Here is a 71,896-nt window from a genome sequence, read left to right on the forward strand (position 1 = left end):
TGAATTGAATCTCTGGTCCCCACCAGGGTGGCCACGTGATGTCCATCAATTTGCTCAAAGCCCTTTGTGACTGCATCTTGGATCCTTCGACCAATACAGGTGCAAATACCCAGATACATTTTCGGTTCAGGTGTTTCAAAATTCTTTCCGTATGCACTCTATCAAATTTTTCATAATTAGAAGGACCTGTGATATGATTGGTGACTCTGGATCTGAATCACTGCCACCCACTCTGACCCATCTAAAGCAGAGTTTTAATCCAAGCGAACGTGTCTCATCAGCCAATCCAGGACTGAACCACCTCTGCACTGAAACCAGATGTCACGGCTTTGGATCTCAGAGAAACACCAACATGAAAGGCAAAGGACCAGAGAGGAGAGATGAGAATTGTTTTTACGCAGCGAGTTGTGATCTGGAACACACTGCCTGAAAGGGCCATGGAAGCAGATTCAACAGTAACTTTGAAAAGGGAATTGGATATATAGGAGGAAAGAAAAACATTGCAGGGCTATGGGGAAGGAGCTGAGAAATGGGACTAATTGGATCACTCTTTCAAAGAGCCTGCACAGGCACAATGGGCTGAATCACCTCCTTCTGTGCTGTATGAATCTATGATGAGGCACAGTTACAGAGCAACTGAAGAGGGTGTAAAAAAGATTTACAAGGATGATACCAGAACTGTGAGGGTATACCTATCAGGAAAGGATGAACAGGCTGGATCTCTTTACTCTTGAAAAGAGAAGACTGGGGGGTGACCTAATAGAGGTCCTTATAATTATGAAAGTTTTGATAGAGTGGATACAGAGAGAATGTTTCCACTTGTGGGGAAGAGCAAAACTAGAGGCCATCAATATAAGATAGTCACCAAGAAATCCAATAGGGAATTCAGGAGAAATATCTTTATGCAAAGAGTGGTGAGAATATTGAACTCGCTACCACAGGGCATGATTTAAGTGAATAGTATGGAAGCATTTAATGGGAGGATAGACAAGCAAATGAGGAGAAGAAAATAGAGGGTTATGCTGATAGATTTAGAGGAGGAAAGACTGGAGGCTCGAGTGGAACATAAATGTTGGCATGTACTGATTGTGCCGAATGGCATATTTTCCAAAGCTCTGATTGGCTCTGGGTCTCACCCCCTACCCAAAAAAGTGAGAATATGGTGTTGAGATAGAGGGTTAGCCATGATCATAATGAATGGTGGTGCAGACTCGAAGGGCACAATGGCCTAATACTGCTCCTATTTTTCTATGTTTCCTTTGTTAATTGGTGCCTGGATTCAAGGAAGATTACTGATTGACAATTCTTGAGAGCCAATCATCATTGGTGATGTAATTCCTTCTTTGAATGCCGGCTGTCCCAGCAGTATAAATACAGGAGCTTGTGTGAGGAAGGGTCAATACTAGAACTGTGCAGCTGATAGTGAGCAGTAATCGTGCAATATACATAGTGAAGATGGCTTCCCAGGTGTGTCAGAATTACCAGAAGGACTGTGAGGTTGCTGTCAACAAGCAGATCAATGGCCGCTGCACTGCCAGGGCAGAGAGAGAGCAGACAAGATGCGCTGACAGAAAAAGCTGTCAGGGACACCGTTCAACGGTTCATGGAAATGTTTTCGCAAATTTGGGATGGATTGAAATGGGGCGGAATAGCGGCAGTGCGCGCTTTGCTGGCGTGCTTGCAGCAGTCAGCAACAGCGGGGCGGAAGTGGGGACAGGCAGAAAAAACCCGAGCTGAATTTGGGTTGGGGTGGCCAATGGAGTGGAACGCAGCGGCCATTCGTTAAATAGACCACATGACATTCATTTGCAATGTGCGATAGAATTAGATCATGAGGCACCCTGTGAAGGGCTGTGCATTTATATTTTATTCACATAGGCAGCCCTTTTAAAGCAGTGCTGTCACCATGAAGAAAGTGTTTAGTAAACCATGGTTCTTATTCATTTTTGAACAAGATGCAATGATGCAAGTTGCCTGAAAATGCATCACTGTTCTGTTTGCACGTGATGCCATTGTGTAAAAAAAAGGTCTGTGGCTCTTTGGCTGGTCTCCCTCAAAATAAAGCAAGGGTTTGCCCAAACACCTTCTTCCTGAAGATTTTTCAATATGCATTGGTTTATTCCAGAAGGAAAATATCCATCTTAGCAACTCTCACCTAACCTGTTTCTAACACTGAAAGGATAAGCTAGTCAGGAAACTCCTATTTGATATTGTCTTTCCTTCAAAAAGAAAATTCTAGAACACAAGCATTCTGCAGCATAAATACAATCATTTTATACAATATAATGCCAATTCTGGATGCATCATATTTTCTATTATTAGGGACTACATCACAATATGATCTTCCACTACTCTTAACTCTATTTTATTTCATTCCTGAAATGGAGCCAGCTGTTACATAAGATGCTAGGTATCTAGATCCTAGAAACGGCTCCACCTGCCGTAATGGTCCATAAAGGTGTCACGTGCAACCTCACCTCCTCAGTGTAAGAGCTTCCATTATATTTACTGTCACATCACACATCAGTGTAGGTAATGAAACTTATAGTTTGGTTTCCCTTACATTGAGCAACATGAAGAATCTCCACCATCTTGACATGCTTAAAAGCAAATTCAGTGGAGCATTGAGGAATTCTTGTTCTCCCTTCTCTCCTGAAGGTGCTGACTCTTAATGGTACTGGCAGCCCTCTGATACCTCACTCCAATGGCCATAGTTGATGTGAATCTAGACAGCGAGTGTTCCCAGACTCTTCATTTGTTGATGGTATTCCAGCCAAGCCTAATTCTGTTCTTGTCTGTGATCCACAAACCTTTCAGCTCACGTCACTATACTGAACAGGAATTGGAAACTTAGCTGCCTTGGCTCAGTGATAACATTCTCATTTCAGAGTCAGAAGGTTGTGGTTTCAGGCCAAACTCCAGAGACTTGAGAACAAAATCCAGGCTGACACTCCAGTGCCGTACTGAAAGAATGCTGCACTGTTTGGATGAGATGGTAAATGGGGCTTAGGTGGATTTGGAAGATCCCATGTTATTATTCAAAGAAGAGCAGGGAGTTCTCCCAGGTGTTCTGGCCAATAACTATCCCTCAACCAACATCACTAAAACATTATCTGCCCATTACCACATTGCTGTTTGGGATCCTGCTATGCACATTTTGGCTGCTGCATTTCCTTCATCATCATCATAGGCAGTCCCTCGGAATTGAGGAAGACTTGCTTCTACTCTTAACATGAGTTCTTAGGTGACTGTACAGTCCAATACGAGAACCATAGTCTCTGTCACAGTTGGGACAGATAGTCGTTGAGGGAAAGGGTGGGTGGGACAGGTTTGCCGCCCGCTCCTTCCGCTGCCTGCGCTTGATTTCTGCATACTCTCGGTGATGAGGCATTTCCTACATTATAGCAGTGACTATACTTCAAAATAAACGTACTATAAGTTTGCTGTAAAGCACTTTGGGATGTCCTGATGATGTGAAAGGCGCTGTAGAAATACAAGTTCATTCTTTCCTCCTGATGTTTCACCAGGCACGCTGTAGCACATCTAGCAACAGATCAGTTAACTCTGCACAGGCTGGCGATCAAACTGGGGCCTTGGTCTGTGCAGTTAAGTTACAAGCTGCTTTTTGCAATGAGCCATCAGGGTAACAAGCTGGTCATCGCCCTAGCCAGAATGTCCAGGGTTTTCCACATATTTGACAAGGTCTCACACAAGAGATTGGTGTGCAAAATTAAAGCACATGATACTGGGGGTAATGTACTGACGTGGATAGAGAACTGGTTGGCAGACAGGAAGCAGAGTTGGGATAAACGGGTCCCTTTCAGAATGGCAGGCAGTGACTAGTCGGGTGCCGCAGGGCTCAGTGCTGGGACCCCAGCTATTCACAATATACATCAATGATTTGGATGAGGGAATTGAGTGTAATATCTCCAAGTTTGCAGATGATACTAAGCTGGGGGGCAGTGTGAGCTGTGAGCAGGATGCGAAAAGGCTGCAGGGTGACTAGTACATGTTAGGTGAGTGGGCAAACGAATGGCAGATGCAGTATAATGTAGATAAATGTGAGTTTATCCACTTTGGTGGCAAAAACACGAGGGCAGAATATTATCTGAATGGCGGCAGATTAGGAAAAGGGGAGGTGCAACGAGACCTGGGTGTCATGGTTCATCAGTCATTGAAAGTTGGCATGCAGGTACAGCAGGCGGTGAAGAAGGCAAATGGTATGTTGGCCTTCATAGCTAGGGGATTTGAGTATAGGAGCAGGGAGGTCTTACGGCAGTTGTACAGGGCCTTAGTGAGGCCTCACCTGGAATATTGTGTTCAGTTTTGGTCTCCTAATCTGAGGAAGGACATTCTTGCTATTGAGGGAGTGCAGCAAAGGTTCACCAGACTGATTCCCGGCATAGCAGGACTGAGATATGAGGAGAGACTGGATCGACTGGGCCTGTATTCACTGGAGTTTAGAAGGATGAGAGGGGAACTCATAGAAACATATAAAATTCTGACGGGACTGGACAGGTTAGATTCAGGAAGGATGTTCCGAAGGATGTAAAGTCCAGAACCAGGGCACATTGTCTAAGGATAAAGGGTAAGCCATTTAGGACTGAGATCAGGAGAAACTTCTTCACTCAGAGAGTTGTTAACCTGTGCAATTCCCTACTGCAGCGAGTTGTTGATGCCAGTTCATTGGATATATTCAAGAGGGAGTTAGATATAGCCCTTACAGCTAAAGGAATCAAGGGGTATGGAGAGAAAGCAGGAAAGGGGTACTGAGGTGAATGATCAGCCATGATCTTATTGAATGGTGGTGCAGGCTCGAAGGGCCGAATGTCCTACTCCTGCACCTATTTTCTATGTTTCTATGTTCCTCCTATGTTTACCTCTCCATGATGAGTCTTGTATTCCTTGTTGCTGCATTCTGAAAAGTTGGCAATTCTCCAGTTTGATGAACCGGCTTTAAGCTGTATTTCTCTGGACTTCCTTCCCTGGGGGAGAAGAGCCTTTGGGCAGTGAGGACGTCAGGTGTGTAATGCAGGGGGATCTTGTTGATTTAATGGACTGCTTCCTGTAAAAACTTCCCTCTATTGAGGTTTAATATCTGAAACCAGCTCAGCTGCTGCCTGAGTGTATGACAGAAGAGCACAAACCTGGTCAGGGGCCTGTTGACCTGAGACAACATTCAATTTCAGTGGGAGGACTGTAGTGAGTGAAATGTGGGCAGGTCCTCACTAGTGTTCTCATTAATTGGAGGTGAAGTACTGAGAATCCTGGTGTTGGAGCCCTGCTCACTGCTGAGATCTCTATTGCACTATTGCTGTGTAAACTACTGGAGTGGAGGATTTTTCTCACTCCATGCCCAAACTTGGATTAGAATGGAAGAATAATCATTTCTATTGTGCCTTTCACTAACTTGGAATGTCCCAACGTGCTTTGTAGTCAATGAAGTAGTTAAGTGTAGTTACCTGTTATATAGGAAACACAGCACCCAATTAGAGCACAGTAAGCTCCTACAAACTGCAATGAGATAATGTTCGGATCATCTGTTTTAGTGGTGTTGGTTGAGTGATAAATATTAGCCAGGACACTGCAGCGTTCTCCTCTGCTCTCTGAAGTATTACCTAGAGCAAAGGAGTAGGCCATTGGCCCCTCGAGCCTGCTCCATCATTCAATAAGATCACAGCGTTTCTTCTACCTCATCTCCACCTCGTTCACTGTCTCCATATCGCTTTGTTCCCTTAATATCGAATAATCTATTGATCTGTCTTGATTATACTCTTCTGGGGTAGTGAATTCCAAAGATTCACCACCATCTGAGGGAAGAAATTTCTCCTCCACTCAGTCCTGAATGGCCGACCCCTTAACCTGAGACTGTGATCCCTGGTTCTTGACTCCCCAGCCAGGGGAAACATCCTCCCTGCATCTACCCTGTCCAGCACTGTAAGAATTTTGTAGTTTGTTTCAATGAGACCACCTTTGATTCTTCTAAACTCTAGAGCATATAGGCCTAGTGTAAATCTCGCTTCCTTGAGATCTTTCACATCCACCGGAGGACAGACAGGGCCTCTGTTTAATGTCTTGTGTGAATGACAGGAACTATTACTTGTCCAGGAGTAGAATTAAGTTTTACTGGACATCTCTAATCCTGTTATAGGAAGGAGTGGCTATCCAACTCCGATTAGTGAAGTGAATTGCACTTTAGCTAGTGAACAAATGGTAATTATTTTTGAAAGATTCAGAATTAGCTAACTAAGTGGAAAAGTAATCTTGCCTTGTATATGAAGATCAATGTCTGAAAAAGCTGTTTGAAATTCTCTTTGCAGTCCTTTTACTTTGACCGGGATGATGTTGCCCTGCGTCGCTTTGCTGTGTTCTTCAAGAAGCAGTCACATGAGGAACGTGAGCACGCTGAGAAACTGATGCAATTCCAGAATCGGCATGGAGGATGGATCATCATGTCTGACATCAAGGTTTGATTCAATAAACGATTTTCCTTCTTTCAGGATCCCCATGGACTGATTGTTTTAAATACTTTCTAAAGCAATTGGTTCCAATTTTATTCCATGGTTCTGGTGGTGGAAGGCAGTAATTCTATATTCCTGTGTCACATGGTGTATGGTAACCTGGGTGTCTCGTTGCTTTTTCACCTGTTTTCCTTCTACTTTCTCATATTTTGATTAATTGATTGTAAGTAAACTGCCTCTTCAGAAACCAGAGCAGGATGAGTGGAGCAATGGTCTGGAGGCGATGCAGAGAGCTCTGCAGATGGAGAAGAATGTGAACCAGAGTCTGTTGGATCTGCACAAATTCTCCACCGGGAGCACCAGCCCTCATGTAAGTTCCTCATGTGGGTTTTTGGGTAAGTTGGAATATTGCTGTCCTCGAGCCTATTCCAAAGATCTCTGCCCAATAGTGTTGTGTTGGAGTATCTCTCCTGGGTTCTTCAGTTATTTGGGGAGAGGACCGGGAGGTTGGCCTCCTGTGGACATAAATGTGTTTCCAGGATCTAAGCACCCATTGTATAGGAGTTGGAGCGTCATTAGAGCAAATTTACATCAATCTTAATTACCCCACTTGATTTTTCTCCAGTCCAAGAGGATTAAAATCACAACTTTCGAGGGATAAGTTCGGATGTTGCTTGATATCTGGCACTGGCCATAACTCGTTTTCCTCTTTCAGTTTTGTGACTTCCTGGATACTCACTACTTGGATGAACAAGTGAAGATGATTAAGAAGCTGGGAGATCACATCAGCAATTTGAAGAGACTGGGAGCCTCTAAGAATGGCATGGGAGAGTAGCTGTTTGATAAACACACCATGGGGGAGAGTTACTAAACTGACTGATGGGATCAAGCTTATTGTGTTTCGTACTTGTATTTATATAATCAGACCCCTGTCTTGTAGGGAATGATGGCTTGTGATTTTGTACAAAGAGCTGAGACCCATCACTCTAAATAAACTGTTCAACATTGGACTGGGTTTTGTCTCCTTGTAAGTTTGAGTGGTTGCTTATTTTTCATTTAACATAACTTGGTTTACACCAAACAAGAGTTGCACTGAGCTGTGCAACAGTTATATGGGATTCAGTCCTATGAAATGTGTTTTCCTCTCGTGTAATGTTGATGTATCGACTGAGATAGTCTGGCACCTGTTGTAAGATCTAAAATGTTCAAGGGTGTGTTCGGACAACTGACAACCCAATGGGATATTGGCCCAGTGACCAAAAGCCTGGTCAGAGGTATGTATTAAGGAAGTACAGTGATGTTTAGGGAGGGATCTCCAGAGCTTGGGACTTAGAAGCTGTATAAAATTAACTGTTCCAACTATCTGCCCTTGCTTAAATGACAATTCAATCCAACAAGATGTGACATTTGTTAAACATAGAGGGTTTTTGCCAGTAAATTAATGTTGCACCATTTCAGTGCAGTGAAGAAAAAGTCCTGGATTAGCTTCCTATTTAGTGTATCAGCCCTGTGAAGAGCAGTTTGTATTCAATAGCTGCTACAGATCCTGTTCAGTTATTCAGGTAGTTCAGTAACTGGACTCACCACTGCTGCTATCGGCTTTCTATTAAGCTTTGTAGGCAGACAAGCAATATCTCAGCACATGGAACTCTGGGCACTACAATTGGGTGAGGAGGGAAAGCAACAGGTGGCATCAGCTTGCTGTCACAGCTTCAGTGGTGTAATGTCTGTAGCTCCACACTGTGGACATATTGTGTTATTGCAGCAGAGTGTTTAATAAACAGTCAAGTCACCTGACAAGAGACAGCTTCTACAGAGAGTTCCAGAAAGCTGCTCCATCGTAAAAGCTTGTGTGCTGTGTGATTTGTGAATCTATCACAAATGGTGGCAACGAATGGGATAATCGGATAAAACAAAGCTGAAATTTTTGTTGGTGAATGATTCAGCCAGCTGACAGAGAGACTTTGAGAGTTTTTGTATTTTAATTACAGCTACAAATTTGAGGTAAATTATGAGCACACTGTTGAACTGCCAGAGTTAAAATGGCTGCAACTATGGGAGTGATGTGACATTTCAGGGAATATAAACATGACCGGGAAAGGTTCAAAGCATATGTGGATTGGCTAGAAATGTATTTTGCTGCAAATAGCATAATCAAAGTCCCAGAGAATGCAGACCAGAACGGGGCGGTGATGGAACAGAAAATTATTTTCTTAACTGAAGCTGGGCCTGAGTTGTATGAAACGCTGATAAATTTGCTTGTGCCTGCCGGTCAAAGGACACAATGCTTGAGGAGATTTTTACAGCATGACAACCCCATACCCTTGGAAATTGCAGAAAGCTATCGTTTCGGTTTATGAAGTCAAAAGGCTGATGAAAATATCAGTGAATACATTGTAGCATTAAAAAAGCTATCTATTCGCTGTAATTTTTGAAACTTTCAGAACCGAGCATTGTGGGACCATTTTGTTCGTGATCAGAAGAAAGTTATTGACAATGTCTGACTTGACCTTTGATATAGCTTGTCAGACATCTAGGTCGATGAGCATGGCCGACCAATATTCATGAGAATTTCTATTATTTTCAGTCGCCAGACAACCAAGGTTAATCGCCTGCAGGTTCAAAGTAAAAGGCGGTGCGGGCCCAAAGTCTCAGAAACTAGAAATTGTAAGAGAGCATTGACATCCTGCTATCAGTGCCTGGGACATTACATTGCTCAAAGTTGTCCAAATGTGAAGGCAGAGTGTTTCTTCTGCAGGAAATCTGGACATCTTGCGAAGCCATGCCGAAAAAATGGTAAACCAGTTTTCAAAACTATTTGTTCAGCTTTCAAAGCTATGAGTAAAAATCCCCAGATACTACACAGCATGGAAAAACAAAAACAGGACGAGGAGATGTTAGAGTTAAACGTCATCTGGAGCACGAGGTTAACGGACAGCGATTCGAAAAGTATCATAATCCACATAGATGTTGTGGGATTCAAGATACCCATGGAAATCGACACGGGTGCATCCGTGAGTGTAGTACCGGAGTCACTATACCTCGACAAATTGTGTGATTTCCAACTGGAGAAATCCAAGATAGAGCTGCGAGGCTCCTTGGGAGAGAACATTTCTGTGGTAGGTTGTATCACCGTATCAATGAAATACAAGGATCAAGTTCTGAGCTTGCCTCTAATAGCAGTGGCAGGAGACAAGCTGCCTTTTTAGGAAGAAATTGGTTGGGATAACTGAAGTTGTAGTGGAGTAAGATTTTTCGTGTTGAAATGAAATTTGCATCAACGGTTGAGGTCATCAAGAATTATCCAAAGGTGTTCTGGAAAACGGGCAGTCCGATCCAAGGCTTCAAAGCGAGTGTCAGGGTGCAGAAGGACGCTAGATCGGTTTACTACAAGCCAAGTTCCATACCATATGCACTCAAGGAGAAAATTGAGCAAGAACTCAAAAGACTAGAAACTGAAAACATTATTTCTAAGATAGATCGATGTAATTGGGCTACACCCATTGTTGTTATACCTAAGTCCGATGGTAAGATACGATTGTGTGGTGATTATAAAGTAACCGTAAACCAGGTTCTAGAGGGTAATATCCCCAATACATTGCCAAATGTAGAAGATGTGTTCACAACACTGAAAGGTGGTCAGATCTTCTCAAAGTTGGATCTTACGAATGCCTACTTACAGCTTGAACTAGATGAGGAGTCCAAGTCATGCTTGACTATAAATACTCATCTAGGCCCATATCAATTGAATAGGCTACCGTTTGGAGTATCTTCTGCTCCTGCCATATTCCAAGGGGTGATGAACCAGATTTTGCAAGGTATTGAAGGGGTATAATGTTATTTAGATGATATTCTGATAACAGCACCAAATAGGCAAATTCATAATAACATATTAAATGAAGTCCTCAAATGGCTAGAGAAGCACAGAGTACGAGTGTCTGCTCGTAAGTGTGAGTTATTTAAAAACTCAGTGGAGTACTTGGGGTACAGAGTAGACAAAGATGGTTTATATCTAACCATGGCAAAGCTGGATGCAATCAGAAATGCACCCACTCCCAAGAATGTCACTGAACTTCCATCATTTTTGGGTCTTTTGAACTATTATGGGAAGTTCCTACCAAATTTTTTGACAGTATTACATCCACTGAATGAACTATTGAAAAAACAGATCCATTGGAAGTGGTCAGAAGAATGCGATACAGCATTCAAGGAGTGTAAAAGCAACTTGGTAGAGAGCACCATGTTAGTTCACTATGATGTTTTTCAGGAAATCAAGCTAGCATGTGATGTCTTTCCGTATGGAGTTGGGGCAGTGATCTCTCATGTAGCATATAGTTGGGAGGAGAGACCAATTGCTTTTGCTTCACGCACTCTCAGTGCCAGTGAGAGTAATTATGCACAAATTGAAAGGGAAGCTTTACATTAATTTTTGGGGTCAAGAAGTTTTACAAATACTTGTATGGTGGTAACTTTACCATCGTTACGGACTATAAGACCCTGACAGCAATCCTCCATCCAAAGTCCCCAGTTCCAACATTAGCTACAATCCGAACGCAGAAATGGGCTTTGATTTTATCAGCATATACATATGATATTGAATACAGACGATCAGCTGATCACAGTAATGCTGATGCTATGTCTAGATTGACTTCCCCATCACAAGTTACACCCAATAGGGAAGAAGTGTTTTATTTTTCATACAATGATGAACTGCCAGTCACAGTTGAGGAGATTGGTAGAGCAACCAAATATGACCCAGTGATGTCAAATGTGTATGAGCATATTGCAAATGGATGCCCAAACCAGTAAAAGACAAAGATATTCACCCATTCTTCTTTCATAGGAATGAATTATCAGTCGATAAAGATTGTATGATGTGGGGTGCAAGAGTGGTTATACCAAATAAATTCAGGTCCAAATTATTAACAGACCTCCATGACCAGCACTTGGGAATGTGCTCGACCAAGAGTTTTGCACGTAGTTACTTATGGTAGCCAGGTCTTGATAAAGATATAGAGTACATCGTGAGTCAGTGTACGACACGTCAATCGTTAAGCAAGCAACCACCATCAGTACCATTACAGCAATGGAAATGGCCTTCCAAGGTGTGGCAAAGGCTACATATTGATTTTGCTGAGCTAGAAGGATAATAATTGTTCATTGTGATTGATAGCCATTTGAAGTGGCTCGAGGTGTTTCCAATGTGGAAAATTACAACAAGTAAAACATTCGACATTTTGCAAAGTTTAATTTCTTCATTTGGCCTCCCAGAAGAAATTGTTTCTGATAATGGACCACAATTTCATTCAGAAAAATTTGCACAGTTCACGAGCAAAAATGATGTGAAACACCGTACCACCCTGCTTCAAATGGTGCAGCAGAGCACACTCTACAAATTGTAAAACGTGCCCTCATCAAACAAATGTTGGATCCAAATCCAAAGAAATGACAGTTGTCATTCGATCACAAATTGGCTAATTTTCTAATTACATTCCGTAATATTTCTCATACAACTACTGGTAGAACACCAGCAACGTTGTTTTTCAAACGACAGCCACAAACCAGATTCTCATTGTTCAAACCAAATTTGGCACAGTCTGTAGAAGAGATACAATTAAGACAGAAAGAAAATCATGATAGAGGTAGAGTAAAAGAAAGAAGTGTGAAATTAAATCAGGTGGTGAGCATGAAGGACCATACTATAAATGGGTAAAGTGGTTATTAGGAAGATTGGTGAAGATATTTGGTCAAGATGTTTGATAGGTTAGGTTTGTTCACATTGATCATATTTTACCTTCAGACATGGAAGGAGTTGAAGGTGGGAATGATTTAATTATTTCTGACTCATCAGACAGTTTTGATACACCAGTAGCATATCCTACACCTAATGTACTGGAAACAAATTCAAGAGAAAAATCATAATTTAATCTGAGTCCGAGTTGGGAAAACAAACAGCCTGAAGATAGAGAGAGTTCAAATGGAAATTAAGGGTCCTTAGAGGAAAACGTTCCTCAGGATCAGCCTCGATTGAGTTTAAGTTCAATACCATGTTTGGAAGGTTCTATTTGAGAGCAAAAGTATCCTCTTCGAAACAGAAAACAAGTGAATAAGTTTAATTTGTAAATACGGCAAAATAAGTTCATATCCTTTGTTACGTATAACCATGCAAGTTATGTGTGATGATTGTTGTTATAATAACTTCTTCATTAAGGAGGGAGAAATGTAATGTCTGTAGCTCAACCTATTGGGCATCTTGTGTTACTGCACCAGAGTGTTTAATAAAGTCAGGTCACCTGACAAGAAGCAGCTTCCACAGAGAGTTCCAGAAAGCTGCTCTATCTTAAAAACATTTGTGCCTTGTGCTCCGTGACTATCACAATTGGTTAGTGTGGGATGTTATATATGTGGACTTGTATTTACTCTGTACAGCCACCAGAGGGCTCTTCCCCTGGAGTCCCAAGGAATCCAATAATTCCTTGGGAGCACAGGTATTTAAGGAGGCTTCACAGGTTGGAGAGGCACTCTGGAGACCTGCAATAAAAGACAAAGGTCACATTTTACTTTGAGCTCATATGTTCAGTCTGACTCTTTCTCCATACACAGCAACTGGCGATGAGATACAGATAGTGAACCCAAAGATGCAGAGAACAGTGGGCATCCTGGAGAGAGATGATTGGGAAACTTTTGTGGAGCGACTCGACCACTACTTCGTGGCCAACAAACTAGATGGGGAAGAGAGCGCTGCCAAACAAAGGGCCATCCTCCTCACCCTCTGCGAGGCATCATCGTATGGCCTCATGAAGAATCGGCTCACTCCAGCGAAACCCAAGGAGAAATCATACGATGATTTGTGCACACTATATAAGGGGGTGGTCCCAGGGGTCAGGTTCACCTCTGCCCAACTTGAGCGGTTCGAATTGCTCCCATTCCCTTGGGTTCTAAACTCTGGATTTATTTAGGGGATGTGACAAAGTGCAAAGGACACTGGTTTGATGCAAAAGAACTTCGATTTTATTACACTCAAGAAAATACAATGTCAAACTAATCACTCTAATAAAGAACAATACATTACACATTCAAGGGGGGGGGGGTTACAGTAAAATTACACCTCCCAATACCTAATTCTAGCTAGGTTAGACTCCAGGACAGACAGGGACTATGCTTACCAATCCTTTCTGGTCCGTTAGCGGTAGTTCTCAATTTGGGGGTTCGTTGAATTCTTGTAGGACCTGCTTGCCACACCCCGAATGTCGGCAAAGACTTCTTACTATGCAATCTTCAGTAACTTGAATAAAAGCATTGTGACGGTTGAGACCAAAAGATCTGTCTGTAACTGAGTATTCTGTTCACTACTATAATTCCTGGGTCTAGAAATGATGGGGGGGGGGGGGTGATTTGAGACCACCACCAACTTAGTACTCTGGCTTCACGGAGCTCCCACATTGCTGGTCTCTCCAAAGTCTGACTTCACCCCCAAAACTGACCAACAAGTCTGCAGCAGCAGCATGGAGTTTGGTTCCATGAGCAACGTGCAGTATATCCCACAGGACCTATGCAGTGGGAGTAGTGGAAGCTTACTTCCAATTAATATATAAACTGTTCTTGCCAGAGCAGTTACCATTCTTGAAATTGAATTCTTCCTGGCAATGAAATGGTTCGACTGTAATTCTTTGGCACACTCCTTGCATTTTAACAAAATTACAACAGCTGAGAGCTTATTGTATTGAAAGATTAAAAAGAGTTACCATTGATGCATGGAGCAGAAAGAATATCTATCACCAGTGGAAGGAATTACTTTGGCCCAAGCTTAGAGTTCACACCCTGCCAATTCTCTTCCGTTCACCCTCCTGTAAGACACTCCCTTAAAACCTTCCTGTTTGACCACAAGTTTAGTTATCTTTCTGGTCTCTATTTAGAGACACACCTGCAAAATGCCTTCGGACCATTTATGTTTAAAAAGGAGCTATACAAAAAAAATCAGCAAGTTGTTGTTACAGCATTTCTCTCCACCTCTCATTGCAACACAAACATTTAACTGCAAGATGATAAATGGCTCCCAAGGTATAAACAGAATTAAAGTTAGATCTTCAACATGCAACACTAAGGGCCCAAGTTTCCACATGATAAAAAATGGGCGCCCCTCCGCGCTGGGCACCCGTTTTTCGCGCCTAAAACAAAACTCGCGATTCTGGAGAGCCCTGCAGCTCCTTGTCTGTTTGGCGCGGCGCCCGGGGGGCGGAGCCTACACTCGCGCCGATTTTGTAAGTGGGAGGGGGCGGGTACTATTTAAATTAGTTTTTTTCCTGCCGGCAACGCTGCACGTGCGCGTTGGAGCATTCGCGCATGCTCAGTGTGAAAAAAACATTGGCACTCGGCCATTTTTGTAGTTCTTTGTAGCTGTTTAGTTTTTGAACATTTTTTAATAAAAGTACATTGCCATCAGCACAGAGGCTTCTTGTAGCAGTGAGAAGGGTGCAGGAAGCCTCAGAAAGTTGAGGCAGCCGTTTCCCGGCGACCTCCCCCTTTTGCCGTCGGGAAATGGCTCCTCAATTTCTGAGGCTTCCTGCAGCCTTCTCTCTTTCCCTCCAGCCGTCTGGAACGGCTCCATTCCCTTCCCACCACCCGCGTTCGGTCGGCTCCCTCCCTCCCCACCGGCCGCCTCCCTCCTTCCCCGCCCGGCTCCCTCCTTCCCTTCCCCCCCGCCCCCCCCCCCCCCGCCCCGCCTGCGTTCGGCTCCCTTGTTTTGTGAGGCTTGCTGCACCATTCTTCCTGGCTGAAGCACTTTCACACAGGTTTATTTAATCTTTTCTTATAAATGTTTATTCAGGTTGGATTTAATTGTATAATATTTGTTGAAGTATAAATAAGGATTGATTGTAGAATTTAATGAGTTCCCTTCCCCCCCCACTCCGTTCTGGACACCTGATTTGTAACCTGCGCCTGATTTTTTAATGTGTAGAACAGGTTTTTTCAGTTCTACAAAAATCTTCACGTGCTCCATTCTACTTTAGTTTCGAGTACATTTTCACTGTGGAAACTTTCAAATCAGGTGTCAGTGGCCAGACACGCCCCCTTTTGAAGAAAAAATTATGTTCCAAAGTAGAACTGTTCTACCTGACTAGAACTGCAGAAAAAAAAAAATGTGGAGAATTGCAAATTCTAAGATAGTCCATTCTCCACCAGTTGCTCCTAAAAATCAGGCGCAGATCATGTGGAAACTTGGGCCCATAATGTCTAGCTCAATAAATTAGACTTACAGCTGAAGAGGAAAAAAAAAAGCTGTTGCACAGCCGAGTGTAATTCTTGCCAGATGTTAATCTGACAATAAGCAACCACTCAAATTTACAAGGAGACAAACTAGTCCAATATTGGACAGTTTATTTACAGTTAATTGCATTTCACATCACAGCCTGCACAAAGACAAGCTGACATTCTCTACAGTATAAGCTCACAATTATATAAACACAAGCTTCAGTCACTCTCCCCCCAGGGTGTGCTTGTCAAACAGGTACTCTCCCACACCATTCTGAGGGGCTCCCAGTCTCTTCAGGTTGGTGATGTAATCTCCAAGCTTCTTGATCATCTTCACTTGTTCATCCAAGTAGTGGGTCTCCAGGAAGTCACACAACTGAGGGAAACTAGTTATGTCCAGCAGCAGATATCAAGGTTCGGACCTTCCCCTGGAGTTGAGATTTAAATCCTCTTGGACTGGAGAATAGTCAAGCAGGGCAATTGAGATTGATGTACATTTGCTCTAATGATCCAGTAACTCCTGTACAATGTGAGCTTAGATCCTGGAAACATTGGGACACATTTACTTGTCAATGTCCACAGTAAGCCAACTTCACAGTCCTCTCCCCCACCCCCTGAAGAATCCAGGAGAGACCCCCCCCCCCCTCAAAAAACAAAGCTGTTGGGCATGGAGCACTTTTGAAACAGCTCAAGGACAGCAATGTTTCACCACCTCCAACTTACCCAGAAACCCACATGTAGGAACTTACATGAGGGTCAGTGCCCCCAGTGGAGAGAGTTTGTGCAGATCCAGCAGACTCTGGTTCACATTCTTCTCCATCTGCAGAGCTCTCTGCATCACCTCCAGACCATTGCTCCACTCATCCTGCTCTGGTTTCTAAAGCGGAAAGTGACAGGCTGTTAATTTACAATGGAACAAACAAAATACACAAGACAGTACAAGGAAAATAGAGGTTTCAATCAGTCTAAGGGGAGCCAGACAGGCAGCCACACGCTTATGAAATCCAACCTTGATGTCCGCCAAGATGATACGGCCTCCTCACCGATTCTGGAATTCCATCAGTTTCTCAGCATGCTCACGTTCATGTGACTGCTCCTTGAAGAACTCAGCAAAGTGACACAGGGCAACATCATCCCAGTCAAAGTAGAAGGACAGCAGAGAGAATTTAAAATAGCTTCTTTAGACATTGATCTTCATATACAAAGAAAGATTATTTCCCCCAGTTAGGGAATTCTTAATCCTTCAAAAATAGATATCATTTGTTAACTAACAAAATGCCATTCACTTCATCAATTGGAGTTGAGCTTCACCTGCCTATAACAGGATGAAAGGTTCAACCAGCAAAGAAAAGTTATAAACTAACATTCAGGATTATATTTCATGTCCAGTCAAACAAAATTCTATTCCTGGAAAAGAAATACCTCCTCAACTCTGTCACTCACACAAAACATTAAACAGAGGGTGTCTGCTCAGGTGGATGTGAAAGATCTCAAGGGAGTAGAGTTTGAGCAGACTCAGCCTCTTCTCTAGAGTTTAGAAGGACAAGGTGATCTCACAATACAAAATTCTTACAGGGCTTGAAGGATTAGATGCAGGGTGGAAGTTTGCCCTGGCTGGAGTCTAGAACCAGGATTCAATCTCAGAATAAGGGGTCAGCCATTTAGGATTGAGATGAGGAGGAATTTCTTCCACAATGGTGGTGAAACTTTGGAATTTTCGATCCCAGGGGTTGTGGAGTCTCAAATTATATTCAAGACAGAGCAATAGATTTATGTATACCAAGGGAATCAAGGGATATGGGACAGAGCAGGAAGTGGAGTGAATACAAGATCAGCAATGATATTGAATGATATTCTAGGTACTACTGCAGTGAGCAGGGGCATTCTCTGCAGTGTCCTGGCCAATATTTAACTCTTTTTGGGAGTAAACAAAAAACATTAAACCGTGCCCCCCCCCCCGATCTGGGGGAAACACCAAACATTTACAGGCCCTTTTATTTTTTTTTTGTGGTTTTTTTGAGGGGTTTTTTTTGGGCACAAAAACATATTTTTTCTTCAAGTGCTCCCTATAAAGGGGAGGGGGACACAAAGCACCGGCAATTAAAACAAATTAACTTAAAAACATAAAATCAAATTAAAATTTGGTTGCCGGGCGTGATGATGCACTCCAGTCCCTCCGGTGCCCACCTCTCGCGGAAGGCCGCGAGCGTACCGATGGACACCGCGTGCTCCATCTCCAGGGACACCCTGGACCGGATGTATGTGCGGAAGAGAGGCAGGCAGTCTGGCTGAACGACCGCCTCGACCGCCCGCTGCCTGGACCGGCTGATGGCACCCTTGGCCGTGCCCAGGAGCAGTCCTACGAGGAGGCCCTCGGACCTACCCGCTCCCCTCCGCACAGGGTGCCCGAAGATCAGGAGAGTGGGACTGAAGTGCAGCCAGAATTTCAGGAGCAGCCCCTTTAGATAACAAAACAGGGGCTGCAACCTCGTGCATTCAATAAAAACATGGAACACGGACTCTTCCAGACCGCAGAAATTGCAGGCGGCCTGGGAGCCCGTGAACCGGCTTAAAAGTTTATTGCACGGCACTGCTCCGTGCACCACCCTCCAGGCCAAGTCCCCGACAAATAGTGGGAGGACCCCTGAGTAGAGTGCCCTCCATCGGGGACCCCCGCCTCCTCTGGACGGCAAGATGGTACGCCATGGCGTGTCCGGACGGCAGGCGAGGATGGCAAAGTTGAGAGTGTGCAGGAGCAGCCCGTACAGGAAACCCCTCCGCGCGGAACTGAAAGGCATGGAGGGGATTTCCCCGAGGCGGCTCAAGTTGAGGTGCCGGCCCCCGAGGGAGGTTCCGGGGTTTGGCACCGATGAGGAATTCCGTCCGGACGGGGGTCAGTTCGGACAGGATCTCCCCACGTGCTTGAGCCTCCTCGATGCACCTAACGGAGTCGGGGCCCAGAGCTCTTTTTAGCGACTCGATGGCATCGGCCGCGTGGCGGGCGTTGACAGAATTTAGGCGCCACACCAGCGTGTCTGGCGCCATCCAGCCCGCTCCTCTGCCATCGAGCAGGTCCCTGACCCTGGTCACCTCTCGTCCGACCGCCATAAAAAAACCTCCGTCGTGGAGGTACGGATTCCCGAGCAGCGGCTCCTGCAGGACGGCCGCCACTCTAGCCGGTGGAGAGCTGCGCTTGGTGGAGACTTTGTTCCAGACCCTGATGAGTTCCTTGTAAAAGACAGGCAGCTCCCAGAGGGCAGTCCTGATGCCCCCACACTCACAAACAGGAGCTGCGTGTCGTAGTTGAGGCCGTGCTGCTGGCGGAAGAAATACGTCATCAGAGCACGCCACCCAGGAGGGGGCTCGACGTAAAGGTATCTCTGCAGGGTCTGAAGACAGAAAGTCACGAGCTGGGTGCTGACGCACACCAACGACTGACCGCCCTCCCCAAGCGGGAGCCTCAAGACCGCCGCAGAGACCCAGTGCTTCCTGTTGTTCCAGAAGAAGTCCACCAGATTCTTCTGTATCTTGGCGACAAACGCAGGGGGAGGGGTCAAAGTGACCAGCCGGTACCACAACATTGCAGCCACCAGCTGGCTTATGACTAGCGCTCGACCCCTGTAAGACAGCACTCGGAGCAGTCCTGTCCAGCGCCCTAGGCGAGCGGCGACCTTGGCCTCCATCTCCTGCCAGTTCGCCGGCCAGGCTTCCTCGTCGGGGCTAAAGTATCCCAGATAGAGGAGATGGGTCGTGCTCCAGGCAAAAGGCCTGAGCTCCTCCGGCAGGGAGTCCACCCGCCACTGACCCACCAGGAGTCCGGAACATTTTTCCCAGTTGATTCTGGCAGAGGATGCGGCCGAGTAAATCTCCTGGCACTCACGCATCCTCCGCAGGTCAGCGGGATCCTCTACCGCGAGGAGCACGTCATCGGCGTAAGCCGAGAGGACGACCTCCACGCCCGGCCCTTGCAGAGCCAGTCCCGTCAACCTCGTCTGCAGGAAAGGCTCCATTGGCCAATATTTATTTCAAACCACACTAAAACAGGTGATCGGATCATTCTCATTGCAGTTTGTGGGAACTTACTGTGCACTAATTGGGTGCTGCATTTCCCACATTAGAAACATGAAACACCTTCATTGGAATGTCCCAAATTGCTTTAACCAAGGTAGTGAATGGCACTATAGAAATGATTATTCTTCCATTCTAATCCAAGTTTGGACATGGAGTGAGAAAAATCCTCCTCTAGTAGTTTAGTCAGCAATAGTGTAAGAGATCTCAGCAGTGAGCAAGGCTCCAACACCAGGATTCTCAGTACTTCACCTCCAATTAATGAGAACACTAGTGAGGACCTTCCCACATTTCACTCACTACAGTCCCCCCACTGAAACTGAACATTGTTTCAGGTCAACAGGCCCCTGACCAGGTTTGTGCTCTTCTGTCACACACTCAAGCAGCAGCTGAGCTGGTTTCAGATATTAAACCTCAATAGAGCAGCTGCTACATGGAGCAGTCTATTAACTCAACAAGATCCCCTGTCTTACACACCTGAAGCTCTCACTGCCCAAAGATTCTTCTCCCCCAGGGAAGGAAGTCCAGAGAAATATAGCTTAAAGCCAGTTCATGGAACTGGAGAATTGCCAACCTTTCAGAATGCAGCAACAAGGAATACAAGACTCACCATGGAGAGATAAACATAGGAGGAACAAAGCTCCATGTTGATCTGCTTGTTGACAGCAGCCTCACAGTCCTGGTGGTAGTTCTGACACACTTGGGAGGCTATCTAAATTACACTATTACTGCTCACTATCACCTACACAGTTCTAGCACTGACCCTTTCTCACACATGCTCCTGTATTTATACTACTGGGACAGTCTGCATTCAAACAGGGAGTGACATCACCAATGATGATTGACAATCCCTGAGAGCCAGTTAGGAATCTTCCCTGATTCCAGGCACCAATTAACAAAGAAGAGGGAATGTGGGGCGGGGTCGAGACCCAGAGCCAATCAGAGCTTTGGATAACAGGCAGGTTTGGGAGATCAGTCTCGGTGATGTCACTGTCTTTGGGTTCCTTGACCTCCCTCGAATCTGAAAATGTCTCGTTGTTTAACGTTCTCAGGTGAATGAAATGATAATTTGCTATTTTCAAAAAGCTCAAGGAGCTGAGATGCATCCTTTGCTATTTGATGACTTTTCCTACAATTGTTCCTTTATCATCGCTGGATCAATATCCTGGAACTCCCTCCCTAACAGCGCTGTGGGAGCACCTTCACCACATAGACTTCAGCGATTCAAAAAGATCCCATGGCACTGTTTCTAAGAAGAGCAGGGGAGTTCTCCCCAGTGTCCTGGGGCCAATATTTATCCCTCAATCAACATAACAAAAACATTATCTGGTCATTATCACATTGCTGTTTGTGGGAGCTTGCTGTGCGTAAATTTGACAGCTGTGTTTCCCACAGTACAACTTCATTGGCTGTAAAACGTTTGAGAAGTCCAGTGGTTGTGGAAGGCGCTATATAAATGCAAGTCTTTCTTTTTTCAAGGGCAACTAGGGATGGGCAATAAATGCTGGCCTTTCCAGCGATGTCCACATCCCATGATTTAATATACAAAAGATTGAATAAATTAATCGGAAACATCTTTATGTGTTATGGAACCTACACCAGAGTTAGTCATTGTCATTATCAGATTCTTTGGAAGCGAGACCCATTAGACTTGACCTTCCTTTCAATAATTTTCCCCATCACACAATCCCTTTGAATGTAAAGACAGAAATTTCTCTTCCAGACAAACAGGCGTGTAATTTCCAGCCCACTCAGGGAGCTGCCCCCAGGGCTGTGCTCCTTTGTGGTCAGACTGTCGGAAACGTATCGTCATGGAGTGGGGTGAACATTGAGCGGGTATATTGTGTGAGATGCAAACAGTTAACCATTAGTGCAGTTCTGACCTCAGTGTGGGGAGTGCTTGTAGCTGAAGCATATCCGAGTTCAGCATGTTCAATGTGTATAGAGCCTGGGTTAGTCTATACTTGGAGTACAGTGCACAGTCTGGTCTCCATAGAGTCAGATAGATTCATAGAATAGTACAGCGTAGAAGGAGGCCATTCGGCCCATCGAGTCTGCGCCGACTCTTTCGGAGAGCAATCCAGTTATTCCCACTCCCCCGCTCTTTCCCCATGTCACTGTAATTTTTTCTCCTTCAAGTATTTATCCATATCCACACTGAAGGCTACTATTGAATCTGTATCTACCACCCTATCAAGCCGTGCATTCCAGATCATAACCACTTGTTATGTAAAAAAGTTTCCCTCGTGTCACCTCTGGTTCTTTTGCCAATCACCTTAAATCTGCACACTCTGGTTATCGACCCTTCGACCATTGGAACAGTTTCTCTTTATTTACTCTATCTCAACACCTCTATCCAATCTCCTCTTAGTCTTCTCTGCTCTCAGAAGAATTTCACAGAAGGGATATAGAGGCACTGGAGAAGGAGCAAAAATTATTTACAAGGATGATAGCAGAACTGAGAGATTACATCTATCAGGAATATCTATCTATCATCGATGCATTTAAGGAGAAGTTAGGTAACACATGAGGGAGAAAGGAATAGAAGGATATTCGGATGGGTTGAGATGAAGAGGGGTGGGAGGAGCTCGTGTGGAGCATAATCACCGGCATGGACCCATTGGGCCAAATGGCCTTTTTTAATGCTGTAAATTCTATGTAATTCTTAAATCATGGACGCCTGCAAAATGTTTCACATCGAGTGAGCTGAAGACTCTTTTGTCTGAAACGTGAAGCTGCTGAACACATCAGCTGCAAACCCAACCCGACTGGTAGAATTGCAGCTCAACGTGTGAAATGTGGTGATATCGAAACCCCAAAAATGCCTTGCCAAGATGCAAAGACATTAACATGGAACAGCTGAAGACAGCAATTTCATTGCACGCACTGCAGTTCTCAGCCAAGTTCTATAAATTAACCAGTAAACACTGGATTATTGCTAGCGGCAGCATCATCAATATTTGAATTCATTCCTGGGATGAAGTAGACACATGGGAATCCAGTAGGATTTGGAAAGGACAATTGCTATTTGGTATGAAATGCACAATGGGCCTGAATATCAATCAATACAGTTCTGGAGGAGCTGCTGGTATTGGGTTTATACACTGAAGGAACAGGCCTGTGGGGATGGTGGGGGGGTGGGGGCGTGGTGGTGGGGGGATGGAAAAAGTGAGATTTTCGGGACGAGTATCTATTTAACTTTGGTGTTTAGCTTAGTGTATTTAATGAAATACATTTACTCCTTATAGATGGATATTTTGTTGGAGTACAGTTCCACACCTATTCCTCACCCTTCAATACCTTACCCAATTCCTTACTCGTGTGGGAGCCTAGACAGTGAGTGATGGCAGGATAGGCAACCAAGAGTTGGGAGGGGTGGGGGGATGCGAGGGTGGCTGGCAAGGCGGGGTGTCAGGACCAAGCACAATAAACTATCCTCACTTTCCACACTAAAAGATCTTTTGAATTCTTTAGCCCCCAGGAGCTGGAGATGCTGAACCGTTGAGTATACTCAAGGCTGAGATCGAAAGATTTTTGGATTCTAGGGGAAACAAGTGATATGAAGATCAGGCAGGAAAGTGGGGTTGAGTTTGAAGGTCAGCCATGATCTTATTGAATGGCGGAGCTGACTCGTGGGCTGTATCTTGCTCCCATTCTTGTGGAGAGCAAGCCGCTAACAATTGATTCTCCAACACCACATTCCAGCCCCCAGGATAAGTTCAGTTAGCTCAGACACTGCTGGTCTGTACAGCAATTATTTGCATCTCAGCTCACAAAGCTGATCAGAAAGTCTGCAGCAGCAGCCGTGAGCTTGGTTACTGAGCAACTTCCCAGTAATAACCTAATGGGATCTGTAGCAGTGTGCTGGATACCAACTGCTCTTCCCAGAGCAGGTACAATTCCATAGGATGCCAAGCGAGAACTGTTAGTTCACACTGCTGGGTGTGTATTATAGACCCCCCCAAACAGTGGGAAGGAGATAGAGGAGAAAATATTTAGGCAAATTGCTGTGAAGTCTTAAAACCATAGGGAGTAATATTAGGGGATTTTAACTATCCAAATATTGATTGGGGCAAATTTAGTGTGAAGGGTATGAAGGTGCGGAATTCTTGAGATGCATTCAAGAGAACTTTTTTCGTCAGTATGTCGCACGACCAACACGAGAGGGGCAGTCTTGGATTTAATTTTGGGAAATGAAGCTGGGCAGTTTGAAGGGGTCTTAGTGGGGGAGCACTTGGGTGTCAGTGACAATAATTCAGTTAGATTCAAGTTGGTTATGGATAAGGACAAGAATAGGCCTAGAATAAAAGTTCCAAATTGGGGAAAAGCTAATTTTGCTAAGTTAAGGAATGATTTGGCCATAATGGACTGGAAACAGCTACTTGTGTGTAAATCAGTGTCGGAACAGTGGGAGGCATTCAAGGAGGAGTTCCAGAATGCTCAGGCCAAACATGCTCCCTTAAAGAAAAAGGCTGGGAAAAATAATTCTAGAGCCCTCTGGATGTCTAGGGACTTACAGTGGATGATTAAGAAAAAAAGGGACACTTATGTCATATATCAACGGCTAAATACTTTAGAATCTTTAGAGGAATATAGAAAGTTAAGAGGCAAAATTAACAAGGATATCAGGAATGCTAAGAGAGAATGAGAAATTCTTGCCCAGTAAAATTAAGGAAAACCCTAAGATGTTCTATAAATATATTAAGAGTAAGAAGGTAACTAAAGAAAGGGTAGGGCCTATTAGAGAACATGAGGGTAATCTTTGTGTGGCAGCGGAAGATGTTGGTAGGGTTCGTAACGAATACTTTGCATCTGTTTTCACAAAGGAAAGGGGTAATGCAGATACTGCTATAGAGGAATTAAAGTAAATTATTAGTCAACATGAATTTATGAAAGGAAAACCATGTTTGACAAACCTACTGGAGTTTTTTTTTAGGCTGTAACTGAGATTAGATAAGGGAGAACCAGTGGATGTAATGTATTTTGATTTTCAGAAGGCCTTGGTTAAAGTCCCACAAGAGTTTAGTATGCAAAATTAAAGCACATAGAATTGAGGGCAATATACTGGCATGGATTGAAAATTCGTTAATTGATAGGAATAAACAGGTTTTTCCTGGGTGGTGGGCAAGGATTAGTGCTTGGACCCCAGCTAATCACATCTATAAATAGAGGAGGAAACCAAATGTAATATTTCCAATTTTTCCCCCAGTACAGGAGTAAGGATGTCCTGCTACAGTTTTACACGGCCTTGGTAAGACCACACCTGGAGTATTGTGCACAGTTTTGGGTCTCTAAGCAAGAGAGAGCACAGCAAAGGCTCACCAGACTGATTCCTGGGATGGAAGGATTGTCTTATGAAGAGAGATTGGGGTCGATTAGGCCTGTATTCACTAGAAGAGCGATAGGGGATCTTATTGAAACATAAAATTCTGACTGGGTTAGATAGACTGGATGCGGGGAGGATGGTTCCCCTGGCTGGCAAGTCTAGAATTTAAAAAAAAGGGGCATAAGCTCAGGATAGGGGGGTAGGAAATTTAGCACTGAAATGAGACGTTTTCACTCACTCAGAGGGTAGTGAAGCTAGGGAATTCTTGACCACAGAAGGCAGTGGAGCCCAAGTCACTGAATATATTTAGGAAGGAAATAGATATCTTGATAGAAAAGACATGAAGGACGATGGGGTAAAAGCAGGAATATGGTGTTGTGTTAAAGGATCAATTATGATCATATTGAATGGCAATGAAGGGCTTAAAGGGCTAAATGGCCTACTACTGCTCCTATTTATGTTTTTATGAATATACATGTCAATATCTTGAAATTACCACAGCAAAAAAAAAAAATTATAGGACTGTTCCCACCTGCAGAAGGGTAGACAACCAGCAGACAGATTTAAGGCAATTGGCAGAAGAACCACAGCTGACTTGAGGAAAGCTTTTATGCAGGGAGTGGTTAATATCTGTACTGCACTGCCTGAGAGGCTGGTAGTGGTAGATTGAATCATGGAATTCGACAAGCACCTGAAGGGAAAAAAATTGCAGGGCTACAGGGAAAGTGCAGGGGAGTGGAACTAGCTGAAGTGTTCTTGCTGAGAGCCAGCACAGGCTCGACCAGCTGAATGTCCTCCTGTGCTGTTAGCATTCTATGACTGAATCCCAGGGCAAGACTATTGCATAGCCAAGTGAAATATTGGGCCTATAACAAGTTATGATAAATAGAAAATAAGCAACCAATCAAACTTGCAAGGAGACAAAACCAATCCAATATTGGACAGTTTATTTACAGTCCAATACTGTAAATTACATTTCACATCAAGAGCCCAGGTCTCTTAGCCTGTACTAAGTCAAAAGTAGGTCAGAGTCTCAATTATATAAACACAAGCTTCTGTCACTCTCCCAAGGTGTGCTTGTCAAACAGGTACTCTCCCAGACCATTCTCAGGGGCTCCCAGTCTCTTCAGGTTGGTGATGTGATCTCCAAGCTTCTTGATCATCTTCACTTGTTCATCCAAGTAGTGGGTCTTCAGGAAGTCACACAACTGAAGGAGAAGAGGGAAATGAGTTATGGCCAGTAGCAGATATCAAGGAACATTGGAGGTTACCCCTGAAGAGTTTGGATTTTAATCCTTTTGAACTGGGAGGATAGTTAAGTGGTGCAATTGAAATTGATGAAAACTTGCTGTACAAGAGGTGCTGGGATCACAGGGACACATTTACAATATCTACCCCAAAAAAGACAACAGAGATCTTTTTAAATTAGATTCAAGGACAGCAAGGTTCCACCACCTCCAACTTAGCCAAATGCCCACATTAAAAGCATTAGGAACTTACATGAGGATCTGTCCTCTCAGTGGAGAGTTTGTGCAGATCCAGCAGACTCTGGTTCACATTCTTCTCCATCTGCAGAGCTCTCTGCATCACCTCCAGACCATTGCTCCACTCATCCTGCTGTGGTTTCTGAAGAGGAAATTCTCATGTTCACTTACAATGTATTGAAGGAATTAGGGCTGAAAAAAAAATGCAATCAGAATTCTAGGATACCATGAATCAGTGTGTTGAATGGAGAATTACTGCATTAAGCCATCAACCACTGGAGTCAAATTGATCAGGTGAATAGCACAGATGTATTTAAGGGGGAGCTTAATAAGTACATGTGGGAAAAAGGAATAAAAGGATATGTTGCAAGATAAAGCAAGGTGGGAGATGTTGTCTGGAGCCTGATCACCAGCATAGACCAGTTTGTCCAAATGGCTGGTTTCGGTGCTATAAATTGGAACCAACCGCTTTAGAGAATGTATTGGGAACAATCAGTCTCAGGGGATCCAGACAGAAGGCCCCTCTCGTTTATTGAGCCAAACCTTGATGTCCGCCAAGATAATCCGGCCCCCACGTCGATTCTGAAATTCCATCAGTTTCTCAGCATGCTCTCGTTCCTCATGTGACTGCTCTTTGAAGAACTCAGCAAAGTGACACAGGGCAACATCATCCCGGTCAAAGTAGAAGGACTGCAGAGAGATCAGAAGAGTAGTTTATTGCAAGGAAGACCAATTATCATGGGCATTGTACATAAAGCCAAGCTCATTGCTCTTGCTTTCAAGGGCTCAGCCTCATTGAACTTGTATGTAGTTATGGAAACTAGCCCATACACAACTAACCTGGTAAAGATAATGGATAATCTCACCTCCAGCAAAAAGGGAAACTTAGTGATTTGCAAGGCAATGGGAACAGAGTGGACGAGTTGTATCGCTCCACCAAACAGTCAGCGACAGACAATGGACTGAATGGCCTCCTCTGTTGCATCATTTCATGATCACCAATTCAAATTTGATAAGATTAATGTTCTAATTTACCACTCAAAATTAGTGAAGGAACCCTAACAAGATTAATATCCTGGTTACCATTAACACACTCTAATAATCATTGTTTATTGACACAGATCTAGTGTGTTCAGGCCAGTTGAAGGGCAGTATTGGAACACCGAGCAACCCCATTAAAGTAGAGATCTCGCCACAGTGCAGAATTCATAATCATACAAAAGAGGAGAAAAACAAAAATGAGTTTTACTAGCTCGAGTCATGCCAAAGAATTAAACTACCACAAGCAGCATGAGTTTAGCACCATCAAAACTTTTGAGAACCAGGTGCTATGGAATAAAAGTTATGAAAACCCCTCAATGTGAGGTGATTGGTGAAGTTCACAGGGGTTAAGGGAGAGGCCACTGAGTACAGACAATTGATGAAGCCTTTACCACCAATAAAGCAAAGACAGAGAGGAAAGACAGAAAGGAAACAAATGGGTATTTAAGATTAAGAGTTTAAAAACAACAGGAGGGAAGCAAGCATTTGTAACACTTTCTTCCCATCCTCCCCCTGTGGAGGTGAGGGATGGCTGGGAAAGAAAGTGTTTCAGATTTCCACCACACTGGTGGGAAAGAATACTTCCTGACTTCCCTCCTAAATGGCTGAGCTGTTTATGACATCACCCATTGAACCAGCAATGTAAGGAAAGTCCATGGAGTGAGTTAGAATGAGGAAACAAATTCTGAATTCCTCACATTGAGTGCAGAATGCATTCAAGATAAACTTCAAGCTCAAGAGCCCAGGAAAGAATCATCAAGATTCAATATCAGAGTATGGTACAGCTGCTGCAAGGAACAGAGGCAGTTTGTTAATGAGTACACAGGAAGATAAATTATTTCGCATTATAGCTTTAAAAGTGAGTTCACTGCATAGATTGGGCTGGGGGGCAACAGAGAGAAATAGATGGGCAGGGTACAGCACGGGATTTCATAAATTCACATTACATAGTCTCCATTGTGAAGTGGCAAAAAAACACAAAACTCACCATAGAGAGATAAACGTAGGAGGAATATAGCTCCATGTTGATCTGCTTGTTGACAGCATCCTCACAATCCTGGTGGTAGTTCTGACGCACTTGAGAAGCCATTTTAGTGATGTTTATTTTTCTGAAGTATAAACTTTGTAGAAGTACCAGGATAACATTTAACCAACCTCAAACTCCTGTATTAATACTGAGCGATAATCCAGGGTGTGGCAGTCCTCAATATCCAATCAGAAGTTGCAGCCTCTCAGAGCACCAATCAATTAAAGGGAGGAGGTGGATGCACTCCCAGAGCCAGTCAGATCTTTGAAAAGTGAGAATCATTGGCTGACAACTCAATGAGGATCTCAATTGTCCGAAATTTCCTCAAACACAGTTCAAATATTCAGAATCACAGGTTTAAATTAATCCTCTACTCTTTGGGCTAATTAATTGGGATGATTAAATCAGCTATCAGAAACACTTAAACCATAAGTGCCAACTTTATAAGGGGGAATAAACTGTAAGGTCCACATTATGACAAAACTAACATTAAAAACTTTTCAAATTATAATTTAGTTCCCTTTTTCCACGTTGCACTGCAGTCCCTCTGGTGCCCACCGGTCACGGAAAGCCTCAAGCAGACTGGCAGACACCGCGTGCTCCCTCTCCAGGGATACCCGGGCACTGACATAGCCGCGGAAGAGAGTCAGGCAGACAGAGATAACACCCCATTGTCCGTGCTCTGCCTGGAGCAGTTAATGGCCACCTTGAAAGATTCATTGAATCCTCTGTTATTTGCAAGTCAGTGTATTTTTTATAGTTCTGAATTGTTCAGTGGGTTGGTCATTTGCAGGTATCTGCAGGTTTGAAGCAACATCCAAACATCTCATTGGATATTTGTCGATAGGCTATGTCTAGAAATAGAGACAGAGAAGTTGAGAAAGGGAAGGGAAGGAACAGAGATGGACCATGTGAAGGTGAGTGAAAGGTAGAAATTGGAAACGTAGTGAATTAAATTTTCCAGTTTACTGTGAGAGCAGGAAACAGCACCGATGTTATCAATGTGCTGGGAAAAGAGGTGAGGAAGGGGCCATGGTGGGATTTAAATACAAGGATAAACATTTTGAATTTGAGGCGCTGTCAGACCAGGAGCCAATGATGGTCCACAATCACAGGGGTTATGTGTGTTAGGATACGGGCAGCAGAGTTTTGGATAAGCTTAAGTTTATGGAGCATGTAAGGTGAGCAGGGGAGCATTGAAATCGTCAATTCTCGTGAAAAAAGGCACAGATGAGGGTTAGCCATTAGCTCAGTTCTGAGCTCAGAATGAGGAATACCTGTAGCTGAACCACATCCCTTTTCAGCATGTTAAATTTATCTAGAACCTTGGCAAGACAACACTTGGAGTGTTGTGCACAGTTCTGGTCTCCATAGAATTATATAGAAAGTTAGAATTAATAATCAAAGAGGAACTTCAAGAGAAACTTCTTTACTCAGAGAGTGTTTAAAATGTTTAACTCGCTACCGAAAGGAGTAGTTGAGGCAAAAAGCATAGATGCGTTTAAGGGGAAGCTGGATAAACACATGAGGGAGGAAGGATTGGAAGGATATGCTGATAGGGTTAAATGAAGTTGGGAGGAGGCTCAGTGTGTGAAGTCAAGTCCTCTCAGTACTTTGCTCTCAATGCTCATGATTGAAAGACTATTAAATCGATCTTGTCCCATTCGGTTCCTCACCTCCTCATTGATGCATTTTACGTTGGAGAAGGACCGCTAACCACTGCAATTTGCCAGGCTGAATGGCCTTTTTCTGTGCTGTAAATTCTTTGTAATTCTTAAAACAAGGGCACATGTAAAGTTTTTCACATCAAGTGAGCTGAATAATTTGTTTTGTCTGAGACATGAAGCTGTCAAACCCATCAGCACGCAAACCCAACCTGAATTGTCGAATTGTGAGTCATCAACATATGAATTGTGGTGACATCGATACTCCAAAAGTGCCATTGAGAGATGCAAAGAATACGGTAACATAGAGGCCTGGACTAATGATCCAAAGACCCACCACGGCAGCTGGGGAATTTAAATTCAGTTAATTAAATTTAAATCTAGAATAAAAAAACTAGTATGTTGCTCAGGGACCTATCGGATTGTCGTAAAAACCCATCTGCTTCACTAATATCCTTAGGGAAGGATCTCCAAGCCCAGCAATGTGGTTGAGTCTTAACTGCCCTCCGAAATGGCCTAGCAAGTCAGTCAGTTATAACAAACCGCTACGAGAAACATTAAGAACAAAACAGGACGACCACCCGGCATCGACCTCGGCACCGACCTCTGACATGACAATGGTACACCCAGCCCAGTCAATAATGCAAAGTCTTCCTCACTAACATCCGGAATCTTGTGGCAAACTGTGGAGAGCTGCCCCACAGGTTAGTCAAGCAACAACCCAACATAGTCATAATCACAGAATCATATCTTCCAGCCAATATCCCAGATTCCTCCATCATCATCCCTGCGTATGTCCTGTCCCACCGGAAGGGCAGACCCACCAGAGGTTGCAAAGATCATGTCCGTTATTCCCCGTACGGGACGAAATCCACACTGTGACTCCGGGAGGAGCTCCTCGGCCACAGGGACAAGACAATTGAGGTGAACTGAACCACATCCCCGTGCAGCATGTTAAATTTATATAGAACCTTGGCTAGACATCACTTGCAGTATTGTGAACAGTTCTGATCTCCATAGAATTATATAGAAAGTTAGAATTAATAATGAGAGACTTCAAAAGAAACTTCTTTACTCAGAGAGTGTTTAGAATATTTAACTCGCTATCGAAAGGAATAGTTGAGACAAAAAGCATAGAAGGTGTTTTAGGGGAAGCTGGATAAACATCCTGGATAAATGAGGGAGGAAGGATTGGCAGGATATGCTGATAGGGTTAAATGAGGTTGGGAGGAGGCTCAGTGTGTGAAGTCAAGTCCTCTCAGTACTTCGCTCTCCGTGGTAATGATTGAAAGATAATTAAATCGATCTTATCTCATTCGGTTCCTCACCTCATCCTTGATGCGTTTTACGTTCAAGAAGAACCGCTCACCACTGCAATTTGCCAGGCTGAATGGCCTTTTTCTGTGCTATAAATTTTATGTAATTCTTAAAACAAGGGCACCTGTAACGTTTTTCACATCGAGTGAGCTGAAGAATTTGTTTTATCTGAAACATGAAGCTGTCAAACTCATCAGCACGCAAAACCCAACATGACTTGTAGAATTGTGTCTCATCAACAGATGAATTGTGGTGACATCGATAATCCAAAAGTGCCATTGAGAGATGCAAAGAATGCGGTAACATAGTGGTTATGTTACTGGATGAGTAATCCAGAGGCCTGGACTAATGAACCAAAGTCCCACCACGGCAGCTGGGGAATTTAAATTCAGTTAATTAAATGAAAATCTGGAATAAAAAGCTAGTATCAGTCATGTTGCCCAGTGAGCTATCGGATTGTCATAACAACCCATCTGCTTCACTAATGCCTTTAGGGAAGGAAATCTCCGTCCTTACCTGATCTGGCCGATATGCGATTCCAAACCCACAGCAATGGAGTTGACTCTTAACTGCCCTCTGAAATGGCCTAGCAAGCCACTCAGTTGTAACAAACCGCTACGAGAAACATGAATAAGAATAAATCAGGACTGACCACCCGGCATCGACCTCGGCACCGGCTTCTGACATGACAGTGGTACACCCTGCCCAGTCGACCCTGCAAAGTCCTCCTCACTAACATCTGGTATCTTGTGTCTAAATGGGGAGAACTGTCCCACAGGCTAGTCAAGACCAGGCCCTCAAAACTGCCACCAAGCTCATGGTCTACAGGGCGTAGTAATTCCTGCCCTCCTGTATGGCTCAGAGACATGGACTATGTAAAGCAGACACCTTAAGTTGCTGGAGAAATATCACCAACGATGTCTCCGCCAGATCCTACAAATCCCCTGGGAGGGCAGGCGTACCAACATCAGCGTCCTCGTCCAGGCTAACACCCCAGCATTGAAGGACTGACCACGCTCGATCAGCTCCGCTGGGCAGGCCACGTAGTTCACATGCCAGACACGAGACTCCCAAAGCAAGAGCTCCACACAGAGCTCTTTCATGGCAAACGAGCCAAAGGTGGGCAGCGGAAACGCGATAAGGTCACCCTCAAAGCCTCCCTGATAAAGTGCGACATCCCCACTGATACCTGGGAGTCCCTGGCCCAAGACCGCCCTAAGTGGTGGAAGTGCATCTGAGACGGTGCTGAGCACTTCGAGACTCATCACCGAGAGCATGCAGAAATCGAGCGCAGGCAGCGGAAAGTGCATGCGGCAAACCAATCCCACCAATCCCTTTCCTCAGCGACTATCTGTGGCTCTCATGTTGGACTGTTCAGCCACCAAAGAAATCACTTCAGGAGTGCAAGCAAGTCTTCTTCGATTCCGAGGGACTGCCTATGACGATGATAATCAAGCAACAGCCTGACATAGTCACAATCACAGAATCATACCTTTCAGCCAATGTCCCAGATTCCTCCATCACCTTCCCTTCATATGTCCTGTTCCACCGGAAGGGCAGACCCACCAGAGGTGTCAGCTCAGTGGTATACAGGCGGGAGGGAGCAGCGGTAGGAGTACTCAAAATTTACTCTCGAGCCGATCAAGTCCCATGGGTTCAGGTTAAGCATGGGCATGGAAACCTCCTGCTGATTACCTTCTACCAGCCTCCCTCAGCTTGTATCAGTACTTTTCCATGTTGAAGGCCACTTGGAAGAAGCACCGATAGTAGCAATGGACTTCAATGTCCATCACCAAGAGTGGCTCTGTTGCACTGACCAAGCGGGCTGAGTCCTGAACGATATAGCTGCCTGATTGGGCTTATGACAGATGGTGAGAGAACGAACACAAGGGTAAAACCTACTTGACCTCGTCCTCACCAATCTACCTTTCACAGATTCATCTATCCATGACATCTTTGGTAGCAGTGACCACTACACAGTCCTTGGAGACGAAGTCCTGTCTTTACATTGAGGACATCCTCCTTCGTGGTGAGTGGCTCAACCTCAGTGTTAAATGGAATAGATTCAAAACAGATCTAGCAGCTCAAAATGGGGCATCCATGAGGCACTGTGGGCCATCAGCAACTGCAGTGTTGTATTCCACCACAATCTGTAAATACATGGCCCAGCATATCCCTCACTCGAGCTTTAAAATCAAACCAAGTGACCAATCCTAGTTCAATGAGGAGTGCAGATGAGGATACCAGGAGCAACGCCAGGTGCATCTAAAAATGAGGTGTCAACCTGGGGAAGCTGAAACTCAGGACGACATGCATACTAAACAGTGAAAGTAACATGCTACAAACAGAGCTAAGCGATCCTACAATCAATGGATCAGATCAAAGCTCTGTAGTCCTGCCCCCACATCCAGTCATGAATGGTGGTGGACGATTAAACAACAAATGGAGGGAAGAGGCTCCATGAATAACCCCATCCTCAATGATGGCGGAGCCCAGCACGCGAGTGCAAAAGACAAGGCTGAAGTATTTGCAACAACCTTCAGCCAGAAGTGTCTCATGGATGATTTTTCTCGGCCTTCTCCTGAAGTGCCCACCACCACAGAAGCCAGCCTTCATCCAATTCAATTCACTTCACATGATATTAAGAAACATATGAGTGCACTGGATACTGTAAATGCAATAGGCCCCGACATCATCCTATCCGGTTCATGGTCCACAACTAGCCGCGCCTCGAGCCAAACTGTTCCAGTACAGAGACAGTAGCATGCACCCGACAATGTGAAAAACTTCCCAGGTACATCCTGTCCACAAAAAGCAGGACAAATCCATTCAGGCCAATTATCGCCCCATCAGTCAATTCATCATCATCATAGGCAGACCCTCGAAATGAGGATGACTTGCTTCCTCGCCAAAAAGGAATGAGTTCACAGGTGTTTCAATGAAGGACCTAATATTCTAGATGCTGAACTACATCTTGGAGGGTGGAAGATGCCTGTGCTTGGATGTTTTTAACGTGAGGTGGCCAAGCACACCAGCCATCACATGGGCTTGACAGAGCTAGGTCTTGGTCCAGTGGCAAGGATTACCCAAGAAAACTGGAGACTAGTGCTGCTGCACAAACTGAGCGCGCACACATCTGGCAGTGTGGGCTGGCTCGTGCTGCCCCTGGGCCCTCACCTCTTCTGCGCCCCAGACTCACGCCTCTCCTGGGCCCCGGTCACTTCCTTCTACTCTCGCCGCTTCTTTGCCCTATCCTGCTGTGCCTGCCTGCACTGCAATGAGCGACCTGACTTCGCAGTCATTATCATTTGCTGCTTGTGGGAGATTCCTGTGTGCAAATTATCAGCAAGGTGATGGAAGATGTTGTCGACAGTGGTACTCATCAATAATCTATTCACCGATGCCCAGTTTGGGTTGCGCCAGGAGCACTCGGCTCCTGATCTCATTGCAGCCTTGGTCCAAACATGTACAAAGGAGCTGAATTACAGGTGAAGTGAGAGTGACTGCCTTTGACATCAAGGCAGCTTCTGACTGAGTGTGGCATCAAGGAGCCCTCGTAAAACTGAAGTCAATACGAATATAGAAAACTCTCCATGAGCTGGAGTCATATCTAGCACAAAGGAAGTTGGTTGTGATTGCTGGAGGTCAATCATCTCACCCCAGGACATAGCTGCAGGAGTTCCTCAGGGCAGTGTCCTATGCCAACTATCATATGCTGCTTCATCAATGATCATCCCTCCATCATAAAGGCTAGAAGTGGAGATGTTTTTTGATGATTGAACAGTGGTCAGTTCAATTTGCAACACCTGAGAAATGAAGCAGTCCACGCCTAAATGCAGCAAGACCTGGACAACATTCAGGCTTGGGCTGATAAGGGACAAGTAACAATGGTGCCACACAAATGCCAGACCATGGCTATCTGCAACAAGCAAGATTCTAACCACCTGCCCTTAGCATTCACTGTCACTGAATTCCCCAGCATCAAAACCTGGGGTCACCGTTGACCAGAAACTTAACTAGACCAGCCGCATAAGCACTGTGGTAACAAGAGCGGGTCAGAGGCTGGGTATTCTGCAGTGTGTATCTCACATCCTGACAACCTAAAGCCTTTCCACCATCTACAAGGTACAAGTCAGGAGTTTGGTGGAATACTCTCCACTGACCTGGATGAGTGCAACTTCAACAATACGGAAAAAGCATGAGACCATCCAGGACAAAGCAGCTCTCTTGATTGGCATCCCATCCACCACCTTCACCATTCGCTGCCTCCACCTCCGACGCACCATGGCTGCAGTGTGTACCATCGACAAGATGCACTGCAGCAACTCGCCAAGGCTTTTTCAGCAGCACTTGCCAACCCAAAAGCTCTAACACCTAGAAGGACAAGGGCAGCAGAAGTTTGGGAACACTATCAGCTGCAAGTTCCTCTCCAACTTACACACCAACCTGACTTGGAAATATATCACCATTCCTTCTTCGTCACTGGAGGAAAATCCTGAAACTCCCTCCCTAACAGCACTGTGGAAGTATCTTCACCACAAGACTGCAGCGGTGCAAGAAGATGGCTGACCAGCACCTTCTCAAGGGCAATTAGGGACGGGTAATATATGCTGGCCTTGAGCTCAGACATTGGTGGTCTCTGTAGCTGTTACTCACTTCTTTGCCCACACCGCTTAATAGAGAATCCACAACAGCAGTGGTGCGTTTACTGAGCTACACGTAGTAATAACTCTGAATGCAAAGAGTATAGATGCATTTAAGGGGAAGCTAGATAAACGCAAGGGAGAAAGGAATAGAAGGATATGCTAATAAGTCTAGATGAAGTGGGGTGGGAGAAGGCTCACATGGAGCATAAACCACAGCATGGACCAGTTGGCCCAAATGGTCTTTCTCTGTATTGTAAATTGTAAGTAATTCTTAAAACATGAGCACCTGTAAAGTTTCACATCGAGTGAGCTGGAGACTTTGTTGAATACATGGAGCCTTCAAATCCATCAGTACGCAGACACAGGCTGACTCATGGAACTGTGGATCATCAATATATGAATTTTGTAACATTGATACCTCAACGGGTCTTTTGAGAGTTGCTAAGACATTAACCTGGAATGTCTGTACATGACAATTTAATTGCACCCAATACAGTTCTCAGCTAAATTCCTAAAAATAACTTGTAAACACTGGATTTTTAGAGCTGCAGCATTAACATTTGTATCCATCCATAGCCATGAAGGAGAGAAATGGAGATCCAATCCAGGGAGATGGTTATGTAACGCACAGTGGGACTAAATACAAATTGATAGTGGGCTAAAAAATTGAGAATGTTGGCATTGGGGCCAGGGCATTGGAAAAATGGGTTTAACTTCTTGGGCCTTTTATTTTGTGGAATTAATGAAATATATTTACTCATCCCAGAAGGATTATAGTTTGTTGGAGTACCGTTAGTCTTTCAATACCTTACCCAATTCCTTATTCATGTGAATGGAGGTTGTGTTGGTGTGTTATTCAACCATGATGGGAGCGGGCGGAAGAGAAGCTGTCCCAGAACCACACCCTTAGGGTATCCACACTAACCAATGAAGCTGTGACAGCAAGCTGATGCCACGTGTTGCTTTCCTTCCTCACCCAATTGTAGTGCCCAGAGCTCAGTGTGCTGAGACATTGCTTGTCTGCCTACAAAACTTAACAGAAAGCCTATAGCAGCAATTGGGAGTTCCATTACTGAACTGCCTGGATAACTGAACAGGATCTGTAGCAGCTACTGAATACAAACTGCTCTTCACAGAGCAGGTACACTAAATAGGAAGCTAATCCAGGACTTATTCTTCACTGGACTGAAATAGTGCAAACTGGTTTAATGGAAAACATTCCTGTTGTTGAACACATTTTACAGCTACTTGCATTTTGTTGGATTTAATTGTTATTTATGTAAGAGCAGATAGTGACACCAGGTAATGTTGTACAGAAATCTAAGGTCCAAGCTCTGGAGATCCCTCCCTAACCATCTCTGTACGTCCTTAATACATACCTCTGATCAGGTTTTTGGTCACTGGGCCAATATCCCATGGGGCTGTCAATTGTCTAAATACACCCTTCAACGTTTTAGATCTTACAACAGGTATATCCCAGTTAATACAATCGGCATTACACTAGAGGATAAACAAATTTCATAGGACTGAATGCCATCACACTGTTGCACAGCTCAATTTAATTCTTGTTTGATGTAAACCAAGTTATGTTAAATAAAAAATAAGCAACCACTCAAATTTACAAGGAGACAAAACCCAGTCCAATGTTGAACAGTTTATTTACAGTGATGGGTCTCAGCTCTTTGTACAAAGTCACAAGCCATCATTCCCTACAGGACTGGGTCTAAATTATAGAAATACAAGTACCATGCACAATAAGCTTCATCCAGTCAGTTTAGTCACTCTCCCCCAGCGTGTGCTTGTCAAACAGGTACTCTCCCAGGCCATACTTGGGGGCTCCCAGTCTCTTCAGGTTGGTGATGTGATCACCAAGCTTCTTGATCATCTTCACTTGTTCATCCAAGTAGTGGGTCTCCAGGAAGTCACACAACTGAAAGAAGGAAACTAGTTATGTCCAGCAGCAGATATCAAGGAATGTCAGCTTCCACTTGAGAATTTAAATTTTAATCCTCTTGAAGTGGAGTATAGTCAAGCAGTGCAATTGATGGAATGAGATTAAACTTACTGCACAATAAGTGATCAGATCCTGGGATCACTGAGACATATTTACTCGACAATGTCCACAGGAGGCCACCTTCCCCCGTCCCTTCCCAAAGCTCAATAAAAATCCACCAACAAATCTATTGGGCGTGGTAATCCTTTAATTAGGCGCAAGCACAGCAAGGTTCCACAACCTCCAACTTACCCAAAAGCCCACATTAAGAACTTACTTGAGGGTCAGTGCTCCCAGTGGAGAGTTTGTGCAGATCCAGCAGACTCTGGTTGACATTCTTCTCCATCTGCAGAGCTCTCTGCATCGCCTCCAGACCATTGCTCCATTCATCCTGCTCTGGTTTCTGGAAAGCAACATTTCACGTATAATGGATGAAACAAACCTGCAATCAAATGACAACATTACCATGAAGCAATGTGTTAGAATATAAAATTTCCATGAGGCCATCACAACCATTGGAGTCATATTAATGAAGCAAATAGCATATTTAAGGGGAGGCTAGGCAAGTGCATGGGAGAGAAAGGAATAGACCGATATGTTGATCGGGTTAGATGAAGCAAGGAGAGAGGAGGCTCTTGTGGAGCATTAAAACTGGCATTGGCCAGCTTGGCCAAATTGGAATCAGTTGTCTTATATTGATGGCCTTTAGTTTTGCTCTGCCCCACATGTGAAAACATTCTCTTTGTATCTACTCTATCAAACATTTCATAATTATATGGAACTCTATTTGCTCACCCCTCAGCCTTCTCTTTTCAAGTGACCCAGTGGAGAGTTTGTGCAGATCCAGCAGACTCTGGTTCACATTCTTCTCCATCTGCAGAGCTATCTGCATCACCTCCAGACCATTGCTCCACTCATCCTGCTCCGGTTTCTGGAAAGCAACAGTTCACATATAATGGATTAAACAAACCTACAATCAAATGTCAACATTACCATGAACCAATGTGTTTGAATATAAAATTGCCATGAGGCCGTCACAACCATTGGAGTGATATTGATGAAGCAAATAGGGGAGGCTAGGCAAAGAGACCCAGCCTGTTCATCCTTTCCTGATAGGTATAGCTATACCCTCACATTTCTGGTATCATCCTTGTAAATCTTTTTTACACCCTCTTCAGTTGTTCTGTAACTGTGCCTCATCATAGATTCATACAGCACAAAAGGAGGCCATCCAGCCCATCGTGCCTGTGCAGGCTCTTTGAAAGAGCGATCCAATTAGTCCCACTCCTCAGCTCCTTTCCCATAGCCCTGCAATATTTTTCTTTTCACCTATATATCCAATTCACCTTTTTAAAGTTGTTATTAAATCTGCTTCTACCATACTTTCAGTCAGCATGTTTCAGATCAAAAGAACTCGTAGCGTAAAAAAAATTCTCATCTCTCCCCTCTGGTCCTTTTCCTTTCATGTTGGTGTTTCTCTGAGATCCAAAGCTGTGACGTCTGGTTTCAGTGCAGAAGTGGTTCAGTCCTGGATTAGCTGATGAGAGGTGTTGGCTTCGATTGAAACTCTGCTTTAGATGGGTCAGAGGGGATGGCAGTGATTCTGATCCGGAGCCAATCACGCCACAGGCATTGCCCTTTCGGGGGAGATGCCATCAATGAGCACAGTTGACCCACCTGAACGGAACACGTGTCTGTGTATTTACACTTGTATAGGCCGAAGGATCCAAGATGCAGTGACTGTCCTGCAGTCACAAAGGGCTTCGAGCAAACTGATGGACATCACATGATCACACTCAATGGCCACCATGGTAGGCACCAGAGACTTCGATTCAGGCCTTGGGGTTATTGGGTTTGGGGATCCTTTTATCCTTTCCACAAGATCTCTTTGAATTCAGTGTCACTCCCTGTGATGAATCGGGATGGCGATAGGCACAGCAAGCCCAAGGTGGTGAGAAGCTTCATTTGCCATTGATGAATTTTCATACAATAGCACAGATCGAATAAGTTGACGCGAAACTTTGAGAGATGCAAAGACATTAACAAGGAATGACTGAAGACAGCAACTTCATTTCACTCACTGCAGTTCTCAACTAATTAACTTATAAACATTGGATAAATACAGTTGCAGTGTCAACATTTGAATCCATTCTTGGGGTAAAGGAGACACATGGAGATCCAGTAGGATTTGGAGAGGATGATTGCGATTTGGTATGAAATGCACAATGGGACTGAATACAAATAGATACATTTATGGAGAAGCTGATTGTTACACTCATAATAAATAGTTAGACTGAGTACTGTGTGCAATGAGCAAGTGTGACCTTAGCTCCTTTATTACAATTCCAGAGTGCAGGTACCTTGTGGGCAACCTGCTTATATACTGTGCTCCCAAGGGATGCTGGGATCCCTTGGGACTCTAACAGGTGGGCCCTCTGGTGATCAGGAGTGATGCAGGTTACAAGGGGTTAAATACATAACATCACTCCCCTGTGAAGTCAACAGTACACTTATTTACAAGGTGAGACGATCTGAGGCTTTGCGCTCCCCTGTCGATCGTCTCCGTACAAATGCTGGTGAGGGTGGGTTGGTACGTTCTTCATTGGCCTGTTGGGCAGCCGGCCTTGCCGGGCTGCTGGGGTTGATGAGTTCGGTTTCGTGGTCAACTATGATGTCAGTTGCCACTTGTGTGTGTTGGAAGGTCAAATTTGGTGGGGTCCTCTTCAGGTTGTTCGTAGCTGTTGGTGAACCGCAATTTGATTTGGTCCATGTTTTCTATGCGTTTGTCCATTGGTCAGTTTGACCTGAAACACCCTACTCCCCTCTTTGGCTGTAACCGTGCCAGCGAGCCATTTGGGATCATGTCCATAATTGAGCACAAACACAGGATCATTGATCTCAATATCGCGTGACAAATTTGCATGGCCATGGTACACACTCTGTTGATGTCGCTTGCCCTCCACGTGATCATAGAGGTCAGGGTGGACAAGAGACTTGTTTTAAGCGCTCTTTTCATGAGCAGCTCAGCTGGGGGAATCCTGGTGAGTGAGTGGGGTCTGGTGCAGTAGCTGGGACAATCTGCAGGGAGCCTTTCAACACACATTGCAAGCTTTGCTTGATGGTCGCACACACACACACACACACACACACACAGTAGTGAGGGAGTGCTGCACTGTCAGACAGGCAGTATTGCGGGAGCGCCGCACTGTTGGAGGGGCAGTACTGAGGGATTGCTGCACTGTCGGAGGGGGCAGTACTGAGGGAGTGCTACACTATCGGAGGTGCCATATTTCAGATGAGACGCTAGACCGTCTGCTCTCTTAGGTGGACGTCAAAGATCTCAGGATGCTATTTTGAAGAAGCGCAGGGGAGATCTCTCTGGTTTCCTTGACAATATGTATCCCTAAATAAAACAGATTCTCTGGTCATTCTCTGCTGAACTTGATTGGCTGTAAAGAGCTTTAAGACATCCTGAGGCCGTGAAAGGGCTATGTAAATGGAATTCTTTCTTCTTTCTAAGAGGATAAGCATTCCCAAGGCTGCCACAATGAAGTCCAGATGCAAGGAGATATTCGGATGCAAGTCTTTCTTTCTTTTTGGACTGCAGTCCATTTCATTGCTTGTAAACTGTCATGGTAACATAACAAGAATTGAAAATCCCACGGTCCGCGCCACATTCTAGCTCCTGTGTGTACAGGTGCTCACTAAACCTGGAAGTGATGGAGTATCTGAGCACTTGCGCTTGTCACATTCCTCACACGCACTGTCCAGTCACCTGACCCCCTGTCGGTTGCTTTGCAGACTCACTGGTCTGTCTTTGGATGTTGCATCCACAGATACCTGCAAATGACCAACCCACTGAACCGCGCAGAACGATAAAAAATACACTGACTTGCAAATAACAGAGGATTCAATGAATCTTTCAAGGTGGCCATTAACTGCTCCAGGCAGAGCACGGATGATGGGGTGTTCTCTCTGTCTGCCTGACTCTCTTCCGCGGCTATGTCAGTGCCCGGGTATCCCTGGAGAGGGAGCACGCAGTGTCTGCCGGTCTGCTTGAGGCTTTCCGTGACCGGTGGGCACCAGAGGGACTGCAGTGCAACGTGGATACAGGGAACTAAATTATAATTTGAAAAGTTTTTAATGTTAGTTTTGTCATAATGTGGACCTGACAGTTTATTCCCCCTTATAAAGTTGGCACTTATGGTTTAAGTGTTTCTGATAGCTGATTTAATCATCCCAATTAATTAGCCCAAAGAGTAGAGGATTAATTTAAACCTGTGATTCTGAATATTTGAACTGTGTTTGAGGAAATTTTGAACAATTGAGATCCTCATTGAGTTGTCAGCCAATGATTCTCACTTTTCAAAGATCTGATTGGCTCTGGGAGTGCATCCACCTCCTCCCTTTAATTGATTGGTGCTCTGAGAGGCTGCAACTTCTGATTGGATATTGAGGACTGCCACACCCTGGATTATCGCTCAGTATTAATACAGGAGTTTGAGGTTGGTTAAATGTTATCTTGGTACTTCTACAAAGTTTATACTTCAGAAAAATAAACACCACTAAAATGGCTTCTCAAGTGCGTCAGAACTACCACCAGGATTGTGAGGATGCTGTCAACAAGCAGATCAACATGGAGCTATATTCCTCCTACGTTTATCTCTCTATGGTGAGTTTTGTGTTTTTTTGCCACTTCACAATGGAGACTATGTAATGTGAATTTATGAAATCCCGTGCTGTACCCTGCCCATCTATTTCTCTCTGTTGCCCCCCAGCCCAATCTATGCAGTGAACTCACTTTTAAAGCTATAATGCGAAATAATTTATCTTCCTGTGTACTCATTAACAAACTGCCTCTGTTCCTTGCAGCAGCTGTACCATACTCTGATGTTGAATCTTGATGATTCTTTCCTGGGCTCTTGAGCTTGAAGTTTATCTTGAATGCATTCTGCACTCAATGTGAGGAATTCAGAATTTGTTTCCTCATTCTAACTCACTCCATGGACTTTCCTTACATTGCTGGTTCAATGGGTGATGTCATAAACAGCTCAGCCATTTAGGAGGGCAGTCAGGAAGTATTCTTTCCCACCAGTGTGGTGGAAATCTGAAACACTTTCTTTCCCAGCCATCCCTCACCTCCACAGGGGGAGGATGGGAAGAAAGTGTTACAAATGCTTGCTTCCCTCCTGTTGTTTTTAAACTCTTAATCTTAAATACCCATTTGTATCCTTCTGTCATACCTCTCTGTCTTTGCTTTATTGATGGTAAAGGCTTCATCAATTGTCTGTACTCCATGGCCTCTCCCTTAACCCCTCTGCTTTTCTACCCTGTGAACTTCACCAATCACCTCACATTGAGGGGTTTTCATAACTTTTATTCCATGGCACCTGGTTCTCAAAAGTTTTGATGGTGCTAAATTCATGCTGCTTGTGGTAGTTTAATTCTTTGGCATGACTGGAGCTAGTAAAACTCATTTTGTTTTTCTCCTCTTTTGTATGATTATGAATTCTGCACTGTGGCTAGATCTCTACTTTAATGGGGTTGCTCGGTGTTCCAATACTGCCCTTCAACTGGCCTGAACACACTAGATCTGTGTCAATAAACAATGATTATTAGAGTGTGCTAATGGTAACCAGGATATTAATCTTGTTAGGGTTCCTTCACTAATTTTGAGTGGTAAATTAGAACATTAATCTTATCAAATTTGAATTGATCATGAAATGATGCAACAGAGGAGGCCATTCAGTCCATTGTCTGTCGCTGACTGTTTGGTGGAGCGATACAACTCGTCCACTCTGTTCCCATTGCCTTGCAAATCACTAAGTTTCCCTTTTTGCTGGAGGTGAGATTATCCATTATCTTTACCAGGTTAGTTGTGTATGGGCTAGTTTCCATAACTACATACAAGTTCAATGAGGCTGAGCCCTTGAAAGCAAGAGCAATGAGCTTGGCTTTATGTACAATGCCCATGATAATTGGTCTTCCTTGCAATAAACTACTCTTCTGATCTCTCTGCAGTCCTTCTACTTTGACCGGGATGATGTTGCCCTGCGTCACTTTGCTGAGTTCTTCAAAGAGCAGTCACATGAGGAACGAGAGCATGCTGAGAAACTGATGGAATTTCAGAATCGACGTGGGGGCCGGATTATCTTGGCGGACATCAAGGTTTGGCTCAATAAACGAGAGGGGCCTTCTGTCTGGATCCCCTGAGACTGATTGTTCCCAATACATTCTCTAAAGCGGTTGGTTCCAATTTATAGCACAGAAACCAGCCATTTGGACAAACTGGTCTATGCTGGTGATCAGGCTCCAGACAACATCTCCCACCTTGCTTTATCTTGCAACATATCCTTTTATTCCTTTTTCCCACATGTACTTATTAAGCTCCCCCTTAAATACATCTGTGCTATTCACCTGATCAATTTGACTCCAGTGGTTGATGGCTTAATGCAGTAATTCTCCATTCAACACACTGATTCATGGTATCCTAGAATTCTGATTGCATTTTTTTTTCAGCCCTAATTCCTTCAATACATTGTAAGTGAACATGAGAATTTCCTCTTCAGAAACCACAGCAGGATGAGTGGAGCAATGGTCTGGAGGTGATGCAGAGAGCTCTGCAGATGGAGAAGAATGTGAACCAGAGTCTGCTGGATCTGCACAAACTCTCCACTGAGAGGACAGATCCTCATGTAAGTTCCTAATGCTTTTAATGTGGGCATTTGGCTAAGTTGGAGGTGGTGGAACCTTGCTGTCCTTGAATCTAATTTAAAAAGATCTCTGTTGTCTTTTTTGGGGTAGATATTGTAAATGTGTCCCTGTGATCCCAGCACCTCTTGTACAGCAAGTTTTCATCAATTTCAATTGCACCACTTAACTATCCTCCCAGTTCAAAAGGATTAAAATCCAAACTCTTCAGGGGTAACCTCCAATGTTCCTTGATATCTGCTACTGGCCATAACTCATTTCCCTCTTCTCCTTCAGTTGTGTGACTTCCTGAAGACCCACTACTTGGATGAACAAGTGAAGATGATTAAGAAGCTTGGAGATCACATCACCAACCTGAAGAGACTGGGAGCCCCTGAGAATGGTCTGGGAGAGTACCTGTTTGACAAGCACACCTTGGGAGAGTGACAGAAGCTTGTGTTTATATAATTGAGACTCTGACCTACTTTTGACTTGGTACAGGCTAAGAGACCTGGGTTCTTGATGTGAAATGTAATTTACAGTATTGGACTGTAAATAAACTGTCCAATATTGGATTGGTTTTGTCTCCTTGCAAGTTTGGTTGCTTATTTTCTATTTATCATAACTTGTTATAGGCCCAATATTTCACTTGGCTATGCAATAGTTTTGCCCTGGGATTCAGTCATAGAATGCTAACAGCACAGGAGGACATTCAGCTGGTTGAGCCTGTGCTGGCTCTCAGCAAGAACACTTCAGCTAGTTCCACTCCCCTGCACTTTCCCTGTAGCCCTGCAATTTTTTTCCCTTCAGGTGCTTGTCGAATTCCATGATTCAATCTACCACTACCAGCCTCTCAGGCAGTGCAGTACAGATATTAACCACTCCCTGCATAAAAGCTTTCCTCAAGTCAGCTGTGGTTCTTCTGCCAATTGCCTTAAAACTGTCTGCTGGTTGTCTACTCTTCTGCAGGTGGGAACAGTCCTATAATTTTTTTTTTGCTGTGGTAATTTCAAGATATTGACATGTATATTCATAAAAACATAAATAGGAGCAGTAGTAGGCCATTTGGCCCTTCATTGCCATTCAATATGATCATAATTGATCCTTTAACACAACACCATATTCCTGCTTTTACCCCATCGTCCTTCATGCCTTTTGTATCAAGATATCTATTTCCTTCCTAAATATATTCAGTGACTTGGGCTCCACTGCCTTCTGTGGTCAAGAATTCCCTAGCTTCACTACCCTCTGAGTGAAAATGTCTCATTTCAGTGCTAAATTTCCTACCCCCTATCCTGAGCTTATGCCCCTTTTTTTTAAATTCTAGACTTGCCAGCCAGGGGAACCATCCTCCCTGCATCCAGTCTATCTAATCCAGTCAGAATTTTATGTTTCAATAAGATCCCCTATCGCTCTTCTAGTGAATACAGGCCTAATTGACCCCAATCTCTCTTCATAAGACAATCCTTCCATCCCAGGAATCAGTCTGGTGAGCCTTTGCTGTGCTCTCTCTTGCTTAAAGAGACCCAAAACTGTGCACAATACTCCAGGTGTGGTCTCACCAAGGCCGTGTAAAACTGTAGCAGGACATCCTTACTCCTGTACTGGGGGAAAAATTGGAAATATTACATTTGGTTTCCTCCTCTATTTATAGATGTGATTAGCTGGGGTCCAAGCACTAATCCTTGCCCACCACCCAGGAAAAACCTGTTTATTCCTATCAATTAACAAATTTTCAATCCATGCCAGTATCTTACCCCCAATTCTATGTGCTTTAATTTTGCATACTAAACTCTTGTGGGACTTTAACCAAGGCCTTCTGAAAATCAAAATACATTACATCCACTGGTTCTCCCTTATCTAATCTCAGTTACAGCCTAAAAAAAAACTCCAGTAGGTTTGTCAAACATGGTTTTCCTTTCATAAATTCATGTTGACTAATAATCATTTCCTTTAATTCCTCTTGCTCACTAGACCCTTAGTTCCCTAGCATTTCTGCGTTATTTGTGTTCTCGTCTGAGAAGACAGAACCAAAGTATTTAATTGTTCTGCCATCTCCTTTGTTCCCCATTATAAATGATCCCGTTTCTGACTAAAGGACCTATATTTGTCTTCACTAATCTTTTTCTTTTTACATACTTGGAGAAGCTTTTACATCGGTTTTTATGTTCCTTGTAAGTTTCGTCTCATATTCAATTTTCCCCCTCTTAATTAATCTCTTGGTCCTTTTTTGCTGAATTCTAAACTGCTCCCAATCCTCAGGCTTGCTACTTTTTATGGCAACATTGTATGAGTCTGTTACACTCATAATAAATGGTGAGACTGAGTACTGTGTGTAAAGAGCTAGTGTGACCTGAGCTCCTTTTAATAAGATTCCAGAGTGCAGGTACCTAGTGGGTGGCCTGCTTATATACTGTGCTCCCAAGGGATGCTGGGATCCCTTGGGACTCCAACAGGTGGGCCATCTGTGGTCAGCTGTAATGCAGATTACAAAGGGTTAAATACATAACAGACAGCTCTTTGGATCTAATACTATCCTTAATTTATTTTGTAAACTATGGTTGGGCCACTTTTCCTTTTGTGTCAGAAAGCAATTCATGCATTTGTTCCTTAAATGTTAGCCATTGATTGTCCACCTCATGCCTTTTAATCACTCTTCCGAAACTATCATAGCCATTCCTCATACCTTCGTAGTTTCCTTTGTTTAGATTTAGGACCCTAGTTTTGGCTTGGACTACTTCACTTTCCATCTTCATGAAGAATTCAATCATGTTATGGTCACTCTTCCCTAAAGGACCCCGCACAACAAGACTATTAGGTAACCCCTTCTCATTGCACAATACCCAATCTACGATAGCTATTCAGACATGTTGAAGATCTAATTTCAATTCTTCGTATACATAATGACTCAAAAGTCTGGTTACTGTAAACTCACTAAGGTGCAACCTGATCTATCTTTATTCCAGCCCGAGAGAGCCAGGGTGACAAAGACACCCAGCTTATATACACAGGTGACCAAGCACACATGCATACAGCCCGATGACGTCCGACCGTGGCTCTGGTGTCTGGTGACCCCCAAACATTAATACACAACAGTATATCTTGCAAATTCTATTCATGCATTTCAATCTAGCGTTGCAATACTGTAATACAACGGCTGAAAATGTTTATATGTTTCTTCAGCCACATAAGATAGTGGGACCACAGGTTGATTTTAGTGTCTTAAAGGAGGCAGAGAGGTTTACATAATAACATGCATATGCCATTTGTCACCTCGAGCTTGCTCCCCCATTCAATAAGATCATGGCTGGTCTGAACTTGGCCTCAACTCCACTTTCCTGCCTGTTCCCCATAACCCTTCACTCTACTGTCTTTTAAATAGCTATCCATCTCCAACTTAAATGTATTCAATGAACCTGCCTCCACACACACACACACACACACTCATACAGTACTGAGAGAGTGCTGCACTGTCAGACAGGCAGTATTGAGGGAGCGACGCACTGTTGGAGGGGCAGTACTGAGGGATTGCTGCACTGTCAGAGGGGTAGTACTGAGGGATTGCTGCACTGTCAGAGGGGGCAATACTGAGGGAGCGCTGCACTGTCAGAGGGGCAGTACTAACGGATTGATGCACTGTCGGAGGGGGCAGTACTGAGGGAGCGCTGCACTATCGGAGGTGCCATCTTTCAGATGAGACGCTAGACCGTCTGCTCTCTTAGGTGGACGTCAAAGATCTCAGGATGCTATTTCGAAGAAGCGCAGGGGGAGATCTCTCTGGTTTCCTTGACAATATCTATCCCGAATCAAAACAGATTCTCTGGTCATTAACACACTGCTGAACTTGATTGGCTGTAAAGAGATTTGAGACATCCTGAGGCCGTGAAAGGGCTATATAAATGGAATTCATTCTTCTTTCTAAGAGAATAAGCATTCCAAGGCTGCCACAATGAAGTACAGGTGCAAGCAGATATTCGGATGCAAGTCTTTCTTCCTTTTTGGACTGCAGTCCATTTCATTGCTTGTAAAATGTCATGGTAACATAACAACAACTCAAAATCCCACGGTTCGCGCCACAACTCTTTTAGAGGAGACAAAATAAAACATTTAAATCAAGTACCCTCCATAAACATATCCACTTGTGCATTTCATACCAAATAACAATCATCCTCTCCAAATCCTGTTGGATCCCCATGTGTCTCCTTCACCATAGGAATGGATTCAAATGTTGACACTACAACTGTATTTATCCATGTCATGTTTTTGCACCTAAAATTTCATTGAACAGCCAACTGTCTTATCTGTGTCCTAAAGTTGCTTACAGCCTTCCTCACAGTTAATCTATCCGATCCATTACCCTTTCCATCACAAAGACCACATACTTCTGTTATGTATGGAGAAAGAGTCAGACTGAACACTGTGAGCTCAAAGTAAAATGTGACCTTTGTCTTTTATTGCAGGTCTCCAGAGTGCTTCTCCAATCTGTGAGGCCTCCTTAAATACCTGTGCTCCCAAGGGATTGTGGGATCCCTTGGGACTCCAGGGGATGAGCCCTCTGGTGGCTGTACAGAGTATAGACAAGTTTACATATATAACAACACTCCCCCATAAAGTTAACAGTGTAACTAGAAGGTGAGTCGATCTGGGACCTTTCTTGCCCTGGTTGATTGTCTCGGTGTGAATGCCGGTATTAGCGAATCATCTATTGGGCCCTGGCTGGGCTGCTCTGCCGCTGGCCTTGCTGGGCTGCCCGGTGTGGTGGGTCCTGCTGGGCTGCTGTGGATGATGGGTTCTGCTTCATGGCCAACCGCGGTGCCGGTTCCCACTGGTGTGTATGTTGGGGGGTCAAAAAAGGTAGGGTCCAAACTGGATTGCTAACATTCGTCCGTGAATCTGAGTTTGATTTGGTCCAAGTGTTTCCGGTGAATGAGTCAATTTGAAAGTTTGACCAGCAATACCCTGCTCCCCTCTTTGGCCATGACAGTGCCGGGAAGCCACTTGGGACCTTGTCCATGATTCAATACAAATACAGGATCATTGATTTCAATCTCGCATGACACATTTGCGCTATCATGGTATGTACTTTGTTAAAGCCGCCTGCTCTCTACCTGTTCATGTAGATCAGAGTGAACGAACGAGAGCCTTGTCTTAAGTGCTCTTTTCATGAGCAGTTCAGCAGGTGGGATCCCAGTGAGCGAATGGGACCAGCTCCAGTGAAGCACACAGTTTTTCACGAGGGATAATAACAATGTGCTGAGGCCCGGTAAGAAGTTACCAAAATAGTTCAGGAGTCCTAGAAATGACTGCAGCTCTGTCACGTTCTGTGGCCTCGATGCGTTCTCGATTGTCTCCACCTTCGAATTGGTGGGCCTCATGCCGTCCGCCGTGACCTTCCTCCCCAGGAACTCCACTTCAGGTGCCAGGAAAACGCACTTCGAACATTTTAACTTGAGCCCCACGCAGTTGAGTCGACTAAGAACCTCCTCCAGGTTCTGCAGATGCTCAACTGTATCCCGACCTGTAACCAAGATGTCGTCCTGGAAGTGCGCGGGATCGACTTTAGTAAGCTTTCCATGTTTCTCTGGAATATCGCCGCCGCTGATCAAATTCCAAGCGGGCATCTGTTATCAATGAAAAGACCTTTGTGCGTGTGGATGTAGATGAGGCCCTTCAATGATTCCTCCAGTTCCTGCATCACGTAGGCTGAAGTCAAATCCAGCTTCGTGAACGTCTTTCCTCCCGCCAGCGTTGCAAAGAGGTCACTGGCCTGTGGTAGCGGGTATTGGTCATGCAGGGAGAAACGATTGACAGTTACTTTGTAATCACCACAGATTCTGACGGCGCAATCTCCCTTGAGGACTGGGACAATAGGACAGGCCCACTCATTGAACTCGATCAGTGAAATGATGCCTACTGTTTGCAGCCGATCAAGCTTGATCTCTATCCATTCTCTCAAAATGTACGATACTGCTCTCGCCTTCTGATGGATGGATCTGCACTTTTGCTCCTTTGAATTTCCCGTGCCTGGTTCGAACAGCGAAGGGAACTTGTTTAAGACCTGGGCACACGAAGTGTCGTCAGCGGGCTCGGACGTCGTTCCACTTCCAGCATATCTTTCCCAGCTAGTTCCTGCCGAGTAGCATGGGACCATTGCCCGGTACCACCCAGAGTGGTAGCTTGTGCCATGCTCCATCGTAGGAGACCTTTACGGTAGCACTGCTGATTACGGGAATCAATTCCTTTGTGTAAGTTCTTAATTTTGTATGAATTGGAGTTAAGACTAGCCTTGAGACCTTGCTGCACCACAATTTTTCCAAAGTCTTTTTGCCCATGATGGACTGGCTCGCGCCTGTGTCCATCCCCATTGACACCGGGAGTTCATTTAGTTCAACATTCAGCATTATCAGGGGACACTTTGTGGTGAATGTGTGCACCCCATGTACCTCTGCCACCTTGGTCTGAGGCTCTGGTTCATCATGATCTTCCGTCGATCTGTCCTCTTCTGCACCATGGTGGTTTGCAGGATTAACAGGATTTACAGCTCACCTGCACAGACGTTGGAGGTGCCGCATTGTTCTACAGCCCTTGCAACTGTACCCTTTGAATTGGCATGAATGAAAACAATGATCACCCCCACAGCGCCAACAAGGTGTTAATGGCCTTGCATTCATCACCCTTGATGGTGGACTCTGAGACATCTGCGGACATGCAGCTGCAAGCATGTGTGACCTGCCCTGTACGTTGCGATTTGAAAACAACATCACTTTTTTCACAGTACTTGTAGCAACACTTGTGTGCTGAGAGATTTGCTTCGTATTGTCACTGATGGCAATGAACACCTGGGCTCTCGCTATGGCTTTACTCAAGGTTGGGGCCTCTATAGTGTAAGGGGTTTTCACAGGGTTGTTGTTGTGCCTTGGGTGTCTCTCTCTGGGCTTCTGCCCTCACAGCTTATGCCTGGCCTGTGAGGTACCCTGAGTGCTGCAAGAGCACCCCTGGAGAGACTGTGTCCACAGCTTATGAAGGGGGTTTTGAGACTCGTGCGTCCCCACAGCTTATGCCTAGCCTGTGAGGCACCTGTGAGTGTCAAACACTCCTAACCCCTTCTTCCCTAGCCTGTGACACACAGTTGAGCGTTTTCGAGGCGCTCCTAGCTTCCCTTACACGGTTCTGACATAAGACTCACGATCAGGAGATGTAATACAATAGAACTGAGACAAGGTGATTCCAAGAGGAACTTTAGGCTTCCAATTTATTTGACAAGGTGTAACTCAACAAACAGCAATACACCAACAAACAATCCCCCTAAATCCCACTAAAACGGACCCAACGAAAATCTTTACACCAGTTTAGCAGTACAATGCCCAACCTCCCACCTTTCCTGGCCTAACTGAGTTGGGAGTTCTGGGGACCGGAGGTTATACTCACTACTGTGCCTTCCGCAGTCTGGTGGTTTGTTTCTTCTATCTTCGGTGTCTTCGGACACTGGTTTTCCTTCAGTGTCGAGAGGCTTGTGGTTGTGGTTATTGAATCACGAGGGCAGGGAAAATTATCACTTCTTTTCCGACATCAGAAACCCTTTTTTTATAGACAGATTATCCAGTCCGCCTCTCCTGCTGAAGTCGATTCTTCTCATTGGTGGACCTTTTGATTTTGAAAATTGCAGCAGTTTTAGATTGATGTTAACCTACTCAAGGTTTGAGTGGGTGTTGATTGCATTGGCCTCCTGTAGCCATTGTGCTAGTCTGGCCTGAGCCAGATATTTCTATGCCTGATGAAAAAGGTGTTGGAATATGTATGTGGCATTGTTTAAATGTTAATGTTTTCAAGGGGCAAGTTTCCAGGGTATACAGTTCCCAGACAATTTGATTAGTTCCAATGTCCAAACTGGCCCTTTTGATACTGACCCCACCCCTTTTCTTGCAGACCTTTTAAAAAATCCCAAATTCGATTAAAGTTCGTAGTTTCTTCCATGTGCACTTTAGGATTTCAAACTTTCTGGCAGATAGTTCCAAATTAAATTCCCTTTCCTATGAGTCCAAACACTGGGGGGGGGTCTCCATTCATTTGTGTCCCAAAGTTTTCCTTCCATCGGTTTCAATTCACAGCACAGACTGATCCCACAGCCCTTTTCCTTCTGGGTAAAATGAGGGGGTTTTCGTCCTCCCCTACATAATCCCCCATCTGACACAGTCAGACACCACTCGAGTGTGTCAAAGTTCAGGGTGGTGAGAAAACCCTAGGTCTCCCAAATTGGCCAACTTTCCCCAGTTTAACTCTAAACTGATCCCGTCGATATATATCGTAATTCCTTTTAACGCGGTACTAAACACAGAAATCCAACAGGTTACAATACACGACAGCAACATACATATACGTACTTAAGGTTACAGCAGTAATTGTACATTGAGTCTCATTTCGGTCTCAAACGTAAAACAAAGAAACCTGCCCACGGGCCATGGATGAAAACGCAGTGATCCCTGGAAATAACAAAACCGCCTAAGTGTCGCGGTCAAGCTTTGTTTACACACCTTGAGTGTTTAGCAACGGCTCTCCTGTCTGTGTAGTAGCCTGAGGAACTGCGTTCTTTTTCTTTTTCTCCTGAGCTTACAGCTTGTAACTAGCAGATAAGCTACAATCAGGAGTTGGCCGATTACTAAGGCATGCGATCCCACCCGGATCCATGCAGGTATGTCTGCCCGTATTCCCAAATCCCACCATGCTGGAGGTTTAATCTGGGCAATCTCCCCTGCTAAAATTTCAGTTTTCTGCTCCATGGTGTAAAAAATGTTTTTGAGACAAATCCACTGCCTGGAGGAGGGCTGTAAGTTTCTCAGGTAGTTGGGCAATGGGATAGCCAAACTGGGCGACATATTGTTGTAGATGGCTGAGGTTGTTTTGTACCGTGAGGTGAATCGTGGAAGGTTCAGGGATGGGTGTGATTCTGATGTGTCCACTTGAACCTCTGCCCTGGGTTTAAAGCAAAAGCTGCTGTACGGAATTGGACACCACCTTCCCCGGTCCGTGTTCATACCGTTGGGCACTTGTGGTGACACAATATGTCCCACCGCCTACATATGCTACCTGTGGAGGCATGTGGTTAGGGGCCATTACCTCCATTGTGCAATTGATAGGCTCTGCCCCAGCAGTGCTGAACCCGCATTGTGGCCTTGCAAAAGCGTTCAAGTGCTGGGGGCACAGGATTACCTGTGCTCCCCTGCTCCGACAACCCGAGAGGTCTGTACCTGTCACAGTGTGCTCCCACATTGTGACATAAGGTGGGACCTCTTGGAATCGAACATGCACCCCTCCACGAATGACTCCCACATTCTCCACTCGGTACAGGGGTGCTGGTCGTGGGGACGCCCCCATCACGGGCATCCTGACCACCACACCCATGATGGTATGGTTTGACTTTCCACAGTCCACCGGTACCAGGTAGGCTTCCAATGCTACACGAAGTTGGCAAGGACTCAAAACATTATCATAAGGGTGCAGTGCTGCTAAGTGCTGGTTGCTGATCCAGGAGAGGACCTGTCCCTGTCTCAGATCCTCGAGGTTACTCCGTCCCTCTCCCAGCAACCAGGCCCCATAGAGCACGCACACCTCATTTTGGGCGGCTTGATCGGAGGCGTTTCTATCCTCCCGAATCAAGGCGTTTACAGCCCTGGCCTGCGTCTCCAATTGAGAGATAATCTCCTTTAAGTGAACTGTCATTGCCACCTCTTCGTGGAGCGCGAATCCCACTACGGTATTCTTGTCCCCCAGGACTTTGCGCAGCTGATTCTTTAACCCATTTATCTGGAGGGCCAGCTGCATGTTATTCAAACTGTTTATGGCGGACGCCCCGGTGTTAAACCCCGTAAGAATGTCATTTAAAGTGCCAGGCTTCTGCCTGCCCGGTTCGGCCCTATCCCACTGTTTATACAAGTCTGTCACTTTGACATCCCCGAAGTCCAGTTCATAGAACTTCCGGAACATCTCCCGCAGCAGAGCCTGGTATAACAGCTCGGTTTCCCGGGGACACCACGTAGGTAGGCGGACTTCTGTCAGATTTAGCACCACTGATGCCACTGCGTAGTGTACCCCCTGATAAAATAGTTTCTCGGTAGGGACCAACACTAAACCATTCCTCGGCCCCCTGGTTTTTGTCGGGCACTCGTGTGGGACGGTGGGCTTGGCCGTGGGTGGGGGTTTTCTTTCCCGAACTACAAGTTCGGTGACATTTACTGGTACCCGCGGATTGGGGATCACACACGCCTCCCCGCTGCGATCCCACACCACCCCATCCCCAACATCCTGCCACCACCTATAAAAAGCAATGGAGACCCCCTCTGAACACACGCGAGTGGATCCCCACATACACAAATAAATTCCTTGTTCGTACGCCCACCATTTCTCCCAGCACACCGTGACCCCGCTAGATGACCCCATGATGGTTCGGTCGGTATCATTATCCAGACGTTCCCAGTCCGAGTGACGGTCTCCCATGTCCCTCTTGAGCTTTCTGAGCCACCACCACCGTCCCAGAGGTATGTCCCCTTGGCAAGTTAGGCATACCTTCCTGCCTTCTGTCACTCTCACTCTGGAAGTGGCCACAGTGATCTCCGGGCAGGGGATGGAGGCCTCTCCGTAGGTAAAGGACTTATGGTTGGAGTACTTGGTGGAGTTCGATCCCAACCACCCAGGCCATTTCCCCTCGTGGGATTAGGTGACCCGGCCATCCGCCACCGGAGTCCCTTCTCCTGTGGTCACTGTCGGTGTTCTGCCCCCGGTGCATCCAAAAACTAGGGAGTCCTCGGTGTCTCCTCGGTGCCCGGTGCAGTCCTTAGCGATACCAGCATCACTAACGTCCAGTAGGGAGGTGTTGACATCTGAAAGGCAAGAAGAACATGGCCTTGCCTTGAGAGACCTCTCCAGGCTCGGCCCACTTAACATGTTCCAAACACAATAATGCTGTACCCAACCGTCACTGCCTTACCTAAACACATATACACACAACACAAAGTAACAAAACAGGAAGGGAAAATATACACACCGCCACCCGTCCCCGGGTGGCCAGGCTATATCCTGTCACTGTACAGGCGTCGTCAACCACTCGGCTGACCGTACCCTGGGGACCTGGATGTCCCCCTTAATGATTCTTGTGCTGCCCTCCAAGGCCCTCCCGAGCCCCGGATAATCAGTGGGAGACCCTTGCTAGCGCAACAGAGCACCCTCCCTGTTGTCTTTCGCCGTATCAGTCTGGGGCGGGAGGCTAAGTAAACAGGGGACCACGGCGCCCTGGGCTGTGGCACTCTGTGATTCCTCCTTACTGTCGGTGCAGAGTCCCACGTTATGGGCTGCAATGCCATCTCCTCCACCTCTTGGGCTAGCCCCAGCTGATCCACCATGGGAGGTTCAGCTTCCCCTTAAACCTTGCTAATGGTAGAGCCTTTCTCCCTACTTCTGTTAGTGGGCTGGGAACCTCTACCCAGTGGTGGGATAGCCTTACAGGAGCAATGAACCAGCCCCGGCTGTAGAGCTTCGGGGCCCGCTGCCTCCTCCGGAGCCTCCAAATCCACCGGGGCCTGTTCTTCCCCCAGTGCCTGATTCCCTTCCCTTGCTCGTCCCCTCTGTTTTTTACCTCTTTTGGGGTCAAACAATTTACATTGATTAATGTGATACCACTTCACCCGGCGAGGCAGTCGAACCGCATAGACCATAGGGCTAGCCTTGTCGACTAGGCTGTACGGTCCCATATATAATGCTTCAAAAACCCCGACCCGAGCATAGTTCCTCACCATGACCTGGTCCCCTATCTCCCATTCGTGGTGTTTGCTGGGTTCTAGCAGCAATCGGTTACTCTGATGCTGTCTGCCCATGTTACTAGCAGCCTGCCAGTGAATCTGTTTGAGGTGTCTCATTTCAGTGCTAAATTTCCTACCCCGTATCCTGAGCTTATGCCCCTTTTTTATTCTAGACTTCCTAGCCAGGGGAAACATCCTCCCCGCATCCAGTCTATCGAACCCAGTCAGAGTTTTATGTTTCAATAAAATCCCCTATCGCTCTTCTCGTGAATATAGGCCTGATTGACCCCCAATCTCTATTCATACGACAATCCTGCCATCCCAGGAATCAGTCTGGTGAGCCTTTGCTGCACTCTCTCTTGCTTAAAGAGACCCAAAACTGTGCACAATACTCCAGGTGTGGTCTCACCAAGGCCCTGTAAAACTGCAGCAAGACATCCTTAGTCCTGTACTGGGGGGAAAATTGAAAATATTACAAAGAAACATAGAAAATAGGTGCAGGAGCAGGCCATTCAGCCCTTCTAGCCTGCACCGCCATTCAATGAGTTCATGGCTGAACATGAAACTTCAGTACCCCCTTCCTGCTTTCTCGCCATACCCCTTGATCCCCCTAGTAGTAAGGACTTCATCTAACTCCCTTTTGAATATATTTAGTGAATTGGCCCCAACCACTTTCTGTGGCAGAGAATTCCACAAGTTCACCACTCTCTGGGTGAAGAAGTCTCTCCTCATCTCGGTCCTAAATGGCTTACCCCTTATCCTTAGACTGTGACCCCTGGTTCTGGACTTTCCCAACATTGGGAACATTCTTCCTGCATCAAACCTGTCTAAACCCGTCAGAATTTTAAACGTTTCTATGAGGTCCCCTCTCATTCTTCTGAACTCCAGTGAATACAAGCCCAGTTGATCCAGTCTTTCTTGATAGGTCAGTCCCACCATCTCGGGAATCAGTCTGGTGAATCTTCGCTGCACTCCCTCAATAGCAAGAATGTCCTTCCTCAAGTTAGGAGACCAAAACTGTACACAATACTCCAGGTGTGGCCTCACACAGGCCCTGTACAACTGTAGCAACACCTCCCTGCCCCTGTACTCAAATCCCCTCGCTATGAAGGCCAACATGCCATTTGCTTTTTTAACTGCCTGCTGTACCTGCATGCCAACCTCCAATGACTGATGTACCATGACACCCAGGTCTCGTTGCACCTTCCCTTTTCCTAATCTGTCACCATTCAGATAATAGTCTGTCTCTCTGTTTTTACCACCAAAGTGGATAACCTCACATTTATCCACATTATACTTCATCTGCCATGCATTTGCCCACTCACCTAACCTATCCAAGTCACTCTGCAGCCTCATAGCATCCTCCTCGCAGCTCACACTGCCACCCAACTTAGTGTCATCCGCAAATTTGGAGATACTACATTTAATCCCCTCGTCTAAATCATTAATGTACAATATGAACAGTTGGGGCCCCAACACAGAACCTTGCGGTACCCCACTAGTCACTGCCTGCCATTCTGAAAAGTACCCATTTACTCCTACTCTTTGCTTCCTGTCTGACAACCAGTTCTCAATCCACGTCAGCACACTACCCCCAATCCCATGTGCTTTAACTTTGCACATTAATCTCTTGTGTGGGACCTTGTCGAAAGCCTTCTGAAAATTCAAATATACCACATCAACTGGTTCTCCTTTGTCCACTTTACTGGAAACATCCTCAAAAAATTCCAGAAGATTTGTCAAGCATGATTTCCCCTTCACAAATCCATGCTGACTTGGACCTATCATGTCACCATTTTCCAAATGCGCTGCTATGACATCCTTAATAATTGATTCCATCATTTTACCCACTACTGAGGTCAGGCTGACCGGTCTATAATTCCCTGTTTTCTCTCTCCCTCCTTTTTTAAAAAGTGGGGTTACATTGGCTACCCTCCACTCCATAGGAACTGATCCAGAGTCAATGGAATGTTGGAAAATGACTGTTAATGCATCCGCTATTTCCAAGGCCACCTCCTTAAGTACTCTGGGATGCAGTCCATCAGGCCCTGGGGATTTATCGGCCTTCAATCCCATCAATTTCCCCAACACAATTTCCCGACTAATAAAGATTTCCCTCAGTTCCTCCTCCCTACTAGACCCTCTGACCCCTTTTATATCCGGAAGGTTGTTTGTGTCCTCCTTAGTGAATACTGAACCAAAGTACTTGTTCAATTGGTCTGCCATTTCTTTGTTCCCCGTTATGACTTCCCCTGATTCTGACTGCAGGGGACCTACGTTTGTCTTTACTAACCTTTTTCTCTTTACATACCTTTAGAAACTTTTACAATCCACCTTAATGTTCCCTGCAAGCTTCTTCTCGTACTCCATTTTCCCTGCCCTAATCAAACCCTTTGTCCTCCTCTGCTGAGTTCTAAATTTCTCCCAGTCCCCAGGTTCGCTGCTATTTCTGGACAATTTGTATGCCACTTCCTTGGCTTTAATACTATCCCTGATTTCCCTAGATAGCCACGGTTGAGCCACCTTCCCTTTTTAATTTTTACGCCAGACAAGAATGTACAAGTGTTGTAATTCATCCATGCGGTCTCTAAATGTATGCCATTGCCCATCCACAGTCAACCCCTTAAGTATCATTCGCCAATCTATCCTAGCCAATTCACGCCTCATACCTTCAAAGTTACCCTTCTTTAAGTTCTGGACCATGGTCTCTGAATTAACAGTTTCATTCTCCATCCTAATGCAGAATTCCACCATATTATGGTCACTCTTCCCCAAGGGGCCTCGCACAATGAGATTGCTAATTAGTCCTCTCTCATTACACAACACCCAGTCTAAGATGGCCTCCCCCCTAGTTGGTTCCTCGACATATTGGTCTAGAAAACCATCCCTTATGCACTCCAGGAAATCCTCCTCCACCGTATTGCTTCCAGTTTGGCTAGCCCAATCTATGTGCATATTAAAGTCACCCATTATAACTGCTGCACCTTTATTGCATGCACCCCGAATTTCCTGTTTATTTAGTTACATTTGGTTTCCTCCTCTATCTATTTATAGATGTGATTAGCTGGGGCCCAAGCACTAATCCTTGTATCACACTGGTCACTGCCCACCACCCAGGAAAAGACCTGTTTATTCCTATTCTCTGTTTCCTATCAATTAACCAATTTTCAATCCATGCCAGTATATTACCCCCAATTCTATGTGCTTTAATTTTGCACACTAAAGTCTTGTGGGACTTTATCCAAGGCCTTCTGAAAATCCAAATACATTACATCCACTGGTTCTCCCTTATCTAATCTCAGTTACAGCCTCAAAAAAAAACTCCAGTAGGTTTGTCAAACACGGTTTTCCTTTCATAAATTCATATTGACTTTTTGTCTAATTCCGTTATTTTCTAAGTGTTCCTTTATCACTTCCTACTTCTGCTGTTAGGCTAACCGGGCTGTAGTTACCTGTTTTCTCTCTTCCCTCTTTTTTTAAATAGTGGGGTTACATTTGCCACCCTCCAATCTGCAGCAACTGTTCCATAATCTATAGCATTTTGGAAGCTGATAACCAATGTATCCACTATTTCCATGGCTACCACTTTTATTACTCTGGGATGCAGATTATCAGGCCTGGGGATTTATCAGCTTTCAGTCCCATTAGTTTCTCCAGCACTATTTTCTTACTAATAATCATTCCCTTTAATTTCTCTTGCTCACTAGACCCTTAGTTCCCTAACATTTCTGGGATGTTAATTTGTGTCCTCTTCTGTGAAGACAGAACCAAAGTATTTAATTGTTCTGCCATTTCCTTGTTCCCCATTATAAATTATCCCATTTGTGACTGAAAAGGACCTACATTTGTCTCTCATCTTTTTCTTTTTACATAATGGGAGAAATGTTTACAGTCGGTTTTTATGATCTTTGCAAGTTTAGTCTCATACACTATTTTCCCCCTCTTAAACAATCTCTTGGTCCTTTTTTGCTGAATACTAAACTGCTCCCAATCCTCAGGATTGCTACTTGTTCTGGCAACTTTGTATGACTCCTCTTTGGATCTAATATTATCCTTCATTTCTTGTGTAAATCATGGTTGGGCCACTTTGCCTTTTGTGTTTTTGCAGCAGAAAGGAATGTATAATTGTTGCGATTCATGCATTCGTTCCTTAAATGTTAGCCATTGACTATCCACCATCATGCCTTTTAATGAATCTTCCCAATATGTCATAGCCATTCCTCATACCTTTGTAGTTTCCTTTGTTTAGATTTAGGACCTAGTTTTGGATTGGACAACTTCACTTTCAATCTTCATGAAGAATGCAATCATGTTATGATAATTCTTCCCGAAAGGATCCCGCACAAAAAGACTATTAATTAACCCCTTCTCAATACCCAATCTACAATAGCTATTCAGACATGTTGAAGACCTAATTTCAATTGTACGTATATGTAACGACTCAAAAATCTGGTTATTGTAAACTCACTCAGGTGCAACATCATCCATCTTTATTCCAGCCCGAGTGCCAGTGTGACAAAGACACCCAGCTTATATACAGGTGATCAAGCACACATGCCACATGTATACAGCCTGATGATCTCCGACCGCGATGCCCTCTGTGTCTTGTGACTCCCAAGCATTAATCCATAAGAGTATATCTTGCAAATTCTATTCATGCATTTCAATCTTGCATTGCAACGCTGTAATACAACAATTGAAAATGTTCACGTTTGTTCAGTCACAGAAGGCAGTGGGATCACAAGTACATTTTCGTGTCTTAAAGGAGGCAGAGAGGTTTACATAACATTCGTATGCCATTTGGCACCTTGAGCCTGTTCCGCCATTCAGTAAAATCATGACAGGTCTGATCTTGGTCTCAACACTTTCCTGCCTGTTCCCCATAACCCTTGACTCCCCTATTGTTCAAAAATCTATCTATCTCCACCTTAAATGTATTCAATGACCCTGCCCCATACACGCACACACACACACACACACACACACACACACACACAGTACTGAGGGAGTGCCGCACTGTCAGAGGGGCAGTACTGAGGGAGTGCCGCACTGTCAGAGGGGCAGGACTGAGGGAGCGCCGCACTGTCAGAGGGGCAGGACTGAGGGAGCGCCGCACTGTCGGAGGGGCAGTACTGAGGGGAGGCAGTACTGAGGGAGCGCCGCACTGTCAGAGGGACGATACTCACAGGATTCTGCACTGTCGGAGGAGCAGCACTAAGGGATTGCCACACTGTCTGAAGGGCAGTACTGAGGGATTGTTGTACAATCTCATGTTTGATTCAGATGGGTCAACTGTGCTCATTGGTGGCATCTCCCCCGAAAGGGTAGTGCCTATAGTATGATTTGTGGCTCCGGATCTGAATCACTGCCGCACTCTCTGCCCCATCTAAAGCAGAGTTTTAATCCAAGGGAACACCTCTCATCAGCTCATCGAGGACTGAACCACTTCTGCACTGAAATCAGACGTCACGGCTTTGGATCTCCGGGATACACCAGCATGAAAGGTCAATGACCAGAGGGGAGAGATGAGGACGATTATTTTAACGCAGCGAGTTGTTGTGATCCGGAATGCGCTGCCTGAAAGGGCGGTGGAATCAGATTCAACAGTAACTTTGAAGAGGGAATTGCATATATACTTGACAAAAGTTGCAGGGCTATGGGGAAGGAGCTGAGGAGTGGGACTAATTGGATCGCTCTTTCAAAGTGCCTGCACAGGCACGATGGGCCGAATGGCCTCTTTCTGTGCTGATAGAATCTATGATAAGCCAGACAGTTAGAGCATATCTGAGCCTCATCATTTCAATCAGATTTAAATATTCATAATTTCAATCAGATTTTAATATTCTTTCGCCTCACTGAAAACTGACTGTAAAAGGACAAACCCGCTATGAATTTTTCCTTCAGGTACTTATCCAATTACCTTTTGAAAGCCACGATTGAGTCTACCTCCACCACCCTCTCAGGCATTGCATTCCAGATCCCAACCACTCGCTGAGTAAACATGTCACCTTTGGTTCTTTTGCCAGTCACTTTAAATCTGTGTCCTCTGGTTCTTGACCCTTCTGCCAATGGGAACAGTTCCTGTCTATCGACTCTGTCCAGACACCTCATGATTTTGAATCCCTCTATCAAATGGAGATGTGGGTGACAATGTGTTCAGTAATGTTCACTCCCTCTCATTCTCACTCAATATATTGAATTTTACCAGACATCATTCCATGAGAATAAAAATGACAGATCGTTGATGCCCCCATATAGCCAATCCTCAGACACATGCCCATTCTCTATATTCGAACTGGGGGCAGTTCACACCATCCACAGGATGGAATTCCCATTCCACTGACCAATGGTTGGTTTGTAAATGCACCAAGACGACTTGATTGCTTTGAATATTGTCTCAGTGCCACAGAAACTTGCAAGTTACAAACTTCGCCAGATTATGCAAAACCCCTTTGGCAAAAGTAGAAAATTATAATTTCATTCAAGTGAGAGCGTTAAACAATGGCACACTTTCAGATTTGAAGAGGTTCAAGGAACCCAAAGGCAGTGACATCACCAAGACTGATCTCCCCCAGCCCCCTCCCCCAAATCCCCTCTCCTTTGTTAATTGGTGCCTCAATTCAGGGAAGATTCCTGATTGGCTCTGAGGGATTGTCAATCATCATTGGTGATGTCATACCCTGTTTGAATGCAGCTGTTCCAAAAGTATAAATACAGGAGCTTGTGCAAGACAGAGTGAGTTTCAGAACTGTGCAGGTGATAGTGAAATATAGACAGAGAAGATGGCCTCCCAAGTGTGTCAGAACTACCACAAGGATTGTGAGGCTGCTGTCAACAAGCAGATCAACATGGAGCTCTGTTCCTCCTATGTTTATCTCTCCATGGTGAGTTGTGTATACCTTGTTGCTGCATTCTGAAAAGTTGTTAATTCTCCAGTTCAATGAATTGGCTTTAAGTTGTATTTCTCTGGACTTCCTTCCCTGGGGGAGCAGAGTCTTTGGGCAGTGAGAACTTCAGGTGTGTAATACAGGGGATCTTGTTGAGTTTATGGACTGCTCCCTATAGCAGCTGCCCTCTATTGAGGTTTAATATCGGAAACCAGCTCAGCTGCTGCCTGAGTGTGACAGAAGAGCACAAACCTGGTCAGGGGCCTGTTGACCTGAGACAATGTTCAATTTCAGTGGGGGACTGCAGTGAGTGAAATGTGGGTAGGTTCTCACTTGTGCTCATTAATTGGAGGTGATGTACTGAGAATCCTGCTGTTGGAGCCCTGCTCACTGCTGAGATCACTATTGCTGTGTAAACTACTGGAGTGGAGGATTTTTCTCACTCCATGTCCAAACTTTGATTAGAATGGAAGAATCATTTCTATAATGCCTTTCACTACCTTGGAATATCCCAAGTGCTTTGTAGCCAATGAAGGAGTTAAGTGTAGTTACCTGTTATGTGGGAAATGCAGCAGCCAATTAGTGCACAGGATGCTCTCAAACTGCAATGAGATAATGATCAGATCATCTGTTTTAGTGGTGTTGGTTGAGAGATAACTATTAGCTAGGACACTGCAGAGAGCTCCCTGAAGTAGTATCTAGAACATGGAGAAGGCTTGATGGACCAATGGCTGACTCCTGTCATTCACTAAGATCATTGCTAATCTTGTTCCTCAACTCCACCTCCTGCACTGTCCCCATATCCTTTGCTATCCAAAAATCTATTGCTCTTCAATATACTCAATGACTGGAATTCTCTCCCCCAGGAGTTGTGGAGGCTCAGTCATCATAGTGAAGAAATTCCTCCTTGTCTCAGTCCTCAATGACCCCTGGCTCTAGACTCTCCAGCAAGAGGAACCATCCTCCCTGCATCCAATCCTTCAAGTCCTGTAAGAATTTTGTACATTCCTAGTGACATCACCTCATCCTTCAAATCTCTAGAATAGAGGCTCAATCTCTCCTCCTTGATCTTTCACATGCACCTGATGACTGACACACTCTTGTGTGAATGACAAAGTAGAGGAGGTATTGCTTATCCAGGAGTAGAATTTAGTTTGACTGGACATGAAATGTAATCTTGAACTTTAGTTTTATATGTTCAACCAGCAAAGGAAAAACTTTCATCATGCTATGGGGAGGTGAGGCTCAACTCCAATTGATGAAGTAAATTGCATTTTGCTAGTTTACAAATGGTTTCTATCTTTTGAATTTCTTCAATCGGGGGAAAAATAACTCTTGCGTTGTATATGAAGATCAAGGTCTAAATAGGCTGTCTTAATTTCTCTCTGCAGTCGTTCTACTTTGACCGGGATGATGTTGCCCTGTGTCACTTTGCTGAGTTCTTCAAGGAGCAGTCACATGAGGAACGTGAGCATGCTGAGAAATTGATGCAATTCCAGAATTGCCGTGGAGGACGGATCATCTTGTCTGACATCAAGGTTTGGTTCAATTATCTAGTGGCCTTCTGTCTGGATACCCTTAGACCTGATTGATTCAAATACCTCCTAAAGCAATTGATTCCATGGTTGTAGTAGTGGAATTCAGTAATTCTTTATTCCTGTGACACTGTTTATGGTAAAATGGACTTTTGGTTGCTTTTTTTAATCCTATTTTCCTTTGTACTGTCTTTTGTATTTTGTTTGTTCCATTATAAGTGAACTACCTGTGATTTTCCTCTTCAGAAACCAGAGCAGGATGAGTGGAGCAATGGTCTGGATGCAATGCAGAGAGCTCTGCAGATGGAGAAGAATGTGAACCAGAGTCTGCTGGATCTGCACAAAATCTCCACTGGGAGCACTGACCCTCATGTAAGTTCCTCATGTGGGTTTCTGGGCAACTTGGAGGTGGTGGAACATTGCTATCCTTGAGCTGTTTCAAAAGTGCTCCATGCCCAATAGCTTTGTTTTTTGGGGGTGGGGGGGTTCTCTCAGGTTCTTCAGGGAGTGGGGGAAGAGGACCATGAAGTTGGCCTACTCTGGACATGGAGAAATAAATGGGTCCCAATGTTTCCAGGATCTAAGCTCACATTGTACAGTAGCTACTGGATCATTAGAGCATATGTACATCAATTTCAATTGCCCTACCTGATCCTTCTCCACTCCTAGAGAATTAAAATCCTAACTTGGGGGGATGCTCTGATCCTTGATATCTGCTACTGGCCATAACTCATTTCCCTCTTTTTTTCAGTTGTGTGACTTCCTGGAGACCCACTACTTGGATGAACAAGTGAAGATGATCAAGAAGCTTGGTGATCACATCACCAACCTGAAGAGACTGGGAGCTTCTGAGAATGGCATGGGGGTGTACCTTTTTGACAAGCACACTCTGGGGGATAGTGACTAAACTGACTGGGATCAAGCTTATTGTGTTTAGTACTTGTATTTATATAATCAGGCCCCTATCCTGTAGGGAATGAAGGCTTGTGACTTTGTACAAAAAGCTGAAACCCATAACAGTAAATAAACTGTTCAACATTGGGCTGTGTTTTGTTGCCTTGTAAGTTTGAGTGGTTACTTATTATTCATTTAACAGAGCTTGGTTTCCATGAAACAAGAATTACACTGAGCTGTGCAACATTTATATGGGATTCAGTCCTGTGAAATGTGTTTCCCCTTGTGTAATGTCTATGTATTGACTAGGCCATTCAGGCACCTGTTATAAGATCTAAAATGTTCAATGGTGTGTTTGGACAATTGACAGCCCTATGGGATGTTGTCCCCGTGACCAAGTCTGGTCAGAGGTATGTATTGCAGAGGTACAGAGATGTTTAGAAAGGCATCTCGAGAGCTTGGGACTGATAAGCTGTATCCAATTACTTGTTCCAACGATCTGTCTTTGTACAAATGACAATTCAATCCAACAAGATGTAACATCTGCTAAACTCAGGGCCAATTTGCCAGTAATTCATTATTGCACCATTTCAGTCCAATGAAGAAAAAGTCCTGGATTAGCTTCCTATTTAGTCTATCTGCCTTGTGAACGAACAGCAGTTTGTATTCAATTGCTGCATCAGATCCTTTTCAGTTATCTAGGTAGTTCAGTAATGGGACTCACTACTGCTCCAATAGGCTTGCTGTTAAGCTTTGTAGGCAGAAAAATAATATATCAGCACACTGAACTCTGGGCATTACAATTGGGTGAGGAGGGAAAGCAACAGCTGTCATCAGCTTGCTGTCAAAGCTTCAGTACTTAGTGTGGATACCTGAGTGGTTCTGGGACAGGTTCTCTTCTGCCTGCTTCTGTAATGGTTGAATAACTTGTGAACACAAACTCCATTCACATGAATAAGGTATTACAAGACTAACGATACTCCAACATTTAATACATGGGGAATGAGCAAATGTATTTAATTCCACAAAGCAAAAGGCACAAGCTGTTAAACACATTACTGGCCACAATTTATAATCAAATCATTTTTTTTTTTTAAGTACCAGTGTGAATTTCATTACTGTCACCGTGGACTGCATGTCCATTTATCTCCTTCGTGGCGATGACTCGATCCAAATGGTATTGCTGCAGCTCCAATAATCCAGTGTTAAGTTATTTTTAGGAATTTAGCTAAGAACTGTGTGTGCAATTAAATTGCCAAGTACAGACATTACACGTTAATGTTTTAGCAACACTCAAGCGCCTTTCGGGTATCGATGTTACAAAATTTCAAATATTGATGAGCCACAGTTCCATGAGTCGGCCTGGGTTTGCGTGTTGATGGTTTCATGTATCAACTCTCCAGCTCACTCAATGTGAAACTTTACAGGTGCTTGTGTTTTAAGAATTACTTACAATTTACAGCACAGGAAAAAGACCATTTGGGCCAACTGGCCCATGCTTGGTTTCTGCTCCATGTGAAACTTGTCCCACCCCACTTCATCTAGACCTATTAGCATATCCTATTCCTTTCGCCCTTGTGTTTATCGAGCTTTCACTTAAATGCATCGATGCGCATTGCATTGAGTTATTACTGCAGGTAGCTCAGTAAACGCACCACTGCTGCTGTGGATTTTCTGTTAAGCTGTGTGGGTAAAGAAGTGAGTAACAGCTATAGAGACCCGCAATGTTTGAGCTCAAGGACAGCATTTATTGTCCGTCACTAATTGCTGGTCAGCCATCTTCTTGAACCGCTGCAGTCTTGTGGAGAAGGTACTCCAACAGTGCTTTTCGGGAGGGAGTTCCTGGATTTTGCCGCAGTGATGAAAAAGGAATGGTGATATACTTCCAAGTCAGGTTGTTGTGTAACGTGGAGGTGAACTTGCAGGCGATAGTGTTCCCAAACTTCTGCTGCCCTTGTCCTTCTAATTGCTAGAGCTCGTGGGATGGCTTGTGCTGCTGAAAAAGCCTTGGCGAGTTGCTGCAGTGCATCTTGTCGATGGTACACACTGCAGCCATGGTGCACCGGTGGTGGAAGCAGTGAATGTAGAAGGTGGTGGATGGGATGCCAATCAAGTGGCCTGCTTTGTCCTGGATGGTGTCGAGCTTCTTGATGATTGCTGAAGCTGCACTCAGCCAGTCAAGTGGAGAGTACTCCACCACACACCTGACTTGTGCCTTGTCAATGCTGGAAAGACTTTCGGTGTCAGGAGGTGAGACATTCACCGCAAAATACCCTGCCTCTGGCCTGCTCTTATCACCAGAGTATTTATGTGGCTGGGCGAGTTCAGTTCCTGATCAGCGGTGACCCCCCAGGGGTTAATGCTGGGGAATTCAGTGACAGTGAATGTTAAGGGCAGGTGGTTAGACTCTTGCTTTTTGCAGATAGTCATTGCCTGGCACTTGTGTGCTGCCATTTCTACTTGCCCATTATCAGCCCCACACTGAATGTCATCCAGGTCTTGCTGCATGTGGGCATGGACTGCTTCATTTTCTGATGTTTTGCAAATGGAACAGAACACTGTGTAATCATCAGCAAACATTCCCACTTCTGGTGTTTATGATGGAGAGAAGTTCATTGATGAAGCAGCTTAAGATAGCTGGGCCAAGGACATTGCCCTGAGGTATTCCTGCAGTGATGTCCTGGGGCTGAGATGATTGACCTCCAACAACCACTTCCTTTGTGTTAGATATGAGTCCAGCTCATCGAGAGTTTTCGATATTCGCATTGACTTCACTTTTACAAGGTCTACTTGATGCCGCACTCCATCAGATGCTGCCTTGCTGTGAAAGGCAGTCACTCTCACCTCACCTGGAATTCAGCTCCTTTGTACATGTTTGGACCAAGGCTGCAATGAGATCAAGAGCCGTGTGGTCCTGGCACAACCCAAACTGGGCATCGGTGAGCAGATTGTTGGCGACAAAATCTTCCCTCACTTTGCTGATGATTGAGTGTAGACTGATGGGGCGGAAATTGGCCTGAATGGATTTGTCCTGCTTTTTCTGGACAGGACGTACCAGGGCAATTTTTCACATTGTCGGGTAGATGCCAGTGTCTCTGTACTGGAACAGCTTGGCAAGAGGTGTGGCCAGGAATTTACAGATTGTGGTGCAATACAATTCTGCAGTTGCTGATGACCCACAGTGCCTCATGAATGACCAGTTTTGAGCTGCTAGATCTGTTTTGAATCTATTCCATTTAACACTGTGGTCAAGCCACTCACCACGAAGGAGGGTGTCCTCAGTGTGAAGACAAGACTTTGTCTCCACAAGGACTGTGTGGTGGTCATTGCTACCAATACTGTCATGGACAGATGAATCTGTGACAGGTAGATTGCTGAGGATAAGATCAGTAGGTTTTTCCCTTGTGTTGATTCTCTCACCATCTGTCGGAAGCCCAATCTGGATGTTATGTCCTTCAGGACTCAGCCCGCTTGCTCAGTGCTACCGAGCCCCTCTTGGTGATGGATATTGAAGCCTACTGCTAATATCAGTGCTTCTTCCAAGTGGCCTTCAACATGAAGGAGTACTGATTCATCAGCTGAGGGAGGTCGGTAGGTGGTAATCAGCAGGAGGTTTCCATGCCCAAGCTTGACCTGAACCCTTGAGACTTGATAAGGTCCAGAGTAAATGTTCAGGACTCCTACTGCTACTCCCTCCCGACTATATACCACTGAGCCGCCACTTCTGGTGTGTCTGCCCTTCTGGTGGGACAGGACATACGCAGGGATGGTGAAGGAGGAATCTGGGACATTGGCTGAAAGGTATGATTCTGTGCTTATGAATATGTCGGGCTGTTGCTTGACTAACCTGTAGGACAGCTCTCCCCATTTAGGCACAAGATACCAGATGTTATTGAGGAGGACATTGCAGGGTCGACTGGGCTGGGCGTACCATTGTCATGTCAGAAGCCGGTGCTGAGGTCAATGCCGGGTTGTCCATCCTGTTTTATTCGAATTATTGTTTCTCGTAGCGGTTTGTTATAACTGATTGGCTTGCTAGGCCATTTCAGAGGGCAGTTAAGACTTAGCCACATTGCTTTGGGTTCGGAATCATATCGGCCAGATTTCCTTCCCGAAGGACATTAGTGAAGCAGATGGGTTTTTACAACAATCCGATAGCTCCCTGGGCAACATTACTGATACTAGCTTTTTATTCCAGATTTTAATTTAATTAACTGAATTTCAATTCCCCAGCTGCCGTGGTGGGACTTTGGATCATTAGTCCAGGCCTCTGAATTACTTGTCCAGTAACATAACCACTATTTTACTGTACTCTTTGCATCTCTCAATGGCACTTTTGGAGTATAGATGTCACCACAATTCATACGTTGATGAGACACAATTCTACAAGTCATGTTGGGTTTTGCGTGCTGATGGGTTTGACGGCTTCATGTTTCAGATAAAACAAATTCTTCAGCTCACTCGATGTGAAAAACTTTACAGATGCCCTTGTTTTAAGAATTACATCGAATTTACAGCACAGAAATAGGCCTGGCAAATTGCAGTGGTGAGCGGTTCTTCTTGAACGTAAAACACATCAATGATGAGGTGAGGAACCGAATGAGACAAGATCGATTTAATAGTCTTTCAATCATGAGCATGGAGAGCGAAGTACTGAGAGGACTTGACTTCACACATTGAGCCTCCTCCCAACTTCATTTAACCCGATCAGCATATCCTGCCAATCCTTCCTCCCTCATGTGTTCATCCAGCTTCCCCTTAAACGCGTCTATGCTTTTTGTCTCAACTATTCCTTTTGATAGCGAGTTAAACATTCTGAACACTCTCTGAGTAAAGAAGTTTCTTTTGAAGTCTCTCTTAGATTATTGATTCTAACTTTCTATATAATTCTATGGAGATCAGAACTGTGCACAATACTTCAAGTGTTGTCTAGCCAAGGTTCTATATAAACTTAACAAGCTGCACAGGGATGTGGTTCAGTTCACCTCAACTGTGTTCTCCATGTGGCCGAGGATCTCCTCCCGGAGTCACAGTGCGTATTTCGTCCCCTACGGGTAACAACGGACATGATCTCTGCAGCACTCCAATTGCAGGAAAAATGCAGGGAGCAGTGCCAGCCCTTATACATGGCATTTTTCGATCTTATAAAGGCCTTTGAGACTGTCGACTGTGAGGGCTTATGGTGCGTCCTACCTCCATTTTGGATACGCCCAAAGCTTTGTCAACATCCTTCGCCTGCTCCACGGCGTCATGCAGCCCATGATCCTTATCAGCGGATTTGTTACAGACCCGTTCCACGTCCGAAGCGGGGTCAAACAGGGCTGCGTCATCGCTCCAACGCTTTTCTCAATCTTCCTCGCTGCCAACTCCACCTTACTGTCAACAAGCTCCCTGCTGGAGTGGAACTAAACTACAGAATCAGTGGGAAGCAGTTTAACCTATGCCCTCTCCAGACCAGTGCAAGACCACCCAAACCTCTGTCGTTGAACTGCAGTATGCGTACGACGCCTGAGTCTGCGCACATTCTGAGGCTGAACTCCAGGATATAGTCGATGTATTCACCGAGGCATATGAAATCATGGGCCTTGCACTTAAGATCCTTAAGACAAATGTCCACATCAGCCTGTCTTCGCCGCACAGCACGACCCCCAGACATCAAGATTCACGGCGTGGCCCTCGAAAAAGTGGACCACTTCCCATACCTCGGGAGCCTCCTGTCAACAAAGGCAGACATTGATGCGGAGATTCAATATCGCCTCCAGTGCACCAGTGCAGCCTTCGGCTGCCTGCGGAAATGAGTGTTCGAAGACCAGGCCCTCAAA

At 44.8% G+C, this 71,896-nt stretch overlaps 3 protein-coding genes across 3 annotated transcripts; 2 read left to right on the plus strand and 1 right to left on the minus strand.

Moving 5' to 3' along the window:
* Positions 1-26,165: 26,165 nt before the first annotated feature.
* LOC139262206 (ferritin heavy chain, oocyte isoform-like) lies at positions 26,166-28,722 on the minus strand. The gene is made up of 4 exons (XM_070877351.1): positions 28,621-28,722; positions 27,135-27,281; positions 26,608-26,733; positions 26,166-26,315 (listed from the first exon to the last, which is right to left on the minus strand). The coding sequence occupies exons 1-4, from the start codon at positions 28,720-28,722 to the stop codon at positions 26,166-26,168; spliced, it is 525 nt and encodes a 174-aa protein (XP_070733452.1).
* A 14,127-nt stretch (positions 28,723-42,849) lies between these two features.
* On the plus strand, positions 42,850-45,416 carry LOC139262207 (ferritin heavy chain, oocyte isoform-like). Its single transcript, XM_070877352.1, has 4 exons — positions 42,850-42,951; positions 44,301-44,447; positions 44,849-44,974; positions 45,267-45,416. Exons 1-4 carry the CDS (start codon positions 42,850-42,852, stop codon positions 45,414-45,416), a joined length of 525 nt encoding a protein of 174 aa, XP_070733453.1.
* Positions 45,417-63,540: 18,124 nt separating this feature from the next.
* On the plus strand, positions 63,541-66,087 carry LOC139262554 (ferritin, higher subunit-like). Its single transcript, XM_070877717.1, has 4 exons — positions 63,541-63,642; positions 65,037-65,183; positions 65,427-65,552; positions 65,932-66,087. Exons 1-4 carry the CDS (start codon positions 63,541-63,543, stop codon positions 66,085-66,087), a joined length of 531 nt encoding a protein of 176 aa, XP_070733818.1.
* The last annotated feature ends 5,809 nt before the right edge of the window (positions 66,088-71,896 follow it).

The sequence above is a fragment of the Pristiophorus japonicus genome, chromosome 4, assembly GCF_044704955.1.
Source record: "Pristiophorus japonicus isolate sPriJap1 chromosome 4, sPriJap1.hap1, whole genome shotgun sequence".
Classification (NCBI taxonomy): Eukaryota; Metazoa; Chordata; class Chondrichthyes; family Pristiophoridae; genus Pristiophorus; species Pristiophorus japonicus.

What these genes read in the sequence shown, in the direction of transcription:
- LOC139262554 (XM_070877717.1), top strand. Translation starts at nt 63,541, where the DNA reads ATGGCCTCCCAAGTGTGTCAGAACTACCACAAGGATTGTGAGGCTGCT. An exon ending in CCTATGTTTATCTCTCCATG is followed by an intron (nt 63,643 to 65,036) that starts GTGAGTTGTGTA and finishes TTCTCTCTGCAG; the next exon opens with TCGTTCTACTTTGACCGGGA. An exon ending in CTGGGAGCACTGACCCTCAT is followed by an intron (nt 65,553 to 65,931) that starts GTAAGTTCCTCA and finishes TCTTTTTTTCAG; the next exon opens with TTGTGTGACTTCCTGGAGAC.
- LOC139262206 (XM_070877351.1), bottom strand. Translation starts at nt 28,722, where the DNA reads ATGGCTTCTCAAGTGCGTCAGAACTACCACCAGGATTGTGAGGATGCT. An exon ending in TTATCTTGGCGGACATCAAG is followed by an intron (nt 26,734 to 27,134) that starts GTTTGGCTCAAT and finishes TTTCCTCTTCAG; the next exon opens with AAACCACAGCAGGATGAGTG. An exon ending in CTGAGAGGACAGATCCTCAT is followed by an intron (nt 26,316 to 26,607) that starts GTAAGTTCCTAA and finishes CTTCTCCTTCAG; the next exon opens with TTGTGTGACTTCCTGAAGAC.
- LOC139262207 (XM_070877352.1), top strand. Translation starts at nt 42,850, where the DNA reads ATGGCTTCTCAAGTGCGTCAGAACTACCACCAGGATTGTGAGGATGCT. An exon ending in CCTACGTTTATCTCTCTATG is followed by an intron (nt 42,952 to 44,300) that starts GTGAGTTTTGTG and finishes ATCTCTCTGCAG; the next exon opens with TCCTTCTACTTTGACCGGGA. An exon ending in TTATCTTGGCGGACATCAAG is followed by an intron (nt 44,448 to 44,848) that starts GTTTGGCTCAAT and finishes TTTCCTCTTCAG; the next exon opens with AAACCACAGCAGGATGAGTG.